The sequence below is a fragment of the Populus nigra genome, chromosome 7 (genome assembly GCF_951802175.1).
Source record: "Populus nigra chromosome 7, ddPopNigr1.1, whole genome shotgun sequence".
NCBI lineage: Eukaryota > Viridiplantae > Streptophyta > Magnoliopsida > Malpighiales > Salicaceae > Populus > Populus nigra.
The window spans coordinates 7,969,850-8,041,938 of NC_084858.1; the positions used below are offsets into that span (position 1 = coordinate 7,969,850).

General features: G+C 32.6%; 3 protein-coding genes and 1 long non-coding RNA gene across 20 annotated transcripts in view; 3 read left to right on the plus strand and 1 right to left on the minus strand.

The window, feature by feature from the left end:
• The first annotated feature begins 19,559 nt into the window (after window positions 1-19,559).
• Window positions 19,560-31,843, plus strand: LOC133699762 (uncharacterized). 7 transcript variants are annotated; one of them, XM_062123200.1, is made up of 11 exons: window positions 19,560-19,742; window positions 20,500-20,678; window positions 21,153-21,325; window positions 23,508-23,929; window positions 24,005-24,074; window positions 29,243-29,589; window positions 29,766-30,217; window positions 30,339-30,495; window positions 30,609-30,770; window positions 30,861-30,949; window positions 31,364-31,843. In XM_062123200.1, the coding sequence occupies exons 2-11, from the start codon at window positions 20,566-20,568 to the stop codon at window positions 31,512-31,514; spliced, it is 2,136 nt and encodes a 711-aa protein (XP_061979184.1). In that variant the 5' UTR covers window positions 19,560-19,742; window positions 20,500-20,565; the 3' UTR covers window positions 31,515-31,843. The 7 variants fall into 7 exon arrangements, with proteins under 7 accessions (XP_061979184.1, XP_061979182.1, XP_061979181.1 ...); XM_062123198.1 differs by having other exon boundaries at window positions 19,561-19,742; window positions 20,471-20,678; window positions 30,336-30,495; XM_062123197.1 differs by having other exon boundaries at window positions 19,561-19,742; window positions 30,336-30,495.
• Window positions 31,844-32,690: 847 nt separating this feature from the next.
• On the plus strand, window positions 32,691-40,120 carry LOC133699080 (uncharacterized). The gene is made up of 3 exons (XR_009843232.1): window positions 32,691-33,116; window positions 33,225-33,248; window positions 39,781-40,120. It is a non-coding gene; the product is annotated as an uncharacterized LOC133699080 (long non-coding RNA).
• Window positions 40,121-54,212: 14,092 nt separating this feature from the next.
• On the minus strand, window positions 54,213-58,814 carry LOC133699078 (uncharacterized). Its single transcript, XM_062122215.1, has 8 exons — window positions 58,420-58,814; window positions 58,191-58,326; window positions 57,938-58,007; window positions 57,687-57,780; window positions 56,538-56,751; window positions 55,599-55,740; window positions 54,959-55,129; window positions 54,213-54,600 (listed from the first exon to the last, which is right to left on the minus strand). The coding sequence occupies exons 1-8, from the start codon at window positions 58,733-58,735 to the stop codon at window positions 54,409-54,411; spliced, it is 1,335 nt and encodes a 444-aa protein (XP_061978199.1). The 5' UTR covers window positions 58,736-58,814; the 3' UTR covers window positions 54,213-54,408.
• A 10,652-nt stretch (window positions 58,815-69,466) lies between these two features.
• The window catches only part of LOC133699735 (TOM1-like protein 5), a 5,607-nt gene continuing 2,984 nt past the window's right edge, over window positions 69,467-72,089 (plus strand). The window contains exons 1-7 of one of the 11 annotated variants that reach the window (XM_062123145.1): window positions 69,467-69,808; window positions 70,386-70,474; window positions 71,003-71,083; window positions 71,273-71,377; window positions 71,628-71,706; window positions 71,793-71,891; window positions 71,981-72,089. The exon at window positions 71,981-72,089 is cut by the window's right edge and continues 5 nt beyond it. In XM_062123145.1, the coding sequence (XP_061979129.1) occupies window positions 71,277-71,377; window positions 71,628-71,706; window positions 71,793-71,891; window positions 71,981-72,089 (388 nt within the window). In that variant the 5' untranslated portion in view covers window positions 69,467-69,808; window positions 70,386-70,474; window positions 71,003-71,083; window positions 71,273-71,276. The other 10 variants (XM_062123148.1, XM_062123142.1, XM_062123146.1 and 7 more) reach the window with 10 other exon arrangements.

The following is a 72,089-nucleotide window of genomic DNA, read 5'->3' on the forward strand; positions in this document are numbered from 1 at the left end:
AGCTAACAAACTTGTATCGCGTTTTGCAGGAGCCATCAAAGCATTCGCAAAATAGACCATTCCATTGCCTAACTTGACATAAAAAACAGAAGAATCAAATTCTGTTCTATTATTGCAACCTGAGGACAAAGCAAGTGAAGCATCCCTTGGCGTGCTGCCACCTTTCGAGAAAGGATCACCATGGAAATTTGGTGGACAAGGGCATCTTCCTGAAGTGCATAACCCCATTTTGTTACAAATGAAAGGAATCTGACAATCATCAGAAGGACTTTTGAATTCTTAAACCCGATTTTGATCAACATATCTGCTGACACACTAAACTCCCCATCAGACCCTATCTTCGCAAGTCTAAAATCTACAGGACCCTAACCAAGGTTAATCACAATAGTTGATTTATGACTTCCCAGCAAAAACAAACCTGTACCATTCAAGGCCAAAAAAGAGACAGGCAAATTAGAATCCTGGAAAGCTTTTGGCTCCATTGATAACTTCCAATGACTCATTCCATTCCATTTCAAAACAGCATCATCACCAGTAACTACAAGCCTGTAGTCACCCTCAGACCTGTCATTCACACTCTTATCACTGTCCAATGATGTCCCAGCAGCCAAAATCTGTCCCATGACCATAGTATCAGTTGGATGGTCAAAACTCGCCCATAAAGAAACAATATTCCGGTAAAACACAAGATTTCCTGAATCCTGAAGCTCCATAACAGAAACCTGAGAACTTGAGCTCAATGCTTGTGCTGACCATACAACAGTTGTTGTACCAGAATTGTCAGTAGTATTGATGGCAAGGCCATTTGTAGACAAGTACAACTTATAAGAATCGGAAATGGGGTGGTTCCTGTTTGCTGTCCAAATGATAGCACGTGACTCATCATGAGTGATGAAGAAATAATACTTTGAAGTTTCTTCTTTGAAATTGGATATGGAGGCTGTGAATTTGCCATTAGAAGAGCTCAAGAAAACACCAGAGTTGTCGATGAATTGGGAATGTGAAGCAGTGAACGGTGGTTCAATGGTTTGATTACTGATGGGGCCTGAGATGCAAAGATAAGGAAAGAGTTGAGAAGAAAAGAAGAGGAACAAGGAGGAGGGGGAGCCCATAAAGAAAGAGAGAAAAGAGGAACAAAAGAAAAGATTATATTATGGAGTTTAAGGTTTGATTTTCATTTGTTTTCTTTTTTGAAGTGTTAGGAAATTTTAAGATTTGTGAGTTCACATTTGACAAAAGAAAAGATTACTACTTACAGTCTTACACGACGTTTTTAATTACATCTCTTGCAGGAGGCAAGTCTATTACGATGAGCAAGTTTGAATCTGGCTAGATTATACTTGCTAAGAAAAATGATATTTTTTTTTATGACTATAACACAAAAAACTATAAATTAATTTTGAGGCATCAAGAAAATTCTTTTTTTTTTTAAATTGACAGCAGATTATACTTGCCAAGAAAAATCCTTTTATTTTTTTTACTATAACACAACATTATAAATTATTTCGGGTCATAAGAAAAATCATTTTTTTCTTGGTGTAGTTGTTAAGAAAAATGTTATTTTTTTGAGTTTACTATACCTCGAAACAAGGACGGAGGCATGTTAAAGGTTTGGGGGGCTATGATTAGGTTAAGATTTTATCAATATTTTTTAACTAGTTTTATGTAAAAACAAATCATAATTCTCGATTGATTTATCAAAAAATTCTAAAAAATTACGTGGAGTTTTCTAATATGATATTTTAGTTTGGGTTAAAATTTCAGAATTTTTGGAGAAATTCAAAAATTTGATGAAAAATCACAATTGGACAAGTTTTACATTATTGGGTGTAATTTTCAATCCGACCATCAAATTAAGCTTAAATTTAATTAGGGATCTTAAAATATATTGAATAAAATCTGGTTAAAATTTTAGAATGAACGGAGCTTGATAGTGCTACAAAAAAAAAGAACCGTCAAATAAAAGCAAAATGACTCATTAAGGGTAAAATGATTATTTGCCATTAAAAAATAAAACAAATCAGCTCTTCCTTCCTTTTACATGTTGCTGACTGAGCAGAAGCAGATAGAAAAAGAAAAAAAAGAAAAGGTGAGAGAGAAAGAGAAAAAAGTAAGGGAAAAAAAATTAAGGACAAAAAATAAGAAAAGTAAGAAAACAACCTTATAAACTTATAAAGTCCAACTTATAAAACACTAATCTAAGGAAGAATCAAGTGAAGAAATGAGGAATTGAGAGAGGGAAAAAAATTAATTATTTTATTTTTCAGTTGATATGAGATTGTTATTTTATCTCGGTTAAGGGGTTGTTACAATATCGATTCAGATTCTATTATAGATTAATTATATTCCATAAAACATCGAAGGATATAACTTCAATAATAAGTTTATTTTTACTTTCACTTCAATTTTATGTACTTTCAAATTTATTTTTAATATTTTGGATAGTGTATTTAAATTAAAACTTTACTGTTAATTTTAAAAATTCATGTACATGAATTAATAATTAATCTTAAAAAAAATTATATATTTATTTAATAGCTGAGGGCAGGACAAATTCCTGGCTCCGCCCTTGCCACAAAATATTAGAAAAAAATATTTTTGAGGCATTGATTCAAATTGTAAATATACTTGATCCCAATATTTTCATTTTTGGTTTAAATCTAATTGAAAAGTGTAGGAAAAAGACTTATAAATATACGAGTTATATATGATAGTTTACTTATTTTAACGTAGAAATCGATCGAAGGGTAAATCCACCTCCACAGAAAGAAAGTCAGAAATGAGTGTTTGAAAAGAAACATGAAGATTGGAATTGAATAACACAACACTTGAAGGGGTTAGAATTTACAGGCCAGGAGCCATGCAGGTTGTTATTATCGTTCCAAAAGCATAAGAAAATATTAATTTCGACTATGGTAGGGTAGAGCATGGAGCACATGGATGGTGCTGAAGGCCAACATTATTTTATGCAAACAAGAAAAGTTTGACTATTGTTTTTGGTTCACATCATTGAGATTTCTGTGTCTCCACTACAAATTAAATAAAACATTATATATAGAATAAACTAGTGTTTTCAATGCATCTCAATACAAAATATTATTTATTTTGATAATTTTTTTTATTTTTTTTTTAATTTTATACTTTAATATTTAATTTATTGAAGATTAGATTTTAAAATTTGTTATGGTTTGCTTTATACTTGATTAGCTCGATTTTATAACTAGTATCACGAGTTTAACAGGTGAACTTAGTTAACTCGAGTTTTTTTTTGTTTTTTTCAATTTCATCATTTAATAATGAGTTAGTTTGGAATTAAGCGTCATGATTTATTTTGGTTTGCTTTCTATGAGGCTCTCTTAGTCTTATAAGTCAATTCACGAGTTTGACAAGTTAACTCAGTTGACTCGAGTTTTTTTTATCTTTTTTTAATTGGTATTTTTTCAATTTCATCCTTCAACATGAAGTTGATTATGGATTAGGCTTCATGATTTATTTTAGTTTGTTTTCCATGAGGTTATCCTGGTCTTGTGACTCGATTAACCCGGATATACTTAGGTCGTTTTATTGTGTTCTATTTTTAGATTGAATTTTTTTATATAAAAAAAAAAATCAACCTTCAACAATAGATTTATTGAAAATTAGGCTTCATAGTTTTTTTTTATTTGCTTTCTATATGGTTATCACAATCTCATGACCTTAATTGCAGGTTTGACAAATTAACTCGAGTTGAATCAAGTCAATTTTTTGCTTACTTTCTATGAAGTTATCCTGATCTCATTATTCGGGTCACGGTTTGACAGTTTAACTCGGGTCAAAAAAAATTTCAATTTCATCCTCCAACATTAGGTTTATTGAGAATTGAGCTTTATAATTTATTTTGATTTGTTTTATATGAAGTTATCATGATCTCATGATCCAGGTCGAGAATTTAACAGGTTAATTCAGGTCTGTCCTAATTGATTCAATATGTTTCTGTTACTACTACTGCTAGTACTCAATATGTTTCATACTACTACTATTTTTATTTTTATTATTATTATTATTATTACTACTATTATAACCATCACTACTATTATTATAAGAAACTATTATTACTATTAAATAGTATTATTATTAGTATCGTTATCATTGTTACAATTAATAACATTATTATTAGCACCATCACCACCACCCCGCCACCATTATTATTATTATTATTGTTATTATTATTATCCCTACTAGCATTATTGTTATCCATTATCATCACTATTATACCTTTTATTATAATTATAATTATTACTAGTGTTCTGTCACTATCACTATCATAATTACTATTATTAACATTATTATTGTTGTTTTGTTATTGTTCTTATTATTACTTTCACCACCACCACCACCACCACCACTACTACTAACTACTGCTACTACTAACTACCACCACCACCACCACCATCACCACCACCACTACAATCTACTACAATTATTATTGGTTTTATCATACTATTAATATTACTATTATTACGTAATACTATTATTATTTTAATTATAATTATTATAACCATTATCACCACTTTTACTATCATAATAAACTATTATTATTACAACCATTATTAACATTATCATCACTATTAGTAGAATTATTAATAATATTATTAGTATCATTATTACTATTACTATTATTATTATTATTATTACTACTACTACTACTGTTGTTCTTATTATTATTGTTATTGTTATTATTATTATTATTATCATTATTGAGATAACAAAAATCATAAACTTGATTTGAAGGATACAAATAAAAACCATAAAAACTTTGTCAAAAGAGCAAAGGAAAAAAATAAGAAATCAAACGAAAAAGGACCAAATTGAAATAAATATTATCACTATTTAAAAAAATCATAAATTTTATTTGAAGGATAAAACTAAAAACCATAAAAGTTTTGACAAAAAAGCCAAGAAAAAAAATAAGAAATCAAAAGTAAAAAGACATAATTGAAAAACATCATATACACAAATAGAATTGAGAAAAGGACTAAAATAAAAAATTGAAACTAAAAGGATGGATTTTGAAACACCAATAAAAATTTGGGATCAATTTAGTTTTCTGGGGATAAGAGAGAGAAATGAAGGAAAAAATAGATAAAGGACCACCAACAATAAAACCAGGATATTTTTAAATGACACACGCCACATATAAAGGAAGAAGACACGACAAAGAACAAAATAACATGATAAAAGCATATTTTTTACCGTCGGGAGACGCTGCACGCACTGCCCAAAATGTGCGGCGCTAACAACTTTTGCAACTAAAAAAATAATAATGAAATGGTAAATTATGTTATCACCGCTGAAAAACCCAGCAATTACAAAAAAAAAAATGAAAATACAAATGTATCTATGTAACAATGGCTTAAAATTTTTAACTCCTATGTTAACTTTATAATTTTATTGTATATCAAAATGTAAAATGCCTGAAAAGACCCTTGATGAGAGTTAAATAATATTTTGCTTTTAAGAGTATCAAATTCATTTTATTGTGCATAAACATGATAAAAAAAACAATAAAACCCCTAAACAATTATCAAATGACAAATTGACAAAAGAAAAATACCTTTTTAACCCTAAAAAGGCAATATTCTGAAAATTTTGTAAGGAAAAAATTGTCATTTTACTATTACAATTCACAGTAAACAAAAGCATATCTACAGTGAAAATGCTATATATTTTATCTTTTCTTTTAATGTAAACTTTTTTGAAATCACATTGGATCTAATATGTAATAAAAGAAAATTTGTTATATAAATTCAAACAAAACCAACTAAAAACTAAAATCTCGGTATGCCACAACATTAAAAAGAAATATGAATATTGTATTTGGTATATAAATGAGATTATTTTTTTATTCAATGATAAAGGTTATTTTAGAACTCGTTTGTGTGTTAATTAAAATTATATTTTTTTATCTAATAATTTTAAAATTACACTATCAACATGATTAATTCCTTTTGATATTGTATTTGAGATGAACAAATAATATTAAATCTAAGTAGGAAATGCGTTACAAATAGTTATTAATATTTTCTAATTAAATCCTTAAGATTAATTAGAAAGAGATGATTCTTCACTATTTTTAAACATATATTATATTAAGAATACCACTTAATGTAAAAAAATATAAATAAATAAATAAACTGCAAAGAAAAAATAAATAAATATTTTAAAACATAGATTTGACACCTATCTAGTCCATGACCTCAGTTATAAGTTCAAATAGCCAATCCACATGTGAATCTATTTTTATCCAAAACAATTTTGTTTTGAATAATTTTTTAAAAAAAATAAAATGATATCATTTTTAAAAAAAATTAAAACAAATTCACTAGGTTTCACTCAAGTAATAAGGTGACACCCAAAAAAAAAACTTAACTTGATTCAAATCCAAGATTGGCAAGTTAATGGATCAACCTATAAGCCCGAGAGGTTTATAACCAAGTTCCAAAGGGATTTTTTTTGTAAAATGAACACAGTAACTGAAAAATTGGTGAAATAGCACTGTTTGAAAAAGATTTGGTGAAATAGCTTATTTTGACATTGTCGTACTTCTGACTTAAAATATCGCGCTTCTGAAGTGCAACATCAATTAAAATTTAAACTTAGATCAAAGAACACATAATAGACGCATAACTAAACACCTTCTCTCCCAACCAACCGATGCTCTCACTTTCTCTCTACAAAAACCATCAAACACCTTCATTTAACCCTTAAAACAATCACAATTCAAACACTCTTTAGAGGTCTGTAAGCATCATTAGATGTTTTTATGAGCAAAATCAACTGATCTATTTGTTGTCGCTACCACCACCACCACCATTGTTGCTACCACTTAAACCTTTTTCTAGTCCTACAAGCAAGGTAAACATGTTATATTGCTATTAATTTATGTTTTGTTAGTTGAAATGAAATAATTGTTAAGGTTGAATCTAGGTTTTATGATGAATTTAGGATTTGTTAAATTAATGTGAAATTAGTTAAGAATATAATCAATTAGTGTTGACTTGATATAGTTGAACATCAAAATAAGATAAATTAATTATTAGAAAAATATTTTCATTAATTATATGTTGCGTTTAATTGATGTTAAATTGTCAAATTATGGATTTTGTGTGTATTGTTGGAATCAACTAATAATACAATTAATTACACTTGATGATTTCATAGACGAGAGCTTAATCACGGTAAAATTATGACAAAATAAATGTATTGTTAAATTATTGATAAGTTAATGAATTTGGTATTTTTTAATTATATTAATTTGTTATTAATTTAATGCAATTTAGAATTAAAATATCATGAATTATGTTTATTTTATGGTGAATTTGTTTTAACGTTTAATTTTGAAAATCTGATTTTATTTGATAAGAATTTTGTCAATTAGTGTTAGATAATGCAATTTAGTTACAATTGTGTTCAAATGACCAAAATTTATTTTTTTTAATAGAATGTGTAACAGCCCGGCTATACGACTTGATTAATGTTAAAAGATCCCAACATATTCTCTTAATTTGAGGGTAATTTTTTTTTTAATCTACCCAAAAATTCGGCAAAGTTTCATTTGTATTTAGGACATCCCAAGTTATCGACTACTATCACTTTACTCAATCAACCTATCATCACAAGGTCCCATAATTTCGGACCTTATATCAATCATCATAATTCAACACCTCATACAATCCACATAATTATATATATATATATATCCTACGATTAAGTTCAATATGAACATAACCCACATATCATATCATAAAATTTAAAAGAAAAAGGAATACTAACATGCAAAGAAATCATTACAACATAATAAGTGTTCTTAAACATTTCAAAAGGGTTAATTACAAGATAACTAAAAGTACTACATGCTAAGCCGAACTTTTATAAATACATCAAGGTTTACACAAAAGCATACTATATAAACGCATTAATTCCTTTTTGTTTAAGTTAAATATTTACATAAGCTTGACAAGGTAGAGTCCTAAATTAATGACCTCCCTAGATATTTGATGGACATGTTACATAAATAAACAAACCATTATATTGATAAAAGAAATATATATATATATATATATATATATATATATATATGAAAGAAGTATTAATTTTCTATCGTATCCATAAGAATTCTAACAGACAACTTATTATTTGCTTGTAAATCTTTTAAACCCAATTAACACTCATTGAATACTCTTATTTACTTGCATGAACCGGGTGACCTTGCAAATTCTAATCTTGTGATCCATTTCCCAGCAATCCTATCACGGATGCCATTAGCCGAAGTTAATCTTGTAATTCATTTCCTGGCAATCCTATCACGGATGCCATTAGCCGAAACTAATCTTGTACATACGCTAGACTTTATTTACATTAAACATGATATTTATTGTAATTGCATTCACCAGAAGAATTTTAAATTGTATAAGTGCAAAAAGAAGGGAAAATCACGCACCTGCTCCGCCTGTCTCGTGACCTCCCCTAACAGAAGATCCAATCCTGGTTGCTCCTCCTGAATCACAAGGAAGTTTTTGGTTATGATTCCTTCAAGTTGATATTATAGAGAATCTATATTGATTCATTACTCATATGTTACTTTCTATGCATGTTCAGTACTGCCTTTCATCCGCAGACTGATGGCCAATCTGAGAGAGTTATTCAGATCTTAGAGGATTTACTAAAGACATGTGCTTTGGAATTTGGTGGAAACTGGGAGGAGCACCTGTCACTAATAGAATTCACATATAACAATAATTATCAGTCAACAATTGGAATGGCCCCATTTGAAGCTCTTTATAGCAGAAAATGTAGGACACCCTTGTGCTGGGAAGAAGTTGGGGACAGAAAGCTATATGGGGCAGAACTAATACAAATCACTACTGAAAAAGTGAGGATTATCAAGGATCGAATAAAGGTGGCTCAAGATAGATAGAAGAAGTATGCAGATATTAGAAGAAGACCACTTGAATTTTGTCCTGGAGATAAAGTATTCTTGAAGGTAGCTCCATGGAAGCACATGCTAAGATTCGGCATGAAGGGGAAGTTAGCTCCGAGGTTCACCGGACCATTTAAAATCCGAAAACGTATCGAACCTATAGCATATGAAATAAACTTTCCTTTACAATTGGCTAAAGTTCACAGTGTATTCCATGTTTCTTTGCTGCGAAAAACCGATGTAGACCCTTCGAGAGTGTTACCTCAAGTGCCAGTGGAGGTAAAAGAAGACTTAACACTTGAGGCGAGATTGATAAAGATTCTCGATTGGGGTGAGAAAGAACTTCGTAATAAGAAAGTTCCCATCATCAAAGTCTTATGGCGAAGCTCACAAATCGAGGAAGAGACATGGGAGAGAGAATCAGAAATGAGACAAAAATTCCCCGACTTGTTTATAAACTCAGGTACATTACTCAAATTTCGAGGATGAAATTTCTATTAGAAGGGGACAATGTAAACCCTGGAAAAAATAAAAATAAATAAATAAATAAATAAAGGTTGCTTAAATTGAAAACTAACTACATAAGAAATAAAAGTGAAGAAATTCATGCGTATGGTTAATAAAAGACAGGAATTTAGAAATTTTTGAATATAATTTCCGAGCAAAATAATTCAAGACATTATAATAAGCCCGGTAATGTTGAGGGTTGGATTTAATTGAAGAGAATAATACACTTAAAGAAAATTGGGCCTAAATGCAAATAAGGGAAATTATAGAGTATAAATACTCTCTTCTCACCAAAAATCTGCAGGAACCATAAGGAGAGAAAATAGGGAGTTTTATACCCATTCTTGCAAAATCAAGAGAGAAACACTAAAATTTCAAGAACCTATCCAAGATTAAGGGTTTATAGATGGGATAAACACTTGTGAGCAAGGGATTAACAAGAAATTGAACAAGAAGAAAAGAAAGGAGGGAGTTGAAAATCTTCAACTGGTTGAAGATCAAAATCTTAATTCGACCAGGTAAGGTGTTCTAAACATGATCTTAAAAATTCATTTCAAATTCGATAATGAATTGATGCCTTGATATTGAATTATAGGTTAGGGTTCCTAGATGTGAATTGGGAAAAAAGTACTTATTATTAAAATTAAGTTAATTCATTTGTGGTATGTAGTTTATGAAAGTATTGTGTGAAGGGAAGGGGGTGACGAATCTGGACGGACTTGTCTCCTGACTTTTGGTGAGATTTCGGGTAGGAGGATGAGAGAATTAAGGCCGGGTTCCTCATAGAAATTGTAGATTTAGATGTTAGCTAACCAAGGAAACTGGTTTTGCTCAATTTGGAGATGTAGAACTCCAGTTATGGGTTACCAGCCGAGACTAGGTCGTGACGCATTCTGTAGGGCACTAGGACTGATTAGTTGATGATCAATTTTGATTATCTTAGAGGCAGAACTGGGTTCTCCTTCCTTCATAGAACTTGTAGCCTTGTGTCTTAACTTTTCAACGAGATCAATCTCATTTAAAACAGAGTTTTAGAACTCTAGATATAGTTAAAAATCTGATGAGTGTTTAGACAGTAATAGTTGGACAACAACAGTTGGACAGTAACAGTTCAATGTCTGGACAACAACGGTTGGATAGTAACAGTTCAAAGTTAGAAAGTAACAATAGACTTTAACGTGAATATTATATGTAAGAATATAAAATAATTGAGTCATACGAACACTTGCACATTGAGATACTAACTTTGAAAATATACATGATATATGTATGTTTGTTATTATAAGGAGCATGAACAGCACCTAAGACAAACACTATAGACTTTGAGGAACCGCCAGTTGTATGCTAAGTTGGATAAATGTGACTTCTAGTTAAAAAAAAGTCACCTTTTTAAGGCATTTAGTGTCTTCAAAAGGCATTTTTGTGGAACTTCAGAAAGTGGAAGCAGTTTTGAGATGGGAAAGGCCTACTACGATAATGGAAGTTCGTAGTTTTCTTGGATTGGCAGGGTATTATAAAAGGTTTATCAAAGGGTTATTTATGTTATGTCATTATGGTGGCACCATTATTCATGATGTGAAAATAGTAGTATAACATACAATGATGGAAGTAGTTTATTGTTAAATGATAATTTAGGTATGTAATATGAAGAAATGAAAGAAACCATTAGTCATAGACTTTTGTGGAATTATAATGATATTTATGTTGAAATAACTTGAAGGTGTCAGATTGGTAAACATTAGCATTATCATGTACCAATTATATGTAATGAAAGTTTTAAGACAATGATTGACTCTTTCATTCAAAGTGATTTGAACATGGTATTGTATGTGAGTAGTCGACCAAAAGTTATGTATGTCCTAACTTCTGCTGGTCCTTCATATTCAATTAGTAGAGGTAAAAACAATATATTATCAATTGATTTGCTGCAAAGGATAAATGATACTATGTTTAACAAGTCATTTGTTAATCAATATATATTTGACTATTTTGAGCCTAACAACAATGAGGATGATGTATGTTAAACCTTAATATGATGGTGAATGATGATGATGATGATGTTAATAACAATGTTGATGATGATGTTGATGATGAAATCATACCATTTGTTCCTGAATTTAGGGATGCTTCTAGGTCTAGTTTTGTTGTTTCTAATGATTGGGCACTAAGTCATAAACATATGCTAGGAGGGTTCGAGTTAGAGGTTGGACAAACATTTAGTAGTAAAAATAAATTTATTAATATTGTTAAACGATGACACATTAAACATTTACTTGAATACTGAGTCCAACAGTTTAACTCTATATTTGTTCAATTACAATGTGTGCAAACACCTGAATGTAAGTGGTATTTGCGTGGTGGGTATTATAAAAGGTCAGATTCATTTGAGATAGCAAAGTTAAAAAGATCGCATATATGTGTTTTGATATTTGTCAAAACAGACTATTATCAGTTTGATGCAAATTTTATTGCTAATGCTATATCAACTCTTGTAATGAATAAACTTTTAATGATAGTTGCAAGCATATAAGATGAAATAAAATTGCATTACAAGTATAAAATTTTATAAGACAAAGCATGAATTGCAAAACAGCAGGTCATTGAGCATTTTTTTGGTTCACACGAGGAATCTTTTGAAAAATTACCTAGGTTGTTGTTGACAATAAAAGAATGAAATCCTGGAACAATCATTGATTGGATATATAAAGAAAATCTTGATGATGGTACAATGATTTTTACACATGTGTTTTTGTAACATTCCCAATTATTACCAAGAATATTTATAAGCAATTTTTTTTTAAAAAAAAACAAATGTATACTTAAAATTTCACCAAAATTTATAACAAAATTTTGACAGATTTTCTCCTATAACAAGAAGTCTCAAGTTATCGACTAAACCTGTTTCACATTCCAACATAATTTTATTTACCTGATCCAATAATTCTGGATCATTTTCCCTATCAATTAATGTTTCTCAAAACAACTTTATCCATACAAATATATATTCAGCAATTATATATATATATATATATATATATATATATATATATATATATATAAGAATTACTTTTGCATCTAATCTAGTTGTTTTAAATCATTTAATTGATTATTCTTAATTAACATATCATTTATTGCATTCTTTTTAGGATCATCACATTTACATCAGGAGTAGATTACTTCTGCATCTTTTGATTATATATGCTAGATCTAGAATATGCATTTGAACTGTAATATTATTTTGCTTAACATATAAACATAAATACTCATATTTTGTGATTGTAATTATCTAGCCTAAATGCACTCTAACACTTATATATGTTGTATTTAATGTTAATTTCTTAAGGATATGGAATTATTGTACTATATATATATGGTTTATCTAAAATATATCCATATCAATGACTATTATGGTTATCATTAGTCTCTCAATCTAGGAGCGACAAGTCAAATCTCGAATAATACCGATATTAATAAATTCTATTGATATTATTAGTCTCTCAATTTAAAAAACAACTAATCAAATTTCAATTAATATTGATATCAATAAATTATATTGATACCATCAGTCTTCCAATTTCAAGAATAACTAATCAGGTTAGAAATTTTCAATATCAATAAATTATATTGATATCATCAAACTTCTAATTCCGGGAACAACTAATCAAATCTCAATTAATATCGATATCAATAAACTCTATTAATATCATTAGTCTCCCAATTCTGGGAACGACTAATCAAATCTCAATTAATACCGATATTAATAAATTATATTAATATCATTAGTCTCTCAATTTTGGAAATGACTAATTAAGTTTGGAAAGTGTCGATATCAATAAATTATATTGATATCATTAGTCCTCTAATTCCAGGAATGACTAATCAAATCTCAATTAAGGCTTATATCAATAAACTCTATTAATATAATTAGTCTCCTAATTTCAAGAATGACTAATCAAATATCAAGTAATGTTGATATCAATAAATTATATTGATATGACTAGTCTTCTAATTTCAGGAACGACTAATCAAATCTCAATTAATGTCGATATCAATAAACTCTATTGATAAAATTAGTCTTCTAATTCAAGAACGACTAATCAAATATCAATTAATGTTGATATCAATAAATTAAATTGATATAACTAGTCTCCTAATTTCAGGAATGACTAATCAAATATCAATTAATGCCGATATCAATAAATTATATTGATATCATTAGTCATCCAATTCTAAAAACGACTGATCAAGTTTAGAAAGTGCCGATATCAATAAATTATATTGATATCATTAGTCTTCCAATTCTAGAAACGACTAATCAAGTTTAGAAAGTGCCGATATCAATAAATTATATTGATATCATTAGTCTTCCAATTCTAGAAACGACTAATCAAGTTTAGAAAGTGCCAATATCAATAAATTATATTGATATCATTAGTTTTCCAATCTCAAGAATAACTAATCAAGTTTGGATCTCCTTCGATTATTATTTTTTTATTATTTTCTTTCATCATCTCCAAACCTACTCTTGATATCAAATATAATTGTAATAATTTTTCATTTCATAATTAAACAATGTCTTAAATAATTATGCTATAGGTTACAGACCTACCTATAATACGTGATGTCCAACTCTTGCTCCGGACTCCGGACTATAACCTGCTTACAATAGTATTCACTGCCATCACATGATAATTCCATCATTATTAACCATTTTTCTTCTCCATTAAAATCATCAAATCATTACACAATTTTTCTTGAATTAACACTCTTCAATTTTTATTTCTTGAAATCATACATACACCTATATTTTTGTTTCAATATTCAAAATTCTATATCAATTAAACCCAAATTAATTCAAACATATTTTCTATGATAATTTCACACATCATCTATATACCTTTCCTCTTTTCCCCTTTTTTGGCCTATTAGTCGGCATGTTCAATAAATGGAACTGTGAGTCCTCTTTTGATTCTTCTTCACTAGTTATCATCATTTATGTATTAATACAATCTATAACACAATTAAAAATACAAATTTTGAAAACTATTTTCCGCATCATATATGGTCGGCCCTAAAGTTAAGGTGGAGGCATGATTTTTTTTCTTCTTTTCTCCTCAAATTGAAGCTTTACCTAATGTTAAAATACCATATTTATCAAGTTTCAAGCATTAAACAAGCCATTAACACAATCAATTCCTCTAATCCAACTTTTCTATAATACAAAACATCTAATAACATAATAAAATCATGCTAAAAACTGAAATTAAGCTTTGATTATTGTTCATTACTTCTTAATCATGAAATTTTAGAAGATGAATAACAAGGAAACTAGTCCTTTCTTCACCCCTATTTCTCTTCCTTCCTTCCCCCCCCCCCTAAAAACCATCCCTCCTAGTTCCTTTTCTTTAATTTTTCATTCAATCACCTAGCTAAAACTCCTTCTAGCCCCCTTTCATCTTTATTTTCAAGTGTATTCTTGCAACTTTTAAGGAAAATTTGAAGAATTTTGGACAAAATCTTCCCTTCTTTCTTTTCCTATAGTGGTTAGCCACTCTTGGCTTCTTTTAGAAGCTAAAAAATCCATTTATACTCCCCCATCTACCTATATTTACTATTTTACCCTTCATTTTTAATTTTAGGTGTTTTTCTTTTAACCGATTATCTGTCTTGTCAACGTTCATAAAAATAAATCATGTTCAAGGGTTTTAGTCCAAAAAACTTCATTTCTAAAATAATTATCACTATTATATTTTTTTATCATTTATAAAATTTTAATTTTATCTAGGGTTTACATTCTCCCTTATTACAAGAATTCTTTATTTTTTTGTTTTCTCTCCCAAGTTTGCTCTTCACCTTGAGAGCTTCTCCATAATATCTTAACTACGGGTATCCTTTTGTTTCTTAGTTCCTTCTCGCTATGATCCAGAACTTGCAGTAACACCCGAGAGGGGTAAATATCAGCCTTATAAAGAAAAGATATATGAAAAACATCATGTATCTTGGACAAGTGCGGAGTAACACCAATCTATAACAACTAGTTCAATCCTTTCTATAATTTAAAAAGGCCCTATATATCTTGGCACTATCTTTCCTTTCATTCTAATCTGGATGATATTCCTCTATGTTGCCACCTTTAAGAAGACTTTATTTCGTACTTGGAATTCCAAGAACCTTCTTTGATTATCCGCATAACTTTTTTGCCCATTTCATTCTATCTTTAATAATCTTTATTTTATCAATAGTAATCTATACCAACCCATGACCAACATGCTTTTGATCTCCTATTTCCTCCCAACATACTAGATTCTGACATCTCCTACCATAAAACGCTTTATACGGTGCCATTCCTATGGTATCCTGATAGTTGTTGTTATACATGAATTTCTCCAAGGATAATAGATCCTCCCAATGACCATCAAATTCCAACACACATGCTCTTAAAAGATCCTCGAGAGTCTGTATGGTCCTTTTAGATTGGTAATTTATCTAAGGATGAAATGCAATGCTTAGATTTAAATTAATTCCCAAGGTCCGCTGTAAACTTGGCCATAACCTTGATGTGAACCTCGGGTAAAACCTCAATTGATACTTCAACTTCTCTAACTGGGGATAACCCAAATAGTTCCTCCAGAAATACATTAGGAAATTCCCTCATTATTGGGATACCAGCTAGCTCCAATCTCCATTCCCTTCCTAATTTTCTAATATAAGCCAAATAGGCAGGACACCCATTTCGGATAAGCTTCTCAGCTGTCATGATCGAAATCATGCAAGTGAGAATCACTTTTCTTTCTCTTCTAAACATCACTTGCTCTCCCCCTCTAGTTGGATAGCCACCATTTTGGTGAAATAATCCATTTGTGCTTAATGTATGCTCAACCAATCCATACCCAAGATCAAATCAAAACCATGTAAGTTTAGAGGCATTAAATCTACCATTAACTCACCTCCCCCAATATAAAGTCTAACCCCTTTATATGTATTTTCTATATCTATGTTCTCTCCTAAATGTACTAATAGTCACTCTCACTTCTATTTTACTAGGTAAAACATGCAAGTTGTTTACAATTCGCCAAGATATAAAAGAATGACTCGTTTCAGGATTAAATAAAACATAAACATGCATTGATTATAACTATAATATACCTGCTATAACATAATGTACAACTCTCACATCCTTCTAAGTCATATGGTATTCTTTGTCTTGGGTCCTTTCCTTCTAAAACCTAGGTTGGTCCTGATTAGCATTCGCCCCTAACAGAGCAGGTCTCACTGGTCTATCAACTGTTACATAGTGTTGTTGACTGGGTAGTCATCCTTTGGCCCTGAGTACCCTTAATAGTACGATAGGGACAATCCTTCATCCTATGACCCGACTCTCCACAATAATAACATCTTATGCCTAGGAATTAGCAGTCCCTCCATCTATGTCCCTCTTCCCAACATATTTAACACCTTTTAAGCAAAGTTGTGGAGTCTTCAGGGTGCCTCTGATTGCATCTGTTACATAACGGATACATAGATCTTTTTTGCTCAGTAGACCCCCTTATCGTACTCACCCCTTAACGGGCCTGACCACTAGTCTGCATGGACCCCCTAAACTCCCTCTGGAATAAAGTTTCCTATTTTCCTCAAAAACTATCCAAATGATTGCCCACCCTTTCCTTTTTTCAGAAAACAAGGTCTACTAGTAAAAAACACAAATTCCCTTCTTTTAGACCTTGTTATTTGTCCATGTTTAACTCCTTAACTCTTATTATCCCTTATCACCCTCTTCATAGCGTGGCCAACCTATACAGATTCTCATACTATATGAAACGACATAGCTATCAACATCATCTTCAGTTCTGGTCTGAGCCTATCATGAAATCTCTCTATCCGATGATGTTATGAAGAAAGATGTTCTGAAGCAAAGACGAATAAATCTTGTAATCTCCTCTCTTATTCCAACACAGTCATATCTTGTTATCTCAAATCCAAAAACTCATATTCTTTATCCTTTTGATGCTGCTAAGAATAATAACAGTCCTCAAACTCTTATTTGAAATCCTTCCACATTAATACTTCTTCCAATCTCCTTTCCCTGATCGTCTCCCACCAAGAATGGGCACTCTTTGCTAATAATTGGGTAGCACAATCAACCCGAAGCTCTTATAGTATTGACATCTGATTCAACACTTTTTCCATTTTTCTCACCCGATGTCCAACAACTTTGAAATCTTTTTCCCCTAAATATGTCGTACAACCCATTTCCCTTATTCCTTTTACCTAGTGTACCAAGGTGACCATTTTCTCAACTTTAGGTGCAGCACTAAATGCTCCAGCTACCCCCGCTGCTATCGCTTTAATCAAATGCTCCAAGAAGACAAGGTTAGAATAAGGTGCTAGTGCGACAACCGACGCCATTGGTGGGGGTCCATCTGGCTTCCCCTATTCATGACTCATCCCATGCATTGCTACCTTTACTTGATAGGAATTAGCATCCTCCTGATATCCTATCGCTTAACCCCTTTCGAAGTGTACTGATACTGCAGACATGTGTGAAGCGATATCTGCCAATGGATTTTCCTCCCCACCATCTTCTTCATGGAGTATGGTATGCTCCCTTCCTTGAGACAAGGACAATTTAGTCCTGGTTCCTTGTTTGGTACGAACCATCCTGAAACACGTTTTCAATTTCATATTAGTATCTTATTCCATGAAACATTTTACCAATGCTTTGATATCAAATGTAACATTCCCAATCATTATCAGGAACATTTACAAGCAATTGTTTTTAAAAGAAACAAATGGATACTTAAAATTTCACAAAAATTTCAAACAAAATTTTGACAAATTTTCCCTTTACGACTAGTTAAGCTGACATGGAGTTTATGTATCATAGTGGAATGCACAGAGAAATGAGATATTTACAGAGATGCATCCCGTGTTTACAAATGGATACATGAATATCACAAGTCAGGTCATTATTCCGGATCTCGAGCAGGTTCCACCACATGGATACATGTAGTAAGATTAACATGCTTATCGAATTCAAAATCTCATAAGTAATCAAATATTTTCATAATTATGAAATGTTAAATGTTGGGTTCTATGTATTGATATTTTAATTTAACTTTAATGTTTTATTAATATTAGATTGGTTTCATGCTATGGAAGGGTCAAAAGATCACATCTTATCTTTTTAATACTAATAAAGAAAGCAAAGTTCACATTGTCGCGTCCTAATGGTTAAATGTTTACTGCACTGGACTCGATATCTTTGGAGAGCGGTTGACTCTTGATGATGTCGTGGTAAAAGACGAGACCACTTAGGCAGGTGCAAGAGCTGGATCCAATTGTGCTACTAATGAACCTGAATCATCTAGTAGATGACATAAACGTAGATAGATAAATGATTTATATTTTTATATTTTAGGATTACTTGAATATCAGATAGGATGAATTATTTTTGATTCATTTAAAATGTATATATGTGTTTTTTTATTTTTTGCATTCTTGTGGTTACTTGTGGTTATGAAATGTGAGAATTTGTTGAGTTTAGTTAGAATTTATTGGTTAAGGTTATTGTGGATTTTTGCAGGCTTTTTTAAGTGGGATGAAATTTTAGATATAATTCATATATAAAGAAAACTCTGTTTAAATTTTGTTAAAATTATAAATTTTTTTAACTCTCTAAAATCATAAAGTAAATTAAATTTCAAGTTAACAAAAACTATAATTTTATAAATTTTTTTCGGCTAAAAACACAAAAAGTTTTCAAAACTAGACAATAGCCAAAATAATCGTTTATTTTCTCGAAAATAATTAGACTGTTTTAGCTAATATCCCACTATTTTTCTAAAATATCTAGTCATTTCTAAAATAATCTACTAATAAATATCACATTCTAAACCTACACATTAATTATAATTTTGTCATTGGTCACAATAATGATATCTAGAAAAATATAGCGGTTTCTATTGAAATATCGTGCTTATAAATATAATATCCTTAAACTTTATTATTTCGCTGAAGTTTTTTTATCCTATATTATTTCGTTTTTTTTCTTGCTAATTAGACAATTTATCCTATAATTTTGGGTTCCCCGGAGAAGGGACTCGGGACAGCATGTGCAACATTCGAAAAACGAACGTGCCAAGTTTCATCTTCTCTTTCGGTAGCTTCGAAACCACAGGAAGAAACAATAAAAAGAGAATAACAGAGAGTCAGGAACCACCTCTCTCTCTCTCTCTCTCTTTCTGTTGATTTACATTCCTCAAATCCAGTTCTCCCTGTAAGCTCCCTCTCTCTATCACTCCCTCTCTCTCTTTTTTTCCCTTCCTGTTTCTCTTCTTCTTCTTGACTGATTTTGCTCAAAATTTAGTGGCGGGAACCTGATTTTGGTGCATTGTTAGTTTTTTTTTTTTTTTTGGTTATGCAAATGTTTTTTTCCTGTTTTGTTCCGGGGCAGTGAAATAAGAGAAAAGAAATCATTTTATAGTTTTAAAATAAATATTGGCAAATGAGTTCTTTTTTTTTTCGTTAAAAAAAATCTGAGTACTAAAGTGAAAGTGAAGGTGCATAAATTCTAGGGTTTCTTCTGTCTTAGTATGGTGGGTTTCTATTTATTGCAAAACAAGCGTGATTGTAATGCTTTGGATCAATGCGACAATTTTTTTTCCTGTTATGCATTTGTTAGAATTGAATGACTTAATGTGCCCTCTCGTTTCTAGGGTTTCTATGTGAAAAAACTTATTGTTTTGGACAGTTTAGTTAGAATTGGACATGAAAGGAGCTTACTTTAAGGGGAATGTGTTAAAAAATGTCAACTTTTGCTGTATCTTGAATTTATTTGATCTGGGTTTTCATTTTTTTGTATTATGAAATAAGGAAATGAAAAATGTGATTCAAAGAATGTATTGTGATTCAAAGAATGTATTTTAGTTGATTATCTTTACCTCTTGATTGGTTAACAATCTTTCATGTTGCAATAATTTGACATTATTTTTTGTTATTGCGTAGGTGGTTGCTTATGGTGTATTTTTGTGCAGTTACTGAAGTTTTGACATTGGGACATAGCGAGATTTTGTGGTTTCTGATCTGGGTGGGTTCCAACAATGCCATTATTAAAGAAAAAGCCGTTTACTTTGCTGGAACCTCCTAAGGATTTGGAGCCCAATGAGCTTGTGCACCAAGTTCGGTTCACAAAAGAGATATTCCGAGATTATGAGTATCCTTCTTTCAAAATTCTGCAAAATTATTGTATGAAATTTTTAATTGGATTTGCATTATGAGTTATTTCATTTTTACAGTTTCTAATAGGCCCAAGAAAACTCTGTTTAGTGGAGGTCTTCTTCGGGATATTGGATAATAGAATCCACATCTTTGTTATTTTAGTTTTCTTGTTTCTTTTCTGCAGCCAAATGGATACTACTAGTAGTTTGTTTTCCTTAGTTTGGATTAGGGTATCCTTGAACAAGATAAAGGGTCAACTGAGATTTCTTTAGTTTGAATTCTTATGGCTGAATGAATTATTTCGATTTGGTAGGCTAACCCATTTTCTCTAATCTAGTATCTAGAAGAACTACTGCTTCTAATGGAAGCAAGCAAAACTCTGTTTGGTGGAGGCCTTTTAGGTATTGGAATCTTGTATGATTTAAGATGCACTGCCAGTTGGTTTTTTTTTTTCCTTAGCTTGAATCAGAGTATATTTGAACCGGATAAACTTGTATCGCCAAAGATTTTGGACATGTAAAGTTAGTGGAAAAGGTAACTTGACTTATGAAGAGGCATTAGTTTCTGAAAAACATGCAGCTGAGAAGGTTCCAGAGATACCCAAAGAGCTCATGACCCCTGCACTGCGCACCATTCAGTTTAGTAAGAACTAACTATCTGATGTATTAATATGGATCTTTTTTTCTTTTTTTTACTTCTATTGATCTGTTCTCTTACCTCTCTGTCCTTTGTATCTGCTGCACAATAATTGATTACTTTGCTGATGCTCATACAATATGGATTTCTTTTGGACCCCCAAATGCTCCATGTTGAATATTTGGCACATGATTTACTGTACAATTATGCCTTTTCTTGATCCGTGTGGAAACGGATATATAGGTTGACATGTTTGACATATGGAGACATAGGTACGTGCATATATGCATCAGCTGATATTCATATTTTTTCTTTATTTGTACAATTTTATGTTCAACAATGTTTTAGAATCCTATTTGCAGATTATATGTTTGAATCTTTTATGATTGTTGAAAGTCTGCGTGACTTTCATATGTTGAAAGGCTAGTGTTACAGACCCAAGGGAAAACGGTTGCAATTGCAATCCATGATGTACCGTAATCCATTATTTCAAAGCTCTAGTTTGGCAGTTTCAAAGCTCTAGTTTGGCAGTTTACCTGCTTCAAAACTCTAAACCTTGCCAAAAGAACGTGGACACATTGGACAGCATGTCAGTAACATGATGTATAATTTTGTCTTATTTTAATTAATTTTCTGCAATGCCAACATTTCATATACCATTTAAGGTTCAATGCATAAACTTCTCTTCTCAAATAGTTCAACTTTTAAGGGAAAACTTGGGCATCTTGACTTGGAAAGAGCCCTTATTTTCATGTCATGACATCTCAGAGGTCAAGAAGGGATAGATGGTGATTCTTCTCATTACAATGCGAGGGTGGATGCTGGTGCTGGACACTTTTAAGTATTCATACTAGTTTTGAAAATACCTTAAATTTGACATATCTGATAGCACAATGCAGCATTGGTGGCACATCTTATTTTTGCATCTTGCAAAGCAGGCCTCCAAGTTGCATATAGTAGCCTGCATAGCAGGTATCTTTACTAGATTTTATGGAGATGAGGTTTAGGCATATTTTAACTCATCTCCTCGTATGTACCAGTGGATTGGGTCAATATGTAGGTTGCCTTTAGTAGCATGTAATTGAATAAGCCAATAGCTACATTGATCAGAGTACTCGAGGAAGTTGACAATTTTGGTCTTCATTTGCTATATTTGTCAATCTGAACCCAAATGGTGTGACCTGGAATTTGATGTTTTCAAATTGTTGTTGCAGTATCCTGGGATATTTAAAGTTGTAGCCTTCATATTCTTGAATGATTATGACTGATCCAGTCCTACTAATTTATCCCATATTCCTGAACTGGGAATTGCTGATGCCTGAACTTGCGCTTCTCTTTCTGAATGCTCTCTACTCCACTTTTCACGGAGTAGAGTAAGAGCTAGTCAATGTGGAACATATTATTCTAACTGCTGGTATACTGTCGGCATGGATTAAGTTTTCTACTAAACAAGCTATTCCACATTGAATTGCAAGACTAGTCATAGAGTGTCTTAAAAAATCATCCATCATCATAGTTGATACTATGCAAGTATTTTCATAATATTACTTAATATAATGTGACAGTAACCTTTGATTCCATTACATCATTCCCGAGGTGCATATAACATGTGTTTGCAGATGATGATACTTATTTGATATTCTTTACTGTTTCCAATGAACTAACCTCTTTGCTCAAGTCATCAAATTGCTAGAAGTAAAAAAATACACATTATAGAAAGCATGCTGCTCACGCCATGGCCCACCCAACCCCGTTTAAATGAAATAAGGAAATAGTTGTCTGCATAAAGTTCATTCTATGAATGCTTGGCTAAGGATAAGCTTTTTGGCGAGATATGTAATTACAAATCTGTTTTCATATGCACTTTTATCATTGTACTGTACACATCAACAAACTTAGAATTTTTATACGAGTTATTGTTACTCTCAATTATAATCTTGTTCCTTCCTTTCAAAGTAGGTGGTTTGTCACTTTTCAATGTATTGGTGCAATAGAACAAATTTGAAATGGAAGTTTTTCATTGAATATGATCTGAATTGCATGTAAGAGAAAATCAAAAAGTGGTATGCATGCTTATTGTTTATTGTAAATCCAACTATTGGCTTTGGGTCTCTCTGAATGCCTGTTCAGCTTTTACTTTTATCCACATAATCTATGTTTCTGTATTCACAGGCCAATTGTTTCTCAGGTATGCTTTCGTTAAAAGATCTTGCAGACATGATAGCAGCAAAGTTGCAGGAACATTTGTTTGTAGGGGCAGAATTGCATGGAAAGAGAAAGAAAGGTGATCTCTGCCCTTGCAAGATATTAAAGGTTTTGGAGGACAGTTCTGTTAAAACAAAATATGAGGTAGCATGGCTTGATAGGAATAAAAAAGTTACAGAAACTGCAGTAGTGAACCGAGATGATCTGATATGGAAGAAATCCCCTTTCAGTAGGAACAGTTTGAAGCCTTTTATTCGGAAATCTACACGCCAAAGTTTTCCTTGGGTGCTTCATGATAAACTGGCAGAAAAATATCAAATATCAAGGGATCCACCGCAAGATCTAAAAGGCAAAGTTTTCATTCAGGATGGAGTAGTTTATAATAAAAGAAAGAAAGATGCAATGGTAAATATACTGTAACATTTGTTTGGTCTTTCGAGTTCATCACATATCATGTTGGCTTATATGCATCATGTCCAGGAGGTAAAAGACTCTGGAAAACTTAAGAAGAAAAAAGTAGAAGCCGAGGAAGCTGAGGCCACCAAGAAAGGTAGGTTAAAAATATAGAAGCTATGGAGAGTTGTTAAATTCTGACTTCTCACTCTATTTCATAATGAATTGTTGAATATATACAGCATCTACATATCTATATTAGGACAGCTATTAACTACACATAAATAAGTATTATTGCTAGGTTCTGATTTATAGGAAAGGATATCTGACTTTCTGTTTTTACTCCCAACAAATCAGTTTCAAATCTGCCTTAATTACTTCAGAATCTTCAACACTCCCCCTCAAGCTGGATGGAAGAGATCTTTCATTCCCAGCTTGTCTAAGGTGTTTTTGAACACAGGATTCTGAACACCTTTAGTAAGTATATCAACAAGTTGTTCCCCGGTAGGCACATAAGGAGTGCATATCAATCCACTCTCTAACTTTTCTTTGATGAAATGTCTGTCTACCTCCACATGTTTAGTTCTATCATGTTGTACTGGATTGTGTGCTTTTGCAATGGCAGACTTATTGTCACAGTACAACTTCATTGGTTCATCCCACTTGATTCTTAAATCTTCTAGGATAATCTTCATCCATAGCAACTCACAAATTCCAAGGGCCATTGATCTGAATTCTGCTTCTGCACTTGATCTTGACACAACACTTTGTTTTTTGCTTCTCCATGTCACAAGATTTCCTCCCAGTAGAGTACAATATCCTGATGTTGATCTTCTATCTGTTAATGCACCAGCATAGTCTGCATCTGTATAGCATTCAAGGTTCAAATTCCCATGATTTCTATACAAAATTCATTTTCCAGGAGTAGACTTCAAGTATCTGAGAAGTCTATATACTGCTTGGAGATGTGAATCTTTCGGGTTGTGCATAAATTGACTCACCACACTCACGGCATAAGCAATGTCTGGACGAGTGTGAGCTAAGTAGATCAACTTACCAACTAACCTTTGGTATTGACCCTTTTCAGTTGTAGCTCCTTCCTCATCATTCTCAAGTCTGTGCTTTAGATCAATAGGTGTTTCACATGGTCTGCAGTCAACCATTCCTGTTTCCTTTAGAAGGTCAAGAATATACTTCTGTTGAGAGATAAAAATCCCCTTTTCTGAATGTGCCACTTCTATGCCAAGAAAGTATTTCAACTTCCCCAATTCCTTAATTTCAAATTCTGCTGAAAGTCTCTTTCTCAACTTATCTCTTTCCATAAAGTCATCACCTGTTATTATAATGTCATCAACATAAACAATCAGAATAGTAACTTCCCCTGAAATGGAGTGTTTGATGAACAAAGTATGATCTCCTTGGCTTTGCCGATATCTCATAAAAACCATGGCTTTGGTGAACCTTTCAAACCAGGCTCCAGGAGACTGTTTTAAGCCATAGAGTGCCTTCTTTAGTCTGCAGACCTGGTTGGGAAGAAGGGAGTGACTGAATCCTGGTGGTGGATCCATATAAACTTCTTCTTCCAACTCTCCATGTAAGAAGGCATTCTTAACATCATATTGCTGCATACACCATCCAAGATTAGCAGATAAAGAAAACAGAATTCGAATGGTGTTCATCTTAGCAACTGGAGCAAATGTCTCTTGATAGTCTATCCCAAATGTTTGTGTAAATCCTTTTGCAACTAGCCTGGCTTTATACCTTTCTAGGCTGCCATCAGCTTTATATTTCAGGGCATAAACCCACTTACACCCTACTGTTTTCTTCTCTTTTGGTAACTCAACTATTTCCCATGTTTGATTCCTCTCTAGTGCATTCATCTCTTCTCTCATGGCAGTTTTTCAATTCTCATTTCCTAGAGCCTCATATAAGTTTTTTGGGATAGGTATGGTGTTTATTTTTGAGAGAGGCTTTGTGTGATGGTGAGAACTTTTGAAATGACATAAAATTAGCTATAGGATATAAGGAATTCTTAGTGCATTCTCTTCTTCCTTTTCTAATAGCAATTGGCTGATCAAGGTCAGGAATAGGTAGAGATGAATGAGAAAGTTCATTACCTTGCTCTGGTTCGGATTCTTGGGCTTGCAAGAGAGTCAAATCAGGTTGTATCCGTCTTCTATATACCTGAAGAGGTCTGTCAGCAGTAGTTTTTCCCTGCAGAGTAATATTTGGAGACTCACAAGATGGTGAAATGGGAGATGATTGCTGCCTAGATGGGATTTGGAATGAAAAAATGTCAGTCATTGTTAGTCTTATCTTCTGTGTTGTTTTCCTCCCTCTGAAGAGAAGATTTGTTGAAGAAAGACTGATTTTCATTAAAACTTACATCCTTTGACACAAGAAATCTCTTTGAAGATGAATGATAACATTTGTAACCTTTTTGTGTGATAGAATATATCCTATGAAAACACACTTAAGAGCTCTAGCATCAAGTTTGTCTCGTTGATGTTTATGAATGTGAACATAGGTGACACACCCAAAGATCCTTGGGGGAATTTTAGAATAAAAATTATTCTTTGGAAAGAATTCTGACAAATAGTTTAAAGGACTTTTGAAACCAATAACTCTTGAAGGTATTCGATTTATCAAATACGTAGAGGTTAAAACTGCTTCTCCCCAATAATTTTTTGGAACTTGATGCTAGAAAAGTAGAGCTCGAGTAGTCTCAAGGAGATGTCTATTTTTTCTTTCTGCCAACCCATTTTGTTGGGGAGTATTAACACAAGATGATTGATGAATAATCCCTTCTTTTTCAAAGTATGATGATAAAATCTGATTAAAGTAGTCCCTAGCATTATCAGTTCTAAAACCCTTAATGCTAACCCCAAATTGATTCCTTATCATATTTGTAAAGTTTGGAAGGATATGACTCACATCAGATTTTCTTTTAAGAAGGTAAACCCAAGTCATTCGGGTGCAATCATCAATAAATGTTACAAAACCTTTTGCTCCTGAAATATTAGGAATGTTATATGGACCCCATATATCCGAGTGAATTATAGTAAATGGAGACACAGATCTTGAATCACTTATAGGAAAAGGCACTCTATGATGCTTTGCAAATTCACAGATTTCACAATGAAATTGTTCAACATCAAGATTTTTAAATAAAGATGGAAACATGTTCCTAAGAGTCTTAAATGATAGATGTCCTAAATGATGATGATGATTCCAAACATCAGTTTTATTAGAATTAACTGAAATGAATGATAGAGAAGGGGAGTTACTACTGCTGCCTTGCACTCCAAGCATGTACAGCCCATCCTTGACTCTAGCTTGCCCAATCGTCCTCCCCGTAGCTAGGTCCTGAAATATGCAGTGATCAAAGAAGAAAGTTACACTACAATTTATGTCTTTAATTAGTTTTCGGATAGACAACAGATTTGCAGTAAGATTAGGAACATGTAATACTCTTTTAAGAGTAAATTCAGGATTAAGAGGGATTGTTCCCTGGCCTGCAACTGTGGTTAGAGATCCATCAGCCACTGTGATTTTCTTACTGCTAGGACAGGGTTGATATGATGTGAAGGCACTTGCAGAATAAGTCATATGGTCTGTTGCACCTGAGTCAATGACCTAGATGCTGGAATGGTTCTTGTTTGAGGCACTAAAGACATGAGAAATTGGAATTTACCATTTTGAGCAAGAGAGCATGATCCAGATGGTTTCTCCATTGTGTTGAGTAAGGTTCTTAGGCGTTCAATCTCCTCTTTGTTGAATTCTCTCACCTCTAGGGTGCTGGACTCATGTGCTGCCTCTTCTGAATTTGTTAAGTGTGCATGTCCTCTTGAATGGTTCCATTTTTGTCCTCCATTACGCCCCATCCTTGGTGGTTTTCCATGGAGTTTCCAGCAGGTCTCCTTTGTATGACCTGTTTTCTTGCAATAGTTACAAAACTGATCATCCTTAAAGAATTTTCTCCCTTCAGTCTTCACCACTTCTGCACCATTCATGGCATCACTTTGGTTTCTGCTAGCATCACTTAGGTTTCTGCTATTAGTTATCATCATAGCAGAACCTTCAGTATTTGGAACCTCAAGCATCACAGTTCTCCTTCCTTCTTCAGCCCTTATTATTGAAAATACCTCATTGAGTGAGGGTAGGGATTCCTTTCCAAGTATTTGGACTCGCATTTGATCAAATTCTATGTTGAGTCCTGCAAGAAATTCAAAGATCCTTTCTCTTTCTACATAATTCTTTAAAATCACAGCATCCTCACTACATTGCATCTTAAAATCCTGATAATAGTCCAATTCCAACCAGAAACTTTTCATAATATTGTAATATTCAATAACCATCATATTACCTTGTTTGGTCATTGAAAGCTTCATCTTAATCTCATAGATTAATGCAGCATCCTTCACTTTAGAGTAGGTCTGTCTCACTGCATCCCATATGTCTTTTGCTGTAACCAGAAACATATAAGGCCCACAAACTTCTGGCATAATAGAGTTCCACAGCCATGACATAATCATAGAGTCTTCTTCATCCCAAAGTGTAAACTTTGGGTCTTCTGGACTAGGAGGATTGTCCATCAAATTATTAATCTTTCCCTTTCCTTTGAGAAAGGTTTTTACTTTCTGTGACCACTTTAGATAGTTTCTTCCATTCAGTCTATAGGATGACTGTAAACTCTGGAATTCCCCTGATTTTTGGGTTTCTTTTGTAGTGGTTTCAGACATGTTTTTTCAGATCTGGACAGGTCTACTAGAGCAAGTGACTAGAATTGTCAGGACAGATGGGAATGGGAGAGGAGGAATCCCAGATTTAGACTCTGATGTAGAGAGAGATAGGCTAAAAAAAAGATAGGCTCAGTTTAGGCTCTGATATCATATGGAGAGTTGTTAAATTCTGACTTCTCACTCTATTTCATAATGAATTGTTGAATATATACAGCATCTACATATCTATATTAGGACAGCTATTAACTACACATAAATATGTATTATTGCTAGGTTCTGATTTATAGGAATGGATATCTGACTTTCTGTTTTTACTCCCAACAAAACAGCTTCAAATCTGCCGTAATTACTTCAGAATCTTCAACAGAAGCAACCTAATTCTTTTTTAAATTTGGCCTGACTTTTATTTATTCTACAATATGCTATTTATATTTTTTAAGCATTTTTTATATATTTTTTTGTCTCTTTTATTGAGGGTAGGAAACTTGAGCAGAAATCTTGCTGTTAAAATTCCCTTAAGGTCATGCATATCAAATAAATCATCACTTGACCATTTCTTTTATCGCTGTATTTTAACTTTCAGAAGATAATCATCAAAAGGAAGAGCCTATCAAGTATCCAATTGATGATCTTTTGGTGCAGCCTGAAACAGATGATCCAGTCTTTACAGTCCGCCCTTTGCCTTCTAGGGACTTTAATGTTCCAATGGATGGTGTTGGGGATCTTCTAATGGTTTGGGATTTTTTATCCTCCTTTAGTAAGCTGTTGCACTTGTGGCCATTCTCTCTTGAAGATTTTGAAAATGCCATTTGCCGTAAGGGTAGCAATGTGAATCTCATTGTCGAAACACATTCTTCTCTTATTCGGTTACTAAAAAGTGAGAAAGATGAATGTTTTTCAGCTGTTCAGAAAAGAACCCGAGCATTGAAGGTAAAGTGCAGCAATTCCCTTGCTATTCTGGAAATTAATTCTGTTTAAAACTGGATTTCCTCATTAGCCACAAAATTTTGTTTCTCCTTGTTCTTCTGTGGAGCTTCTCTGTACCACGCCTTCATTGTGCTAGCTGTTGATGACCTCTGTTTTTTGTTTTTTTTGTTTTCTAACAGATAACATTAACTAATTGGACAGACTATCTGTGTGATTTCTTAGAGATCATCAACATCGGTGATTTATCCACTCACATAACAACAATTAAGCGGGGGCACTATGGCCTTCTCGATGCTCAAGTCAAATTAGGAATCTTAAGAGAATTGGTTAATCAAGTCCTTGAAACAGATATCGCAAGGGAGAAGTTGGCTGGGCATGTTGAAGAGCGGCAGGTACTCTTATCAATGAAGAGAGGGGAAGCACTGGAGGAGGGCAGGAAAAAAAGAGAAGAAAAAGAATGGTTGAAGGCCAAGTCTGTTGATAATGGAGCAACGAATGGGCATGGTGTGGATAGCACAGGAAACAATCAACCTGTGTTGTCAAATGGGAATCACAGTGGTCAGAACGGGCAGATTGCAAAAAACAAGGGAGAAGCCTTTTCAACCAGACCAAACCATGCATCAAACAACAGGTTGCAATTTTTTTCTTTTTTGCATGTCAGTGCACAAGCTCACACACTTACACATGGAAATGGACACAAGAATAATTGTAAACATGGCTAATGCTTATTACAATTTGGACCGTGACAGGAGGCATTTGGAGATTGAATCAAAGAAAACAGGCAAGAAGAAGAATATGGGTATGGAAAGCCAAGCAGAAAAGGGGATAGATTTAACCAAAAAAGAAGCATTGCTACTGCTGAGGGATGAAAAAATTGCTGCATCAACATGGAGCATCAAAGAGCGAAGGGTTATTTATCTTTTACTGTCCTTGTCCCTTGTGTATGTCTGCATGTGTTTATGCTTGCTCATATCGCCGTGCTCATTTTTCTTTTTTTGGTTTGACATTGTATGATACCACAGAGAGCATATTTTGAACGTGAGCTAGAGAAACGAATCCTGCATACCAACCCTCTGGGTAAAGACAGAGATTATAACAGGTATTGGTGGTTCAAGCGTGATGGGAGGGTTTTTGTTGAGAGTTCTGACTCCAAGCTTTGGGGCTGTTATTGTTGCAAGGAAGAGGTAGCGGCTCTGAATAACTTTTATCCATCCACTCTTGTTTTCGTTTCTTTTCTCCCATTTGAAGGAATCAGACTGGGCACTTTTGAACAGATTGATGCATTGATGGGCTCACTGAACCCCAAGGGTGTGAGAGAGAGGGCTCTTCAAAAGCAGGTGGAGAAATTCTACAGTAGAATTTGGTGAGTGATTGTTGAATGCGTTTAGAACAATCTTTGTTTTTATCTGGAAAATGGTCCCTAGTTGAAACCTATGATCACTCGTTATTGAATGGTCCAACAGTCCCTGTTGCGGCTCTTCAACTGATTGTCATAGAATAGTAGCTGATATTTAGTCACTTGCATAAGAATGGTGCTATATCCAATTTGCAACAGAACAAAAATAGCCTGCGACTTTTCTTTTTGAATTCGAACTCCTGAATTACATGCCATGGAATGAGATAGCTTTTTAGACCCTTTCTGCCAATGTTGTGTAAGGCTTAGGACTTTTTGTTCATTAATGTTGAAGAAATTAGCTTGCTAACAGCACTGCCATGCAATTTTTTTCTTTCTTCATTTGTGCCTAACCTATAAACTTTTCTTCAATCTTGTTACCAGCTTGGAACTCCAGAAGAGATCAAAAGATTTGGCTACCAAAATTGCATTGGAGGAAGCTGTGCATAGGAGATCTACACGTGTCCGTGCACTACCAAGAGAGAATCCTGCTAATGCTTTTCTCAATTATGTTAACAGGTGGAAAGAAGACTGACACAGTTTTGCGATTATATTCAAAGGCTCAATCTCTGGTCGAGTTTAGCTTAGGTCCTATACAAATATTTTAAGGTTGGAATGTGGGATATGTGAGAGTAAGAGATTTTTACTATGTTATCGGCAATTCATTATTTTGTTGGTCGGAATCTTGGGGCGATGAGTGAGGTAGGAGTAATGAAAGGGACAGGGGCAGTGGCCATCAAGAGAACATGGACGGGAGAGTATTTTTTTGTCCATTCCCTCTTAACGTTTGACAATCTTGTATCGACACTAGCCTCAATTTTTGTAAATGGCATGGTTTACCTTGTTAAGACAGTTCTTTCTCTATTCATTGTTTTATGCTTTGTATTTAAACATTTCTGTTATTTTCTCTAGGAGTAGTAGAGTACCCTTATTAATTTGTATTTTTCTGTTTTTGGTAATTTACATCTTAATGTCAAAAGCAGGTGGCCATTGACAACTTCTGAGAGTCTCAGACAACTAGCGAACCAGAGAGCAACTAGTCTCAACAGCCTCATGCCATACATTTCATGATTCTCAGACTTTCGCATATGAAGTTTAGTTTCCATTTGTTCTTAAGATAAAGTTTTAAAATTTCTTTGGGTTTTTAGCCCCTTTTAAGGTGCATCCTATTATCTTCTTCAACTTGTTCAGTTGATTCAAAATCTGAAAATTTCTTTAATATTTCACCAGAAAATCAAGTGTCATTTATTGGACTTATCTGAAATGATCTGTTAAGTGAAACAAATTAAATGAACTATTTAATATTGTTCTACAAAAATTAATTCAAAATACAATTGAATATTTGTATTTTCTTCAGGCTGCCGCCATTAGATTATAGAAATAACGATGGTAAGGGAGGAAGTTTCCATAGGAACAGAGAGCTTGTTCAGGGCTCCTCTCTTTGGTCTGTAGTCTCTATTTAACAGGCGAATTAAGGAGTTCAAATTCAATATCCCAAGATTGGTTGCTCTTCAACACAGGTAATCTCTTCAAGTAATTGAAACTAAAAACAGATCTTCCAGGAGATGAGATTGTGGACTTGTTAAAAGAAGACCAAGTTTTCCTTCTATATACTGACGTTTTGCCTATACAACAACGTTCCCAACTTTCCAAGTTAACTGACCCGTGTGGCAAGCAGTCATGGTCGTACACGTTGCTCCCATTTGTCATAAGGCAATTTCTAAAACAATGACCATTAACCTGCAAAAGAAAAGAGTGAACGAGAGAGAATGAAAACTAGAAAAGTTTGATCTTCTCCTTTAGAGGCAGATCCACTATGGATCTATTATGATTTCCCCCTTCTTTAAAACACCTTGCCCTCAAGGTGAGGGTAAGCCCTCTTAAGCCTCGATTCCTCCACCCACATTGCATCCTCTTGTCCTTGACCTTCCCACCTAACCAAAATTTCTTTCTTAGTCTTTCGTTTAGATCTCCACTCCCTGCTTCCTAAGACTTCGATAGGTTTTGGGTTGAGTTTTCCTTCCAAGCCAAAAGGAGGCAACTTGGGTTCCAGATGTTCCTTCGAACCAATCATCTTCTTCAACAATGATATGTGGAAAGTGGGATGGATTCATGTCTCTTCAAGCAACTCCAACCGGTTAACTACTTGACCCAACTTTGATTGAATTTAAAATGGACCATAATAACTGAATGCTAACTTTTGATTCCTTATCTTATGCAAACCCAATTGTTGGTATGGTTGAAGCTTGAGATAGACAGTCTCTCTCTTGTAAGTTTTCGTCCGTCCTTTTTTTTGGCCTGAAGTTTCTATTTTGCTTGTGTTTTTTTGGTAGATTTTTCTTGAATTATTTCAAATCTTTTTTTCAAATGCGTATCCACTGCTTCATTAATTTTGCTTCATTAATTTTGGTGGGTTATAACCATAAACTTTCATAGTATGTTTGGTTAGTGGTTTAACTTATATTTTTAAAATTTTGAATAAGTTTTTTATTTAAAATTAATATTTTTTTAATATTTTTAAATTGTTTTGATGTGTTAATATAAAAAATAATTTTTTTAAAATAAAAAAAACATCATATTAATACATTTCTAAGTGAAAAACACTTTAAACTGTAACCGCTACCACAATCCTAAACAGACTTGTAGTAGATTTTTGAAGATGCATGGTAATTGGTGTAATAGCCATTAGTTTGAAGATGTTAAGTTGAAGATAGGTGCACTTAGACTTATTAAACTCTAAATAACTTACCCTTGAAGATAGGTGCAGTTAGACTTATTAAACCCTAAATAATTTACTTTAAAATTTACTAGTAAATGTAGGGCTCCTCTCAGTGATAATATTTTTTGACAGTCCATATGACTTCATGACATATTATGAGAAAATTGGGCTATTATAGTAAATCAGTTGTATTGAGCTAGGATTATCGCATTCTATTTTAGAAGGCATTTAAAGTTTTGTTGATTTATTTCGACTTTAAATAGTTGCTCTAATAAATAGGGCCTCCACCTCTATATAGTTAGTACTAAAGCTGAGAATTACTTCCCATAGGTTGATATATACAATTATTTCCTCTTGAGTCGTTTATTAAAATAAGATAATAGTTTGTCCTTTGTATTAATAACCTCGATTCCACTACTTAAGACATGGTAGAGTAATAACTAGAGGTTTAGATATTATTACCCTTAAGTTATCAAAAACCAATTCTACTAACTCATAAAAAAAAGCTCCTTTTCTTTGAAGCTTAGTTAAGGGTCCTACTATGGTCCTATAGTTTTTTATAAACCTTCTATAGTACCCTGTCAACTCTAAAAACCCTTTAAGTGATTTTAGATTAGTGGGGCTAGTCCATTTTAGCATGATTTATACCATGCTTGAGTTTGCTTTTACCTTTTTTTAGAAACAATATGCCCTAAATTCTCAATCTTCTCACATGAAAACTTACATTTAGATATCTTAACATATAACTTAAAAAAGGTTAGGGTTTTTAGGATTGTTTTTAGATTATTTAAGTTTTTTTCTTTAGTTTTACTATATACAAGTATGCCATCAAAGAAAACTAGAATAAACTTTCTAAGGTAAGGCCTAAATACCTCATTCACCAAAACTTGAAAGGTGGATGGAACATCGGTAAGCTTAGAAGGCATTACTATAAACTCATTGATGCAACCATATTATTCGATAGTCTTACCCATATTTACCTAGTATTTTAACAATGTTTTATATATAAAATACCTTAATATTCTTTATTTTATGTTTTGAAAGTACTTTTGGATATAAGATTCGAAAATAATTAATTTGAAGATAAAATTTAGACTATGTTCCAACCCATGTTGAATATTGGCAGATTTGACATTTAATCGATGTTTTGCGTAAACTTGAGTTTTAGAGGTGGAAATCAAGTGATTCTAGTGGCATTAAAAACTAACATTCATACCTTTCTATCCATATATGGCAAGACAAATAAAACAAGAAAGAGCATGAAAATCGCAACCTTCAAAGAAAAGTCTTGCATTCTGCTAATTTTGATCTTCGATCATTCCAACTTGAATATCTTGAGTTAGAGAAGTTTGTTTGTTGCAAACTCAAGTTTGTTGGATTTCTAACTCAAACACCTATCAACTTATCAAATTGTAGCAGAACAAGAGCTCATATAAGAGAGATATGATTTTCTTAAGACAACTTATAAATTCTGCTAACAAATGTGTTTTGTAAGAAACAAGTTCAACTTTCTTCCCAAGCATCCAAACCGACATGAAAATTATTTGTTCATATGAAAAAGGTCTTTACACGGGCAAATTAACTTCACTAAGTTCAAAGTCAAAGCTTAAAGATTTCATAGAAGACTATTTTTCTTTTTTTTTTTATAGGAAAGTAGTTATTATACTAAAATATAGATTTGGAAAGGACTCTTTTTTTTTTCTTTCCTAATAAAAAAGAACTAGTAGGAAGGTAGGTATTAGGTTTTTTTATCTCATAAAAAGGAAAGAGAGAGAGAGGTGAAGAAGGTGAAAAACTATTACCTTTTTTTTCTACACCTGAAATTATGTTTTCATCTTTTCTCTTCCTTATTTTTTCAATAATCATGCAAGGCTAAGTTATTTTTTTTGGTTGAAAGGATACAAAAGCCTTTGGATTTAAAAAAATGTGATATTTATTTTAGTTTTTTTTTCAGTTTATATGATGAATATAAATGATTTCCTATACTTATTTTCTATAATTGTTTAGTTTTATTGTTAGAGCGGACTCTAAGTTATTATTTTAACCAATCTATTGCTAAGTTTGCTATCAAAACCAAAGTTGTGATATTTAACTTGTTAAGAGACTAAGTTTAATAATTATGGAAGATCTATGTTGTTAATCTTAGAAAAATATTTAATTAAATCAATCATAGATTTCAAAAGTTTTGTCAAGATTTATCACCCTATCTAGTTCTTAAAGCTGCTATTTAATTAAATTACTAGTGCCAACATCATATTGTGGATTAGTTATCTGACTAATATTAAGTAAAGATAAATATTCAAAATATAAATTAACGTATCGTTTCAATTACCAGTTTTGATTTCAGTTTGTGGATGTTTACTTGAGATCAAGGCTTTTCTCTTACTAATTTTGATTTATTTAATTTAGTTTGATACTTTATTTTGTTTACCATAGCATGATTTAGCTAATCTCAAACCCTCATATTTTTTTAATCATTTAGCATAAAGAACCAAACTAGATCTTCCTCATGAGATCGACCCCTTGCTCTATATTATTTTATTTGTTTAAGTTAGAGTAATTAATTAGTGTAATCACAACATCACAACACTTATAATATCCTTCATGGGTCTTGAAGGTAATCTTGTGTATGTTTTCAGTCTTTATTATGATATGGTGAAATCTAGATCTCAGGTCTAGTTTTGAGAAAAATTCTAACCTATATAGCTTATCTAGGAGTTCTTCAACCACATGAATTGTAAACTTATCTTTAATTGTTTCCTTGTTTAAAGCTCTATAATCAACACACATCATCTAGGCTCCATCAACTTTTATTACCAATAACACTATTGAAGAGAAAAGACTTTGACCAAGTTTAATGGTACCTAGTTATAGTAATTCTTTGACAATCTTCTATATTCAATCTATTTGGTAATAAGGATACCTATATAGCCTTACACTAATTGGTGAAGTGCCCTCTTTAAGTATAATTGGATGGTTATGGAACCTTTTATGAGGTAGCCCTTTAAACTCTTCAAGTAACCCTTGAACAAATTCAAAAATCCTTTATTTGACTAAATTTTTTGAATCTATGCTTCATATCTATAAAATCAATCCCCTAACTGTTCTTTTAAGTTTTTTTAGAAAACCTAGTCTATAGTTTACCTCAGACTCCTAAACCCCAATACCTTTAACCAATAACTTATTTCCTCTAACGTGGAATTTCATTGTTAGAGTTGCAAAACCTATAGAATAGGGCTTAAACCTTTCAATTAATATATTCCCAAAATCCTATTTGAGAGGACTTAAAATCTAGGTAGCACCCTTTATTGGTGATCCTTATACCATCTGTAATCTTGACCCTAACTTGCTAATGGGTTGAGATGTCCAACTCTAACCTCTTAGCAGCTTTTGAATGTATAAAGTCATGAGAACTTATAGTATCCATAAAGGCCATTAATAATTGGTTGTTAATCCTTATTTGGAGCTTCATCATCCTAGGATTAAGATTTCTAATAATAATATGTTGAGAAATTTCCATTTTCCTATTAGACTCGTATGAATATCCCAAATCAATAAGATCCCCTATTGATAAAAAAAAATAATTCCATCTCCTTTAGTCTTATTATCTTCCTCCATCAAGAATAATTTAGGCCCTTTATACTTATGACCTGAACTCTATATATTATTGCATTTTAAAAAAAGTTCATTATCTCTTTTATCCTTGATTTGGGCTAGATTCAACTTAAATACTAACTAAACTGTATTAGCCCAACCTTAATACTATTTTTGTATTAGGCCTGTTACTAGTCCATATAGGAATGGTTCACCAACTTTACCTTATTACTGTTAGATTTTGTTCCTGCATTCATGCCAAACCATAGATTACCACCAAATTAGATGGGTTTAACATCCTAACCATTTTAATTTCATCCTTAAGCCAATTGAGAAAGCAACTTAATCAATAAGAATCTGAAAGCCCATGAACCTTATATGAGAGGATCTAAAATTGAGCTTTATAACTTTCCATAATTAAAGATTGTTTAAAATTAACTAAGGCCTTCATCAAATCATCATAAGATGAGGTCTCAAACCTGATTTGTAATGCCTTATCAAACGATTCTTAACTAGTCATTATCCTAGACTCCTCCATCTCTTGGAAATAGATAATCGCCTTGCCTTTCATATGAAAACTAGTCATAAATAACTGGTGTCTTGGATTAGTGTTGTGATAATTAAAATAATAGTTTGCTTTATAAATCTATTCTTTGAGATCCTTTTCATTGAATTGAGGGAAATCTAATTTTATTGGCCTTTGCTCTAACTATTGATCTCCTTATGGTTCAAACTCCTATTGATTGTGAACATTCACTAATGTAATTAGGGTGTTTAGAGGGGCTCAATTGGTTTCTTTCCTTGCACTTTGGCAATATTATCCACTTTATTTGAAATTTATTGCAATTGATGAACTAAATCTTTTAACACCTTTTGTTGGGACTGTTATTGTTGCTACTGCTCTTCCTGCTGGAGCTTCATACTAGCTACAACTTCAAGCAATTTAGACATTCATGTACCTTTCACTATGGATCACCAGACTCTGATACCACTTGTAATAAATAATAGGTAATTGAATTCTTGGATTTAATTATAAGGATAATGGAAGTCTGTAATGGTACAATTAAAAGCATTAATGATTTTAATTGGAAAGAGATTTTGATTATAAGGACTAAATTGAAATGAAAATAAATTGTTGGTGACCAATTTGAGGTGGCCAGGCTTCCAAAGGACTAAGTCCAGTATCTAAAAAATTCCATTTATTTCTAGGCTATCTTTTAAGTAATTTATAGAGTTTATAAGCTAAATTCAAAATTCAAATTGAAACTAAAAACAAATTTTCTAAAAGATGAGATTATGGACTTATTAAAAGAAGACTATGCCTTCCTTGTATACACTATTGTTTTTGGATTTTCATTGAAGATTCTTGTTTTACTATACAACAGTGTTTCCAAATTTCTAATTAGTTAATCCCCATGACAGTTGTCATGGTATATGAAATTGCCACCATTGATAGAGATTTATGAGACCAGGGTTACATCCTGGTCATACACGTTTCTCTTCCTTTTCTTTTAGTAATTTCTAAAACAATTACCATTTTCTTTAAAGGAAAAGATTGAATGAGAGAAAGAGAGAATGAAAACTAGAGAAGTTTAATCTTCTCCTTTAAAGGCAGATCCTTCATAGATCTATTACATCTATTCTTCACTAATGTCTTCACATACCTTCTTGTTTATTGCAATAGAATAAATTTCTAGTTACTTTAACCCTCTTTTTACTTCTCAACCAATCTTTTAAAAGGAGTTTTGTAGAAACTCTTTAAAAGCATAAAGAATTCCTTAATGAGGAATTGAAGAAGGTCAACAGCTGGAGAAAAACTCTAAGAAAGGCTTTATCTCTCTCTAGGTAGGATCTCAATACTATAGCAAATTGGTATGTCTTTTCTTTCAATAACAAGTTTTTTTTACCAATACAAGCCTGATATGATCTATCCTTATACAATACTTAATTACTTGTTAGCTTTGATTCCCAATATTTAATAAGAGTGATCAATTTTTTTATTTTTTTTCTCTTTTATATGAATAAACACGAATCAAAATTTATCCAAAATATTATGAAAGATGTGTGGGTTAAACTGGGCCCTGAATGTTTAGATGTTCCTAAGCACCTTGTGTTATTGATTCTTATCTTGATAATATTATTGCCCTAATAAGAATTGTTATAGATTATAGTCGCATTGTGAGCATATATGAAATGGGTGACTAGGTAAGACAACTTTAGCAAAAGTTGTATTTAATTAGCTCTCCCGTAAATTTGACGGAAGTAACTTTTTTTCTCATGTCAAAGAACATTCAAAAGACCCCGATGGTTTTGTTCAGTTACAAAAAATGATTGCTTTGTGAAACTTTGGAAAAAAAAATATTTTTAGGGTCATCACTAGTGTAGACAAAGGAAATGATTTTCATTTGTGTGTTTTGCTCACAAGTGCCTGAATCCCATGCCCATCATTTTTTTTTCATGCAACTGGACCTCTCTCCTATGGTTTAAGGTCAAGTCTTGGCTCAATATCAACAGGAGGATGTCAACCCTCACCAGTGCTATTAGAGGACTATCATCGAGAAAGAAAGGCCTTGTCTTTAAGATGAGGAGGGTTTCCTTCGAGATTGTGGTTTATCTTGTTTGGCAGGAAAGAAATAAGAGAATCTTTGAAACATCTCACAACTCAGTGGACTTCATTTTTCGATGATTTCAAATACTTTTCTACACTATATTTTATTTTCATGAAAGAGACCCTTCTTTTATTGTTGTTGGTTAATGTCCTTTCCATTAGGGACTGTATTTTCTGATGGGTTATTTCATGGCTTTAATTACTACTGTCTGTTTTGGTTTGGGTTGCTGGTTTGCATGGGCATGCACAACTAACTAGTCATTGTTTGCCTAGCTGTCGGGTATCCCTTCCAGAGGCTCATGATTGTAGAGATTCTCTTAGGATGTTAGAAAAGTCTAGATTCAGCGGTGTTTTCCTCAACTGGCTATCGTCATTCATTTGGGCTGTTTAACAAGTTTTTGTTTTTGCTTCATGGTTGTTCTCTCTATTGATGTGCTGTAGTTTTGTTGCTATGTGGGCTCATTTTGAGGACTAGTTATCTTCGACGCCTTTTAATTGGTTCCTAGGTTAACCTGTTAGTCTCTCAAGACTTAATTTTGATGGGGAGTCTGTTCTCTATAGTTGCTAGATTTTTTAGCTTACTGCGGTTCCCATCTAGGCTTGTGTTTGTATATAAACTAGCTTGATTCCAGCCTGGTTACTTTTAATCTATAATATATTCTTACATTCTGATAAAAAAAACAAAATGATTTTCATCAAAGAAATGCTCTGTTACAAAAGAGTTCTTGTTGTTCTTAATGATATGGATCACGAGGATCAAGTTCATGCATTGGTGGGAGAAAATAGGTTAGGTCTTAAAAGTGTAATAATGGTTACATTTAGAAATGAGCATTTGCTTACTCGATTTATAGTGCATGTAAAATATGAGGCTAAACTGTTGATATAAGATAAGTCCTTTTAGCTTTATAGTTCTTGTGCCTTTGGGATGACCCATTCATCAGAAGATTATGCAAAGCTTTTTACTGATGTATTAAAGTATATTGGAGGGTGTTACAGTTCAACATTTCTGAGATGAAAGAAGAATTAAGAATTAGGGCTGATGGTATTTGAATAAGATGACCGTTGAAAATTTTAAGTGGGGTAATATAAAACGCATAGTTTAAGTTAATATTAGTATTAGTTATCCTTAGCTAAGAGTTTGTTTGCCAGTTTTGGCTATATTAGTAGTAGTTTAATATAAATTATTCTGGAATGAAGCATGGATGAATAACTAACATTTACAAGAATCTCTCTCTCTTTTTCTTCTTCTTTTTCCATAGTGGTGAGTGTTTCACTAAAATATATTTACTAGCACTATTTTCTAACTTACTAAATCCTCTAAATAGGAACAATCTTAATTAAATTTAGACTCAAGTAATGACACTTAACACTAGATCCCAAGACATCAAGAGAATAGAGGATTACATGAGCTATTGATGCAGCTACAATAATCTTACAATAAAAAACAAAAAGACATCAAATCATCACACAAAGCTGGATTAATAGAGTTAAGGAACCTTATCAGTGGGTTAGCTTACTAGCAAACCTTTATTTTACAAACTTTACAACAACCCATAGATTCATCCAACACTGCCAAAGACAAACAAGTTCTTCATGATGGCTAGTTTAATGCCAAAACTTGTTTGACATGTGATGATAGGTATAGTCACCACAAGTTACACAAGCCCAGACGAGACTTCCCAAGTTTTGAAGGAAAAGATATACATATGTGGCTTTATAGATACAGTAAATATTTTGAGGTGGAAGTGATAGAAGAGTTTGAGAAGCTGAAATTGGCTTCATATAACCTGGATATATGGCTTTGTACTGGCACCAAAATCTAATGAGAAGTAATTGTAACCAGGAAATAACTTAGAATGACTACGTGGAGGCACTATGTGCTAGATTTAGAGGTCAAACGGAACCGTTGGAGAAGCTAATAGATTAGATATGAGACAAGTGGGAACTTTGGAGTCTTAGATACAAGATTTTGATATACTTTGGAATAGGGTTGGAATTTATGAGAAACAAACTCTAGTATTCTTTATAGGAGGGCTGGAAGTTGAGATAAAAAAACCTAGTAAAAATGTTTGAACCAAAAACCCTAAAACAAGCTTATAATTTATCTAGAATACAAGAAAATACCCTTTGCTATTGTCGTGGCCACCAAAACTCTTCAGAACCCATTCCCAAAATCAACTCAACCACACAAAAATGAACCCCTCTCAATCCAATTATAGAAACCCTTCAACATTGACATACAATAACACTCCAAAACATCCATAAAATGGCATACTACCTACTCCCAACCAAAACTACATTACCAAACCATTTGTGAAACCTATTAGGCCACGAAGAAATAAAGAATTGGAAGATGGGAGGACAAAAGGCTTATGTTTCTAGTGTGATGAAAGGTTTGTCGTTGGCCATAAATACAGAAACAAAAGACTATATTTCATTTGCCTTATTGATGATAAATAAGATATTAATAAATGTGAAAATAAAAAAGTGGAGTTGAATGCTAAAGTTGTTACTCCTCATGTATCCATCAATGCTTTAGAAGAAACTATTGGTTTTCATACTCTGAGGGTCACAAACAAGGAAAACAAATTTCCTATATTTATCATGATTGATTTTAGGAGTACACACAACTTCATTAACCAAAATATTGCTAATAAATTACAATGTTATCTTGTCACTATTAAGACTTGATTAGTTAAAACAACCATTGAAGGGTCTATAACTTGCACAACAATATACAAGAATTTTAAATGGAGGATGCATGGTGTGCATTTTGAAGCTAGTGTATTTGTGGTAGAACTAAGCAATTGTAATATGGTGTTAGGGGTATAATGGTTATCCACATTGGGTGATATAGTAACTAACTAATTATAGATTTTTTTTACTTGACAATTTCAAAACATTTTACTAAAAGAGATAATCCTAGCCAAGTACAGTTTGTGAAATTTGGACATTTCAATTATGTGTTGGAAAGTCACTCATAATTATCTTATATTAGTCTATGTAACCTGAGACTCATTGATTGTGTTAAGATTGACTTGCAAGTGATGGCCACCACCTTAACACCTTAGATAATAGGAGACGCTACCTTGGATAACCTACTTGAATGTTATAATGATATGTTCAGGGAAACATATGGGTTGCCATCTCCAAGGATACATAACCATGTTATACCTCTTAAAAAAGGAGCCCAACCTATCAATTCAAGACCCTATAGGTATTATGGATTATAAAAGGACATTGTGGAAAAAATGATTACTAAGATGATGGAGTCTAGAATAATCTAGCCTAGTTTAGCCCTTTTGCATCTTCTGTTGTCCTGGTTAAGAAGAAAGACAATTCATAAAGACAATATATGAATTATAGAGCTCTCAACAAACTAATAATTGAGGATAAACTCCTAACACCTTTAATTGATGAACTAGTAGAGGAATTGGCAGGAACTTAGTTGTTCTCCATGATTGATCTCAAGTCTAGCTACCACCATATAAAAATGGCTTCAGAGGATGTATTGAAGATAACTTTCAGAACTCATAATGGTCACTATGAGTTCTTAGTCATGGCTTTTAGGCTAACCAATACCCCAATTACATTATAAAGTTTGAATGACTTCTCGAGACCTCATCTTAAAACGTTTGTGTTTTTTTTCTTTGATGACATCTTGATTTACTATCACTCAAGGGCTGAACACTTGGAACACCTAAGAACAATGTTTTAAATTTCTAAGAACATATGAATTGGTGGGGGAAAAAAAAGCAAATGAATATTTAGCAGTGATAAAGTGGAATACCTGGGGCATATTATTACTAGAGAAGGGGTTTTTATAGATCCATAAAAGATCAAAGCAGTGTTAGATTGGCCAAAACCAAAGATTGTCAAGCAATTGCATGGCTTCTTGGGTCTTATTGGTTACTACAAAAAGTTTGTTAGAGGGTATGAGTCTATTTGCAAACCTTTGACTCAATTTCTAAGGAAAGGTAGTTATGAATGGAATTTAGAAGTAGAAGATGATTTTAATTTGTTGAAAAAAACCATGACCAGACTTTTTGTTCTTGCTTTACCAGACTTCAACAAGCAGTTTATAATTGAGACAAATGCTTCTAAAGTAGGAGTTAGTGCTGTATTAATACAAGAAAGTCATCCCTTGTCCTATATTAGCAAGTCATTGGGGGCAAAGACAACATGATTTATCCATTTATAAGAGGGAAATGTTAACTATTCTATATGCAGTAGTCAAGTGGAGACACTATTTATGGGGCAGGAAGTTCAAAATCCATACTGACCATGTTAGTCTCAAATATCTCTCAGAATATAAGACATTCCACCCTTCTCAAACCTATGGTTAGCTAAATTGTTGGTTTTTTATTACGAAATTGAATATCGAAAAGGAAAGAAGAATATGGCAGTAAATGTTTTATCAAGGACTGCTATTTATGAAATATTTGTTATGGTGGTGTCTAATGTTTCTACAAGCATCATAGAGGAAACACAAAAATCTTGGGAACAAAATGAAGTTGTATAAAGTATCATAAGAGATATACAAAAGAATCCTACTTCTCACTCATATTATAAGTGGGTGAACATTCATCCGAACAAGAAAGGAAAAATTATTGTGGGTAATGATCCTGATTTGTAAAAAAAAAGCTCATTTCAATATATCATGATATTGCAATGGGAGGATATTTTAGTATTACTATAACTACTAAAAAGATGAGAGACTTATTATACTGGAAATGATTGCAAAGATAAGTAAGACAATGTGTGAGAGAAAGCTCGGTTTTCTAGAAGAACAAATCAGAAAATGTATTACCACCTGGTCTAATACAACTATTTCCCATCCCTTAAGCTCCTTTCACATATATCAATATAGATTTCATAGAAGGTTTACCAAGATCTAATAGAAATGAGATTATTTTTATGGTTGTGGACAAGTTCAGCAAGTACTCTCATTGTATGGCTCTTTCCCACCCATATTTTGTCACTACAATGTCTATTGCATTTATGGATCATGTCTACAAACTACATGGTCTCCCTACAACAATAGTAAGTTATAGAGACACTGTGTTTCTAAGTTAGTTTTAGAAGAAAATCTTTGTCTATCAAGGAGTTTAATTGCACTATTCTATGGCCTACCACCTACAAACTGATGGACGGACCAAAGTTGTTAACAATTGTTTGGAAAACTATTTGAGATGCATGATTGGAAGCAATCCAAGTCAGTGGTTAAGGTGATTACCATTAACAAAATGGTGGTATAATACTAACTACCACACTTCTATAAAGGTTACTCCTTATAAAGTTTCGTACAGTCAGACACCACCTTTACATATTCCTTATTTCCATAAGGATTGCAATGTTGAAGTAGTGGATAAATTGCTAACTAAGAGGGAAGACATGTTTGATATACTAAAAAAAAGTCTTAGGCAAGCTCAATATAGAATGAAACAATTGGCATCAAGAAAAGGAGCGAAAGAGCATTCAGTGTGGGTGATTTACTCCAAATCAATGGAGTTTGTCTCATTAGATGCTATAAACATCTCCCTAAAGAGATAATATGGTTTTCTTAGCATGAATGCTCTTTGAAATCCTTACCATCTAATTTTCACTTGGAGAATCTAGTCATTATTAACACATAGTGCAATAACATAAAAATTTTGAAGGTACTAAATATATAGAATGCCCCCACATAATTATTTCTAATGCAACTTAAATTTCTTAAACAACTTTTTCCTTTTCATTGTTATTTTTCCCTTATTTTCCTCACTCCTAATTGACAATCTCTCGAGAAGCTGAAAATCCTCAATCTTAGTTATTCTAAATTTTCTATAACACCGAACTTCCAAGGGCTCTTTAGCCTTAAGAGTATACTTGAAGACTATAAAAGTTTAGCTGAGGTAGATCAATCTGTTAGACATTTGTAGGAACTTGTTCACTTGAGTTTGAAAGGATGTTACTGTTAGGTTTCCTAAAAGACATATACATAGCAAAAATAGTAAATTTAAAATTTTTCAAGAGACTCAAGGATCTCATTAGATAGATGTAGAGTTATTTAGAGTTTATGCAAAGAATACCTAAAGATCAGATGTTCTTTTTGGCTTTAAATATTTGCTTTAAGGCTAGATTATCGCAAACTACAAGTTGTTCAAGTGACTGGTCTCTAATGGTAATTCACACAAATCACCCTAGAGAAATCTCATAAAACCTTTTAGGAGAAAGTAATTGTTATACCTTAAAGTGCTAGTTTTTTTTTTTTCGTTTGTGTTTTAGGTATTTACATAATATACTTTTCTTAACATTCTCTTTTTTCATAAGAAATAAAAGACATAACATTCTATTTATTGGGAAACCTAAAAAATATCCTATAAATGATAAAATACCAACTTGCCTCTTAAATAATATCATATATATTATTTTAGATTATAAATTTATTCAATCAAGTCTCTACTTGATTTTTCTAGATTTAGAATTATAACTCCTTATATTAATTACATTATATTCCTCCATTTCTAAAATTTATTTAGAATCATTCCATTTTAATTTTTCACCAATGGTTTTTATGTGTATGACCCATTAGTTTACTAATAAGTTAGCTCAAATATAACTTATAATCTTAAATAAAATAAAATGAGATGATTATGTATATGACCCATTAGTTTACTAATAAGTTGGCCCAAATATAAACTATAATCCTAAATAAAATAAGATTAAATAAATCACACAATTCAATCTATTATCAATTCAATAATTGATTGATTTATATTTGAAAATCAAGTACAATATCTAGCAACATGTTATAATTCTTTAAATATTAAGAAAATCATAATTTATTTGACTTAACCTTTTAATTATTTTGCATACTCGCATGAAAGAAATGCTCACCAATCCTAAGTGCATACGTTTGAAATGAGGAAAGACCTTCTTTGATAATCCTTGTATAGTCCCCATTTGAGCCTAATGTTTTTCTTAAGATAAATTATCTTGGTTAGGATTACACCCCATACTAAGGGAAAGTGCAAGAGATATACAAGAAACCTCAACGATTGAAAGTGCCCAAACAACATTGGGGGACATGAAAGAAAATTCTTAATGATTAAATGTGCCCAAACAAAGTTAGGAAGGATGAAGAAAAATCCAAAAGGTCCAAAAGATTTGAGCTTTCCAAAATAATTGATATGATGATGCTCAACCAAGTAAAGAAAGAAAAAAAACAAACAAAAAGCCTAAGCCCGACACTAGGGGGCACGATAAATCATTTTGGAGATAAATTCAAATGACAAAAGGTCAAGAAACAAGCACTAGTGATCCTTAGTCTTGAAATCCTTTAAACACCTTTTAAGTCTACAAATATCATTTTCTTTATAACCAAGAGCCCAAGTCTACATTACGTGCCAAATCAAGCCTTTTTTTTTATCAAAGGCAAGCAATTTGGATTGATAGGCAATGCTTTCCCACGTGAAACAAACTCTATTATTCATGCAAATAAAATGAATGTTTTGAAGACTGGTTCTTTAAAACTCTTAGATTGAATCTTGAACCAATTTTACCAACAAAACATCACTGCACATTTTCACTAAAAGCAAAACAAATTTTTTTCATCACTTCTGAAACCTTATCCATAGGAATCACTTGAACTTCTTCAGAACTAGTTTGTTTTACACCGATGTCAAAATGATATTTGTGTCTGGAATCACTTTGAATTTCCAAAAATTTCACATGAAAACAACTCCTTGTAAAAAAAAAACCAAACCTACCTTCACATAGCTTCATAAAAAAAAAACCCAAATTGAACGTTTAGTGGCATGATCAAGTGAGGGCAATCCAAAAACATACGGTAGGACTGACTCTATGATTTTCTTTTTAAGAAAATGAAATGTAAGGCAGAGCTGGTGACCCTTGAGATAAAAGTTGGAGGACAAAGAAGTATGGTGATATCAAGCCCTTCCTAGAGGTCAAGATCACAAAATATGACTTGAGTAAGCAAGAGTGAAAAGGCTATCGAAGTTTACTACCAAGACTCAAACTTTTGAGAAGAGGAAGACTTTATAAAGACAAGGGAACCTATATTTCTCAGGTAAGTATACATTCATATTAATCATAATGCATTGCTTTCAACACTGATAGATCGGTGTTTCACCATATTTCTCAGGTAAGTATACATGCATATTGATAACAATACATTGCTTTAAACATTGACAGATTTGTGTTTCACCATTATCTCTTGTGTAGAGCGTTTTCTAACCCTACCTCCTTTCGAGTGCGTCTTTGAGCCCTCACTTCCTTTTAAGTGCATGTTTGAGCTCTCATCTCTTTTCAAGTGCGCCTTTAAGCCCTCACCTCTTAGGTAGTGTATTTTCTAACCCTACCTCTTTTCAAGTGCATCTTTGAGCCCTTATCTTTCAGGTAATATGTTTTCTAACCCTACCTCTTTTTAAGTGCGTCTTTGAGCCCTCATCTCCCTTTGAGCCCTATCATGTTGCCACTTTCAAAACTTCACATTTTTCATCTGCGTAGGTCACCCATTACAATGAGACCATCTTTTATTTGGGTAGATCACTCATTACAATGAGACCATCTTCCTCTAGGTAGGTCACCCATTATAATGAGACCTCTTTTTCACATTTGTTTCCATTTGGGTAGGTCATCCATAACAATGAGATCATTCTTCAATTTTTTATTTTTTTCCATCTAGGTAGGTCACCCATTACAATGAGACCATTTTTTATTTTCTATTTGGGTAGGTCACCCATTATAATGAGACCTCTTTTTCACATTTGTTTCTATTTAGGTAGGTCATCCATAACAATGAGATCATTCTTCAATTTTTTATTTTTTTTCATCTAGGTAGGTTACCCATTACAATGAGACCATTTTTTATTTTTTATTTGGGTAGGTCACCCATTACAATGAGACTGCTTTTCACATTTTTCTTGGGTAGGTCACCTATTACAATGAGACCACTTCATACTTATTTTCCACCTGGATAGGTCACTCATTACAATGAAATCACTTTTTCATATTTTTTTTCCATCTGGGTAGGTCACCTATAATAATGAGACCACTCTTCACTTATCATCCACTCGGGTAGGTCACCCATTACAATGAGACTACTTTTTTATTTTCCATCTGGGTAGGTCACCCATTACAATAAAACCGTTTTCACTTATTTTTCATCTGGGTAGATCACCCATTACAATGAAACAATTTTTCATATTTTCCAACTAGGTAAGTCATCCATTACAATGAGATCGTTTTTCACATTTTCCATTTGGGCAAGTCACCCATTACAATAAAACCACCTTTTCATTTTTCACCTGGGTAGGTCACCCATTACAATGAAATAATTTTTCATATTTTCTAGTTAGGTAGGTTACCCATTACAATGAGACCATATTCCATATTTTTCATATAAGCAAGTCACCCATTACAATAAGACCACCTTTTCATTTTCCACTTGGGTAGGTCACCCATTACAATGAGTTCGTTTTTTATTTTTTTTTTCTGGGTAGGTCACCCATTACAATGACAATTCTTGAAAAAGCTTCACATTTTTCCATCTGAGTAGGTTACCTATAACAATGAGACCATTTTCCACCTGGGTAGGTCACCCATTATAATAAGATCGTTTTTCATATTTTTTTTTGGTAAGTCACCTATTACAATGATAATTCTTGAAAAAGCTTCACATTTTTTCATACATAGAGTTTAGTTGTGGTTAAAGGGATTTCAGGTTGACTAGATGCATATAGAGTGTTGGTTCTAGTTAAAGAGGATCGCTAGATAGGATCTTAAGTTAACCCAACCACACACAGGTTTTAGCTTTGGTTAAAGGGAGTCACTAGATGGAATTTCAGGTTGACCAAGCTACACATAAAGTTTTGATTCTGGCTAAAGGGGATCGCCAGATGGGATCTCAGGTTAACCCAACCACACACAGAATATTTTTTAGGTTCTGATTAAAGGGAATCACCAGATGAGATTTCATGTTAACCCAACCACACATAGAATATTTTTTAGGTTCTGGTTAAAGGGAATCACTAGATGAGATTTCAAGTTAACCCAATCAAAGATAAAATTTAGAGGATCGCCAGATTATGATATAAGAATAATCGAGTTGTACATAGTTTTGATAATTGGTTTCTGGTTGAAAGGGATTGCTATAAAGATAAAGTTTTAGATCAACCAAGATTTGAGAAGATCAGTTTTAGAAGTTCAGTTTTGTTTATCTTTACAAAACTTACTACTCAAAGTCTCTAATTAAATGAAATCTTCTAAGTACATGTTTGGATCTTTGATTAGACCTTGTTTTCTTTGCTTGTGCAATGGCTCCATTATTATCATAGTACAAGGCTACTGGATCAACAGTGTTAGGAACCACATCTAATTTAATGATAAACTTCTTGATCCAAACAACCTTTTTTATAGCCTTAGACACAAAGATGTATTCAACTTCAGTTGTAGAATTAGTCGTGGTCTTTTAGTTGGAACTCTTCCAACTAAGAACAACACCATTTGAAGTAAAAACATATCTTGATTGAAATTTATTGTTATCAATATTTGATTGAAAACTAGCATATGAAAAACCATGAACTTTTAGTTCATTTCCTCCGTAGACCAGAAAAACATTCTTAGTTCTTCTTAAGTACTTAAGAATATTTTTAACTATCTTTCAGTGACTCTCACCTGGATTAGATTCATATCTACTCATTATGCTCAAAGCATAAGATACAACTAGTCTTGTATATAGCATTGCATACATAATGGATCCTATAGTTAAAGTATGGGGAATCTTTTATGTCCTATCTCTCTCAATTGGTGTCCTAGGACACATATCTTTAAAGAGATGTATTGCTTGCAAAGTAAGTAAGTATCCTCTATTGGATTCTTTCATGATAAACATTTTTAGCATATTGTCTATATACGTGGATTAAGACAATCCAAGCAACCTTCTAGATCTAACTTTATAGATCTTTATTCCCAATATATAGGTTGCTTGTCCCATATCTTTCATGGAGAAATTCTTGGACAATTAGATCTTTACTAATTGGAGTAAAGGAATGTCATTTCCTATCAATAATATGTCATCTACATATAATATTAAGAAAATGATTCCACTCCCACTAACTTTTTTTTTATAAACACAAGGTTCATCCATATTTTTTATGAAATAAAAATGTATGATTATCTCATCAAAATAAATATTCCAACTCCTCGAAGCTTGCTTAAGTCCATAAATAGATTTTTGTAGCTTGCATACTCTGTTGGTAAAATTCTTAAATTCAAAACCTTTAGGTTGTGTCATATACACATCTTCATAAAGATTCTAATTCAAGAATGTAGTTTTGACATCCATTTGTCAAATCTTATAATCATGGTATGCAACTATAATAAGCAAAATTCTTATGGATTTTAACATAGTTACCAACAAAAAGGTTTCATCAAGGTCAACTCCTTGTTTTTATCTATAACCTATGGCAACTAGTCTAGCTTTGTATATTTATACATTGTCATCCATAATAGTCTTTCTCTTAAAAACCCACTTACATCCAATGGGTTTTACCCCTTCAGGTAGATCAACCAAAGTCCATACCTGGTTGATGTTCATGGAATCCATTTCAATATCATGACTTCAAGCCATTTTTTAGAATCAATCTTATATATTGTTTCCATATAGTTTGTTGGCTTATCAAGTATGAGTAACTCGTTATCATCAACTTCCACAAGAAGTTGATAACTCAATTATGTATGATGTGTCCTACTAGACCTATAAAGTTCTTGTGTTTCTTGAGTTTCAGGGTGAACATCAAATGTTATAGCCTTAGGCTCTAGTTCATTTGGATGTCAGTTTGTGGTTTTTAATTTTATTAAGTTCCATTTTCTCATACTACTCCTTTCAAAAATAAATTCTTTCTCTAAAAAGAAAGCATATTTTGAGACAAACACCTTTTGCCTAATAAGATGGTAGAAATAATATCCAACAGATTCTTTTGAATATCCTACAAACCTACAATTATCTGACTTAACTCATAGCTTTTAAGATATTATACGCTTCATATAAACGTTGCATCCTCAAATCTTTAAGTATGATAGGTTTGGTTTTTTACCATTCCATATCTTATATAGAGTCTTATCAATAGATTTTAATGGAATCTTATTTAAAAGGTAATCAACAGTTTGTAGGGTATAGCCTCATAAATAAGGTAAAAGATTTGCATAGCTCATCATGGATTGTACCATATCCAATAGAGTACGATTTCTTCTTTTAGAACTCCATTAAGTTATGGTATTCCAGGAGGTATCCATTGTGAGAGAATCTCATTATCTTTTAGATAATCTTGAAATAATTGGCTCAAGTATTCACCACTTCGATCCGATCGAAGTATTTTGATACTCTTTCTAATTTGTTTTTCAACTTCAATTCTGAATTCTTTGAACCTTTCAAATGATTTAAACATGTGTTTCATTAAATATACATAAACATTTCTAGAATGGTCATAAAAAAATATAATGAAATAAGGATATCCATTTATAGCATGAATTGTCATTGGTCCATATTCATTTATATGTATTAGACCTAACAATTCTTTAGACCTTTCACTCTTTCCAGTAAAATGTGTTTTGGTCATCTTACCTAATAAACAAGTTTTATAAGTTTCATATGATTCATAAGCAAAAGGATTAAAATATCTTTCTTTATGTAACTTAGTGATTCTCATTTCATTAATATGACCTAGTCTACAATGTCATAAATTTGAAAGATATTGATTATCTAATATATTCTTCTTATTATTTATAATGAACTTGGGCATTTCAAAATCAAATATATACAAACAATTTGTATAATCATCATATCTATAAAAAAAAAAACATCATTATTATAAATAAAAAACAATATTTTTCCTCAATAATAAATTTAAATCCATTCAAAGTTAAGTTAGAAATGAATATAATGTTTCTAGAAAGTACTAGAACAAAATAACAAATATCAAGTTCTAGTATAGGTCCACTTTGCAAAGTAAAATAATAAATTCCTAAAGGTAATGCAACAACCCTTGCTCTATTTCTAACTCGTAGGTCCATTTTGCCTTTATATAGTCTATTATTTTTCTTTAGTTCCTGTATATTATTCCAAATGTAAAATCACATCTGGTATCCAATACCCAAGAACTACCATGTGAAGTAGAAAGATAGTTTTCAATTATAAACATACCTGAAGTAGAAACTTTAATAAGTTTCTTAGCCTTCATAATTGCAAGATACTCCTTGCAATTCCTCCTCTAATAGCTATATTTCCCACAGTGATAATAAGTACTCTTGTTTTTCTTGATGTCCTTAGTAGGCTTATTTAATTTAGATACAAAACCCTTATTATTCTTGTTCTTCTTCTTAGGCATTCTAAAAAGAATGAATTAGGAGAACAAGACATTTTTCTTTCTTGTGGGCTCCTTCAATATTTTTAAGTATGTTAAGCAATTACAGCAATGTACTATCCAACTTATTCATGTTATAGTTCATAATAAATTGCAAAAATCTTTGGAGTGATTATTACAAGACCAAGTCAGCACTAATTTTAAAAATAACACAAGTTATCTTGAGTCTTTTTATTTATTATTCTTTGTTAAATTTAGCTTTTTTTAGAATGAATTTTTAATTAATTACTTACATATACTTATTTCATGATATTTGGTTTGGTTTGCTTTCTTGGTTGTTGCTCAAGCGCTGCATGCAACCTCTTTTGTTGTCATCACATAAACAACTATCCCGATGAGCACTTTCTAATATAAGGCTTGTATCCACAACAAAACAATAATAAATATTTAATATACTATTGTTTCTTTTCTAATATAAGGCTTGTATCCACAACAAAACAATAATAAATATTTAATATACTATTGTTTCTTTTTCTTTTTAGTATGATATTGATGACTTGATATTTTAAAAGTATTTCTCTAGAATGCATTAAATTTATTACTTCTTGGTATCTTTTGAGCCAATGAGGAGGAGTTCGCAGGGTATTACGAGAATTAAGAACGAAGATCCGACCATCTTGGCAAATGCAATAGAATCTGATTTCATGACTGTACTCAAGAAGCATTTGGTAAGAACTAAATGCACAGTACAGTCTTGTACGTTAAGAATACAGTCTTTTCTACTTTTTTCTGTCACACTTATGGTAAATTTTAGGTAACACTTTCATGTACTTAAAGTTTCATGGTACCCAAGAATGACTATCAATCCATACTCTCAGATGCGCTTCAAAAGAGAGAACATTACAGAGGGAATCACAGTTTTTTCCAGCCGTGATGAATGCCCACTAAAACTGAACACAACATAGATTATATTGAAGATGTGACTGAATGAGGCTTGTGGCATGACAGCAAGCAAAAGAGCTACAGCATTCCAGTGACTGAAGCTGTCAAGATTTATGATTTACAATTGCTAAATAGATTCTCAATATATAGAAGCCTCTTATTCTAGTTGTGCAATTGGCACATAAGTGAAAGAAAACAACTACATTATCTCAACCACAGCTCGACTCAGAATTTTTCCCTGGTTAAGGTCCTGGAATGCTTTGCTTGCCTCCTCAAAACCATATTTCCTTGTAACAGCATCAGTAAGGTTGAATATACCTGATTCTGCAAGCTTGACCAATTTGGGAAGATCCTGTCTTGCCCTTCCTCCATAAGAACCAATAATTTGAATCTGTTCCATGGGTTAAAAGGGAGTCAAAAGTTTTTCCATACGGGACCTTGCAGCAAACCAGCTGGAAACTATACTCAAGATCGCTAAATATTTAAAAACAGAAATTCCAGATAAAATGAGTGAAGGACACCTTTCAGAATCATACATGCTGCTAAGTACCACAGATTAACTAAATTAACATTCTATTCTACTTGCAGAACATTTTCCTTCATCCATCTTAATAGGGAAAAACCAAATTAAAAGCATATGTACATTGACAGAAATGAAATGGTTTTATTGAAAAAGTTTTCCTGTGAGACATTGTAGCGAAACCAAAAATTCATGGGTGGAAATATGATACTTTTCCGTAAATACACACCTTTCGACGGACCATATGATTGATATCTATCTCCCCTACAGCACCAGCCTGTGAAAGTCCAATCATCACAGCTTTTCCTCCATCTCTAACACTCTGTGTGCACTGCGAAAATGTCAGTGGTTTGCCCAAGGCTTCCACAGCAATGTCCACACCTCTTCCTCCAGTTATTTCCTGGAAAAAAGAAGCAAATATCATAATTTAATTTCAATCTATTTACAATGCATGACCGGAAGCGCAACACAATCAGAAGACTGAGTTCTTGAAAAATACTTGAACACCACAATTTGGCAAAGGTAAAAATGCAAACAAAAATTATGGCTGGTTCAAAGCAAATCAAACTAAACAGTCCATTGGGCTTACGAAGAAAACATAAAAAGTTCTGAACTTTCCATTCTTTTAGAGCCCGAGGCTATTTCATGTCACATTCATGGCACAAAAATTGGGAAGAAAAATAAACTGGGGAAGACGCTGAACTGGAGATCAAGTTCCCTCCATGGATACATGAGCTCCCTCACTCACTTTATATCTTTTTACTCACCACTAAAACTGCAAAAAAGCTTTGGCAAATGGCACTTTCATCATGAGCTGGGAACTTTGGCAACTCATTCAGCAACTAAAAACTAAAGGATATGATACACACCTTAATCCTTTTGATAGGATCTTCTTTTGTTGAATTTATAGTGGCGGTGGCACCAAATGTCTTAGCTTTCTGAAGTTTTTCATCCTGAACATCCACGGCAATAATATCAGAGGCACCAAATGCCCTTGCTATCTGCAAACAACTGAAGCATTTTGTCTTAGTCATTTGTTATGCAGGAGTTCACTAAGATAGAGTAGCATAGCACCATGAGTGACCATGGCTTCAATTTTGACAAAAGAAATCTTTCAGATTTACATCAACGGTTTGAATCTCTGCTGATGTTTTATTCTTAATTGACATGGTGATGCTATGTTATTCATTTTCATGGGTTCACTTGTTAGATGAGCAAAGTCACATATTGAGCCCCCCCTACATGCCATTAACTTGGGGATCTTGCATTGTTTGTCTCTTCATGAAAGTTACAATCTAGAAGTGTAGAATTGTGTGTGTGTAACTACAAGCACTGTTCAGGAAAGGCCAATGCAACCCTTTTTTGGGACCCAAAATATAAAACAAATAAACAAAACAAACAACTTTATGTTGTATGAGAAGTTTTAAAGTGTGCATGTAAAGATTTATAGGCCGTCACTATGAACTGATTTTGCACATTGTTCCTTCCTTGAACAACTGGAATAAAATTAGCTGACATATGGCTTTATGATAGGTCACAAGCTGCTTGCCACTAACATCAAATGACTCTGCAAGTTGGTTGGTAGCATCTTTTTCATTGTTAGTTATGTCTTCTGCCACACTTTATCACATTTATAAATGCAGAAATCCACACATGTGACACACATGAGTGAAAATATGGGACCTATAATATATGTATGCATGTCTCTCTATGTAATGAATGAATGTGCATACACAAACATGTAAAATGTGGACGCAATGTATGTGGTACTGAAAGCTATCTAATCAATATAAAACATTTTCTGTTACCTTGACCCTACACCCCCAACTCCAATCACAGCAACAGAATCCCCAGGACGCACTTCAGCTGCATGAGCCATAGCACCATAAGCAGTGAATACCGCACACCCTAAAATTGCAGACTCAGCATATGGCAACGAGTCTGGTAATATCGTCAATGCATGTGCTGGAACAACACAGTATTCAGCAAGGCCTCCCATGCTATACATGAAAACTGGCTTTCCTACATGATATAACATTTATTTAGTGATCCAATAATAATGATTATATTCCAAAAGCAATAGAGAGATTCTTCCCCAAAGGCCTTAAAAGAGAATCTCAACAAGACAAATTTATATGGCAATAGAGAAATAAGAAAATTATTAATACCAGAAATACAAGAGTGTGCTACCACAGAGGTGCATAAGTGCTGATCCAGTTAATCCAAACTCACACATAAAAATACATGTATCAGTGTGTGTGTGTGTGTCTGTCTGTCTGTCTGTCTTTGAGAGGGATATAGAGAGAGTGTCAATCTCATGCGAATATATAATCATCCTAAGAAATTATGACCAAGTTTGTATAACAGAGTATAGACCAGCAATGTGCCAAATGCAAGTGATGCATGGAATCACAGAATCTCAATTAAAAATACTAACATTTAATTAGATTGAAAATGAATAAGCACTGCATGAACATTAAAATTATACTGTCTACCACTCAATTGCAGCTAACTACACAGTGATAAAAAATGGGTCACCCGCTATCACAATATCTAGGTTCATTGAACCAGTGGTACAGTAGACTAGTAAAAATAGATGTGCAGATACTAACATGTTTTAATTGAGTTTAGGGTTTTCTCCCTTTTATTCAGTTTCTATCTCCTATAGAGAATTCAACAATCTTCTATCTCTGTTCCTGCCCCAGTCCTAAATCACTTTGATGCCCAATAATCTTGAGCTTGAATGAATGGAACGTATATTTTACTTATCAAAAGGGCAAAAAATGTTTCCTCGGCATAAACTAAATGATGACTTAATTGTTGAGTTTGCATATCGTAGGGGATGTGAAAGTTGTATTGGGAGCATTACAACAAGTTGCAAGCTTTTCCTTTCAAGAAAAATGACAATTTGGGAACTTTAATGAAAAGAACGTAAAATTAAAACAAAAGTTCATTACCACTGTTACGGAGGAATAGTCGAGTTTCACCATCGTAAAGAGTTCCTTTTGCTCGATTATAAGCGAAAAAATCCTCACATAAATCATCATGGCCCTGATTCCCAACTCAGAAATTTATCATATCAGTATCTTCTTAGCCAAATTTTATACGTTTTTGCTACTTTCCAATAGCCCTTGTTATGACATCAAATAACGATAAAAAAATGAAGCTATACACGCAACTATAACATTACATCTCAAAGTAATCTCACCTTCGAACAGTAGAAACAGTTACCACAAGGCATGATAAAAGCTCCAACAACATGAGAACCAACTGGAAATCTGAGAAAACAAAAAAGGAAAAAAATTCATAATTCGCATTACTACATCTCCCTGCATGATAAAGAACCCATTTCCACGTAAAATATACAATCCTTTTCAAATAATTCCAAAAGAATCACACAAAATCATTAAGAAAGCAGACTTCATTTCACTTGATACTATTTACATATCTAATCCATGTACCTTTCAACAATTTTTCTATCTGTGAGCTCCGCATGTTCCACAACTTCCCCGGTGATCTCGTGACCAATAGCACAAGGACTAGCAAATGGAATTTCACCCTTTATTACATGAAGATCAGAATGACAAACCCCACAAGCTACAACCGTAAAAGATTAACATTAGCACCGAAAACCAAATGTATACGCAAAAAAAATACCATAAATAAGAAATCAACTGATCAAATAATCACCTTTGGTCTTAATAAGTACTTCTCCAGCTTTAGGACGAGGAATATGAAACTCTTCCATGGTAAGTGGCTTATTGGGCTCCCAAAAAACAGTTCCACGCATAAACCCACCTGAGCTTACATGATATGAGCTCTTTGAAATCTTTGTAGTGTCATTACCATCAAGAGAATTGATCTTGGCACCATTAAAACCACCACTATGATGCAAAGACTTAGCAGTAGTATCAGCCAGAAACCAAGAAGAAGGTAGAATATTTAATGGTTTCAAAAAGAGGAGTTTCTTGGTGATTGATCTTTGGATCAGATGAGAGATACCCATGTCTTGAATTGACAAAAAAACAAAAAACAAAATTTTGCAATTTTAGAAGAGAGTGAAATGAGGAGAGTGAGTTTGCGCTTTGGACTTTGTACTAGGTTGTAAGGATTGGATTAAAGACTGCTGATTAGGCAGCTTGATGTGTTGGTTTCTCTGCCAGGTCATTAGTTTAATTTTATCCAAAATTCCAAATTATGGTTCAACCATCACGAAGGACAGTTAGAGGCTGTTTGTCTACGAGGTTGTGTTTTATTTAAAACATAGTTTTTAATCATTTGATAAATAATTAATTGTTCTTTACTGTGCATGGGGTCCACATATTTTTTGCGTTTAAAACGCTGGAAAGAAGAAGCAACGAAAACCTGCTTTGCATGCACTGTAAAAACCTGCAGACAATGCAATTCACTGCTGTTTACAAGTGAATTGCACTGTTCACGTGAACAGTGCAATTCACGCACTGTTCATGTTTTTTTTTTTTAAGTGTGTTATTGTATTAAATTTTTTTAAAAAAAACTAGTTTAGAGAATTAAATTCATTCGCGATGTGAACAATATTTTTTTTTCAAAAAACTTGTATAGAGTGAATTAAATTTACGCGCACAGTAATATCAATTTTATATCGGATAATATTTTATCTAATTTTATTACACGCTCAAAAAGTTATGAAAACTGTAGTTCTTATCGGATGAATTTTGGACGTAATGGAATTATAAATAGTTTAATGAAATAATAAAAAATATTTTATATAAAGTATTATTTTTTTCATGATGTAATAAGAGTAATTATTTTTACAATATTTAAATTTAAAACCATCAATATTAATATATTTTTAAAAAAATTATTTTATAACCTCAATTTCAAAAACATTCTTAACCAAACACATTAAACTACTTTTTTTTAAACCTCAATTTCAAACACAGTTTTAACCAAACATCTATTTTTTCAAACCAACCTCAACAAAAAGTACTTTTTATAAAACAACTTTTTTAAAACCACAACCACAACAGCTACCGCAATACCAAACACACTCATTCTGCTACAAGATACTATTTATTATAATAGTGTAATTAGTATATTGTCATTAAAACTTCGATTTTAGCATCGGAGGAGAAGGTAGTTTTTTTACTATATTATAATTATTTTTTATGTATAAAATTAGTTTGGTAATTTTATTTTTAAATATACAGTAAAATTATTTATTTAATCTTGGAATTAAATAATCTGATGTCTACCACTCAAGAACATTTTTGTATTTTCAATTTTGTTTAAATAGTGTAATTATTTTAATGCATATAAAGACAAAATCAATTGAACACTCACCTAAGGGTTTTTTTTTATTTTATATTGTTTTTATTGTGATTTTCAAATGTACTGAGGAGCATTATTGTAAATTACATTTATTAAATATATTACGCACATGTTAGGTTGAGGATAACCCTCGTGGCATTCAGGCGGCGCGTGTGGGGTTATTCAGCCACATATTAATATCCTCTACAAAGTGGTACAACATGTTTTTCAAGATTCACAAGGTTTGCCACTAACAACCATTTTTCTTCTTCTTATTCTCTCTCTCCTTCTCAAGTTTTGCATCAGCCCCTATGAAATCTCAAAACAACCCCTTTAATTTTTTTCTCCCTTGACATTTGATCCCTATACTTTTGATTACTATTTTTTATTTTAGAATAAGCTATAAAATTATAAATACTTTTCAATTTCACCCCCATATTATTTTTTAATCTATAAATAATATATCAAAGTATAAATTTTTTTAATTTCACTCCCTATGATTTTTTCAATCTATCAATTTTTTTTGCTTTTTTATTCTTAAAATTTGATCCTTATTTTTTTAATCGATGTATATCTTATTTGGGATCTTTTTAAATTTTTTTAAATTGCATCCTCATTAGGTTTTTTCTATCAAATTTTATCCTTATTATCTTTGTTTCTTTTACAGGGTTTTTTTTTAAAAAATATTTTTACCGATCTCATTCTTTGAAGTTAAATTGATTGAAAATTAGGCTTATTGATTGAATCCGAGTCAAAGATTTTATGAGTTGTGACTTTTAGAGATTAAACCATATTTAAAAGATTCACTTGTTTGCTTTGTTTTTTTTTCCTTTTTCTAAATTGATGTATTCTTATTTTTTATCCTTTTTTTTTTGTTATTTTTTTATGTTTGATTATGTTGGGTTAACCCTCAATTTGCACTTTTTTTTTTAAAAGAGGGTTTCGCTAAAGAGAGAAGATGTGAAAGGGAGACTAGAGAGAGATGGAGCTGTCGGAGCCATAACTCCTTCGACCACTATTAGATTTCACTCATTTTCAAATATGTTGAGTGCCACACCCTACACTAAAAACTGACTAAACAGGTTTAGTTTATTTGGTACCATTTGGAAGATATTGTCATCGTAATATTTCTTGAAAAACTAAATTTGGGGTAGCCATAGTCGTTGGCTTGTTTTATCCATATTCGTTGTTGGATCTGCTCCAGTTTTTTTAAGAGAGGTTCTCTAGGATGTCCTCTTGGTTTTGAATGGTCGAGATCAAATTCTTACAACTTTGCAAAATGTTTTTCTTCTCGGACTGGTCGCCATTAGTTTTCAAGTCAGGTTGTTGCTTTATAGATCACAATTGATCTAACTGTTGGGTTACTCTGATTTTTTTATATGTTATGTTATACTTGCTTACCCCGACCTGGACCGTTGGAGTTTGTCTAATTTTTATTGTATTGAAAGTATTATATCTTTGGAATCACTGCCCAGACATGACTACTAGTAACTCAAGAACTAGACTAGTTTTACAAACCTAGAAAACAGTCGACTAGTTGCCACTTTGGCTCACAAGAACACCGCCAACTATAAACCTGCCCCTAACACTACATGAGCTGATAGAATGAAGGTCTCCAACTCTACAACCCATGCCAAGATAACCTCTTTTCCATGATAAAAGATCGGTACCATCTTGGACATTTCAAATAATGTCATTGATGAAAATGCGTCAAAATTGAACCGATGTCTGGTGGGTTTCTTCCCGGGTTATAAGATGCCCTACCATGCTGTCAATTCTATTGCTTTTCAAGTATGGAAGAACTATGGCCTTGAGAGTGTAATGACAACACAATAAGGTTTCTTGATGTTTTATTTCAAGAGTGAGGATGATGCTAACTCGGTTATAGAGAAGGGACCATGGATGTTTGACGGGGAATTCCTTATCCTTTAACCATGACACCTATATTTTGTTCTTGACAAGAACAAAATCTTGAAGGTGCTTGTATAGGTTTGCCTCTAGGTTCTACCTTTTCCACTTTAAAATGAAACAGGTCTAGGCATGGTTCCGAGTATGGTGAGGAGACCATTGACTTGTGATAAATAAATACTTAGTAGCACTCAGCTTGACTATGTTAAAGTATGAGATGAATTGGATGCTTTATTACCCACCAATAGTCCATGTTTTTCAACTACGATGCAAGTTATTTACAGAGCCTATCATAGTTACAATTGATTACGAATGGAAGCTAGGAGTTTATAAGATTTGCAAAGTTTTTGATCACTCATACAAGACATCAGTTAAAGCCCCAACCTTATCGGTGAAAGATATGCTCAAGATAAAAAAAAAATAGGGGGATGCTTTACAAGTTTGTAGCTTACCAATTATAATTGTTGAAGGGGTTACATCCTTTTTAATTTCTGTTGTTGCAGCAAAATCAGTAACCTAAAAAGACAGATCAGGTGGAACCAATCAACCGGTTCAGACTTGCCAGTAACCAAACGACTAATTGAACACAACAAAGGCCCTAAGAGCTACTATCATTAGAAACGATCAACCGATTAAGACATCAAAGGAACCGGTTGACTGGTTAAAGCCGCATATCATTATTGAAGTAACCAAACCTACTGATGTTGAGATGGATAGGTTAAATGATGATGGGTTTCGGAAGCTAATTTGAATCATAACATATTATCTTTTATGAAGAACCAACATCTACTCACTAGAATCAAAATATGTTTGGAGAACAAACATGTACCTTCACTAGAAATAGTGAAGCTAACACTTGACCACCGATCAAGGGTTCTTCAGATTTTACCTCGGCACCTTCTCAACCAAGTGAAACAAGTAAGCATAATCCTTATAACACTCATAAAACTAGACAAAGTATGAAAAAAAGCATAAAAAGGGCTTAAAGCCCTCTGATTATTTTCCTTTATGTTTAGATATCTTATTTCCTATATCTATATATAATATAGAAAGTTGGAATATTCAGGGTTTTAATGGCTCATCAAAACAAAAGGTAGTAAATGATTAGGTTAATAATCATAATCTTAGCTTACTAGGCATACTTGAGACTAAGATTAAAATTAATCATATGGGGTTGAGGTAGCTATAAGTCCTTCTTCATGATAGCTTTTTTCTAATGTCTCGGTTAATATTAATTGCCATATTCTAGTTGGATGGGATTCAATGGTATATAATGTTGTTTGCTTGCATTCTTCTCCACATTGGATAAACAGTGAGGCATTTAGCTTGATTGATGAGTGCTCTTGTGTTATCACTTTTGTGTATGGCCTTAATACACCTCTGGGTTATCAGGACCTTTGGGATTACCTGAGATATCGAGCTACCACATCTCAATCTATATCATGGCTTCCTTTATAAGACTTTAATGCTATGTTGAGTTCTACTGATAAGTGTGAGGATGATGCTACTTGACATGGTCATATGGATTATTTTGGCAATTTTGTCTAGGCACAGCAGAACTGGTTAGAATTCTTTATTCATTCTTGAGATACACTTCGCATAATGGTCAACATAATAGGGGTATTATTCTTGAGAAGCTAAATTGGATCTTTGGTAACTCATGTTGGTTCTTTACTTGGCTAATTACTTGTTCTAAATTCTTGCCTAAAGACTCTTCATATCACAATGTTATGGTTGTTCACTCCGTTGGTCCTCTTTCCAAGCTAAAAGCATCCTTTAAGTTCTTGAATCTATGGGCTATCAAAGGTGATTTCTTGGGTTTAGTAGTGGATACTTAGCAAACTCTTTGTAGATGGTAACCTTATGTATAAAGCTTACCAAGATACTTAGATTGCTAAAGCCTAAGTTAAAGGTTTTGCATTACCTAAACATTAGTCACATCTTTAGTCATGTAGTTAAGGAAAAGACCAAATAGGCTTTAGAATAGACTCTTCTTGATGATTTTTCTTAGTTTGATGAGTATCAGCAGGCAAATAGAGAGCTTGTTGGGGAGTTCTTTTAGTTAAGTAAAGATGATGAAGTTTTTTACAAACAGAAATATCGGATTTAGTAGTTAGACTTTGGAGATGAAAACACTTTTTCTTCCACAAATCATTCCTTTATAGACAAGTTAGGAATATAATCCTTTAGTTAACGGATGAGATAGGATCTCGGGTTCAGGATCAACATAGTCTCGGTCAGTTGGTAATCTATTACTTCTAAGGCTACTTTCCATACACTCGACCATCACTTTAAAGGATGCTTTCTATTTCTTTTCTAGTAGGATTCCTCTTGACATTACTCCTTCCTTTTAGAATCATGCATCACAGCTAATAAGATCAAGAAAGCTTTATTTTCGCATGAAAACCTAATTTTTCATCCTGGATGATAAGACCCAGTCTAAATAGCTATACCTCTTTATTCTTTAAAAGAAGTTAAGGCATTATTGGTAAAGACTCAATTACTACTATAAGGTACTTCTTTGATTACTCTACCTAGGTGTGTTGATGTTACTAGGATTGATTTGGTTTCTAAGATTGAGGCACTTACCGCTATGAATGACTTTAGACCTATCTCATGTTGTAACGTGATGCACAAATACATATCTAAAGTCATTGTAAGTAGGTTAAAGGAATTTTTTTCAAATGTTATTGGTCCTACTTAAATTGCCTTTATTTTAAGTAGGCAAATATCAGATTCTATCTTTTTGAATCGGGAGCTTATGTATAACTATCACCTAATTAATCTTATGCCTAGATGTTTTTTGAAAACAGACATAAGAAAAGCTTTTGATATGGTTATTTGGGAATTTATCCTTAAGGTTTAAGGGTTATAGAAGTCCTTGATGCCATGGTTAGATGGATTAAGGTGTGCATATCTACAACTTTTTTCTTCATAGTTATGAAGGGGAAGAGTTATGGTTTCTTCCCATCTTTTAGGGGCCTTTGGAAAGGTGTTCCTTTATCTCCTTACTTTTTTGTTTTGTCTATAAGGGGTTTAGGATGCATACTCAAAAACACTTTTGAAAACTCGAGGTTTAGATATTAGTGGTGGTGTTAGAGGACTGCAATTACTCACTTGTGCTTTGTAGATGATGTTATGATTTTCTATCGGGCAAATATCGATTCGATCAAGATTATAAGGAGGGCTTTGGATGATTTTGCAAGGTTGTCAGGACTTGTTACAAATCCAGAGAAGAGTCATGTCTTCTTATCAGAAGTTGATGATGAGCTTGAGACCTCTTTGCATACTCTTTTAGGTTTCAGACGAGGTTCCCTACCAATCAGGTATATAGGCGTCCAATTGATATCTACTAGGCTGACACACTGATTGCATGCCTTTAGTGGAATAGATTTTCTTCAGGGTCAAGTTGTGGACCTTGGCTTCTCTTATTTATATTGGGCGTCTTCAACTAATCAAATTCATTCTCTTCTATATCCAGGTATATTGGTCCTTCATGTTTATTTTTCATTACTCTATTATTAAGAGAATTGAGGATATCATCGCTGCCTTTCTTTACAAAGGTTGCTCTCTCTCACACTCAGAGGTTAAGGACGTCTAGGCTTATAATGTTTGTTATCCCCTTAAAAAGTGGTTGAAACATATATCATGTTTAATCATGAATTATATTGTTTCTTTTATACTTCCTTATTATGGCTGAATATAGGCCTTAATTCAACAATCATTTTTTTTTTGTGTTTTTCAATTCAATATCATCAAATTCCTATCCACATTAACATGGTAGAATTTGTTATACATATTTCAATTCAAACAACACAAGTAAGCATATTCAAAGGCAATAAAAAAACTTGAGATTGTGGTGAGTTTCTTGGCTACTAAAAATCATCAAAAGGATGGAAAAGAGATTAAATGATCATTTATATGCATAAACACACATTGAATAACCTTTCTCTTCATTCTCATCCTTTTGGTCGTATGAGTGAAGCTTAATTTCACTCTTAAATCTTAATTATTTTTGGATAATAATGTTATATATCTAGGTTATTCCCTTTCTATTTCATCTAATCATGCCATTTTTTCATTTCCTTTAAATTGGTTTAATAACCCTAATTAAGAAAATCTAAATTTTTTGAAGTTTTCTTACAAAATTTGCTTTGAAGATGTCTAATGTCCTTTTAACTTGAGTTTTTTTTATTTTCTTTGGACACCTCCTCATTGTTTTGCTTCTTCCGTTCCTTTTTACTTCTCTTATTTTTCTTTTAACTTACTCTAACAAGTCTTCTCTCTTTTTTATTTTTTGCAGCTCATGTATTTCTCTCAAGGTTTATAATTCACCTCACTTATTGTTTTTCTTTTTATGGGTTGAAAGTTGACATACATGGCTAATTTGTGGAAGAAGGTTTAGGAGAAGTTGAAAAAGATGAAAGTTTTTTCTCTTTTTTATTATGTCAGCTTCCTTTTAAGAGACGGTTAATTTTTTTTTTAATCCCTCAGATTATTATGCTTAAGAGATTTAGCCTCCCTTTTTTCCTTTTTAGTTAATTTGGTATTGGCTAACTTATTAGTCTTTTAATTCATAGCCATTTATAACTTTGTTTTCTACCATTTTTTTTATTTGATATTTCTTTTTATTTTGTCTTTTTATAGGGTTAAAGCTGTTAGTAGATTTACCAAAGTGACCCAAGTTGTCCCGATTTATGAGTTTGGTAAGGTGTTTTTTTCTTTTTAATTGAACTTGAATTTGTTATTGTCTATTTTTTCTCATATAGTTCAAAAAATAGTTTCTCTTTTAAAAAAGCCATGTTAGTAAACTTTATAAAGTCCATGGACCTGTTCATAAGTTTGGCTAGTGATTAGTACTAAAAAGTACATTTTTATCAAGGTTTTATATCATCATTTTGCACTTGAAGTATCAATAACTCCTTAACTAAAGCATGTTTTATAATAACATATCTAATAAAATAAGATACCTTTAATTTATGGTAAATGTTCATCTTAAATACAAGCCTATCACATAAATGAAAAAATTGATTGATGAGTTGAAGTACTGAAATTGAAAGGACAAAGAGATGGCCAAACTTAGAAAAGAGATGTTGGTGCAGTCAAAACTGGAACATTGTTTGGTAATCGGGTCATATCTAGAGCTGTAGATCTCGAATTTAGGTCTACTTTATATGGATGGAAAGGTAAGACATAGGCCTACAACTTTCATGGGAGCCCAAGATTTAACAAGGCCGTTTTCAAGTCTAAATTGTAGCAACAACGAAGAAGTCCGAATCTGTCCTGCAGCCCAGATACTATTCAGTGTTCAGCCCATATCTCGAGTTCTAGAAGTCCAAATGATCTCAAATTTTTACCCTGGAAATATGAGACAATTTTCTAGAACTTTCATGATTGAAGTCTGTTCAAATTATGATGTTATCAATGACTGTTTTGGCAGAAAAGAAGATAAGAATTGTCACCAAGTCAAGATGTGGCCACCCATTTATCAATTAGTCAACAAATCAATAGTTCTGAATTTTGGCCTATAAAAGGAGGCATTTGCCATGTATTTAGGCATCTTGGTGTTTAGATCAAGATCATGCTCTTGCTCTTTCTTTTGTAATACTTAAGTTTTGTTTATATTAATCTCTTGTTTATGCCTTTCATTTCCTTTTCTTTACTTAGTTAACTTCTTTCTCATTTATGTTCTTATCTTGTTTGTTTATGTTTCTTTCTTTCATTATGTGTAGCTAAGTTAATTATGTCAAGGTGAAAAAGGTACACTAATGGTGTAAGAATAAGTATAATATAAACTTAACATAGACCTTAATGTTGGATACCAACATGCTTTGTATTTGTTATCTTGTTCACTTTTAATACTTTGCTTGTTAAATGGTTAATCTAGATTTATGTTGTATAACACTTGGTACAACAAATACTTGACACTTTCATAGCCCATACTGTATGATATAACCGACACCTGAGCTATGAAAGGAACTTGATTTGTTATCTTGTTCACGTTTAATATTTGATTTGTTCACTTTGTATTTGTTATCTTGTTCACTTTTAATACTTTGCTTCTTAAATGGTTAATCTAGATTTATGTTGTATAACACTTGGTACAACAAATACTTGGCACTTTCATGGCCCATACTGTATGATATAACCGACACCTGAGCTATGAAAGGAACTTGATTTATTGTTAACATAAGTTATAATCATGAATGTCTGACAATATTTACAAGTATTAGCATTATTCGAAGAAGATAACTAATGTAATCATGTTAACAATTTATAATCTGATTGGAACCTCCTTGTGTGTGGTTTTCAATTGAATAATAAGAGTTTATACTATACTTGTTTGAAATACCATTAGTGGATCCTCTAACCTTGACATTTGTTGTTATCATTGTTTAATCCTTACGTTAATCTTTCATCTCAAAGTTCTCATCAACTTCTTCTTCATCATCTTTATTATTATCATTATTAATAGTATTATTGGTATTATTATTACTACTATTACTACTACTACTAGTATTATTATTATTATTATTGTTGTTGTTGTTGTTGTTGTTGTTGTTATTGTATTATTGTTGTTTATAATTTATACAATTAACCTCCCTGTGGTTCGACCCCGGTCTTGCCGGGTTATTTATTACTTCGACACTTCTGCACTTGAGAAAAGACATCAATCTTTTGGTCATGTCAGCTAGTTGACATGGTTTGCGGGTCTAGCGAGTTTAACTTTTTTTCTTTTCAATTTCATCTATAGATATTGGATTAATTGAGAATTCAGTTTCATAATTGGTTTTGTTTTGTTTTTTTATAAGGTTATCGCAATCTCAAAAAAAAAAAGTTTCAGTATTGGGTTTGTGTTCGATTTTGCAATTGTCTATTTTCTTTACTATATAATTAAATAAGATATAGTTAAAAAAAACAAATTATAATTCTAATGGAATCCATAACCTGGTTTATGGGTTTGACATGCTAGCCTAGGTTACTCGATTCAAATGTTTGACGGGTTTACCCACCAACCAGATATGTTTATTTATTTATTTTTGGTCCTTTATTTTTTTAATTATTTTTTTTATTTCTTCCTTCAATATTAGATTAGTTATGAAATAGTTTGCATGAATTATTTTTGTTTGTTTTCTATAGAGTTATCATAATCTCAAATAAATATCTATTTTAGGGTTGATGTTTAATTTTATAATTATCTATTTTTATTATATAATTAAAAAAAATTATAAAATAAATTATTAAACCCAATAGAGTTTATGACCCGGGTAACAAAAGGACTAGAGTTGACCCAATCTCTCGTTGTTTACTAGTTATTTAAATTATTTTTAGATTAATAAATTAATTAATTTAAATTGAACCAGCTCTTGCGTGGTTTGTCTGGAAACTTGAATTAAACAAAAAGCTATTACATACGGTTTTAAAATTTACCCACTGGAACATGTTTAATGACAATGTCAGAAAACTTTTCACGCTCTTGACATTATCTTTACATATTTTAAAAATTAATCTGGTCACGGCGAAGCATGGGCGAATAAACTAGTGTCGTATAAACCGGGAAACATCCTCATGTTTCCCTCATACTTTTTTTAATAGTGTCGTATAAACTAGTGTTTCTTGTTCAGCTAACTGTATTATAGTTGTTAGCAAAAGATAAGAGAAACAAAAGAAAACGCTAAAAAAGAGAGAACAACCAAGATAAAGAAAAAGCCAGTTACAAGCTCAAACTCCCCTGTAAACAATAAGAAGGCCTTCATTTTGATCTTTCTTTCTTCATTAACTTGTTATTGGGTTTTTGAAATGTTGAAGATTTTCAGGGCTTATCAACTCTTCGTTGATTTCCTCCTCATTTTCTCTGCATTCCTTGCTGTTTTTCTCACAGGTATGATGTTTTTTTGTTGTGGTTGTGTTTTAAGATCTGGAATCGTTATTCAGGTGTTGGGGTTTACTGGGTTTTGATAGTTAATGTCCTTTCATTTTCAGGGTTGTTTGTATATATTGTTTTATTAAATGGGTCGTGTTTGTCTTTTCCTTTTATGGAAGTTTGATTGAGATCTAGAGGTGATTTAGCATTAAAGTTTCTCTTTGGTTGCTGCGAGAATGTAGGAATGCAAATAGTAACTGAAAGCTTGAATCTTGGAGCTCATTGGTCTATTTTTAATTTGTTCTGTCGCCTCTAGTGTGATAAAGTTTGTGCTTTGGCCGTATATACAATATTTCTTATAATCTGATATTTTACTTGGTGTCCATTTTGAACAGAATTCCGATTAGAAGAATTTCTGTGGTTATGAGTTTATTAAATTGAAAGTGATAATGTATTATGTTTTTATGATTAGTTTGAAACCAAGATAACTATGAAGCAAACTTCATTACTAGTTTTAATGCATAGTGACTGTGTCGAGCCTTTTGTCTTCGAGTAGGTTTGTAATTAATTTATGCTTTATTTTTGTTGTCTGCAGAATAGTGAATGATGCTAAATCAATTTCAAGGTGTTTGCTGGATATTGAAGACACGCATTTGATTTGTTTCTTACTTTTTGTAAGGGAAAGTAAGTCTAAGTTCTTTTTGGCATTTCTGCAAAATTCGAATCTCAACATGCGTTATTTTTTGGACTACCTCTCACCATGTTGTTCTTGTCTAAAGGTTTTAGTTTCATATGATCAGACCATCTTAAAGGGCTTTCCATCAAAATTTTCATAATCGTTGCCTCCCCTGCCTTTATCAGTCCATTAATTCTTGTTCCATCAGTTGTTTTCCACCACCAAAGTTTCCACGTTAGCATTCTTATTTTGACCACACTCATTTTATGAACATGTTATTTCTTTATCACCTAATGTTATAGCTGGCCTGGCACCATTAATTTTTTTCCCTTAGTTGGACTTGCATTTTACAATCTCAAAAAGGACTGGATGTTTCCCTCCTTTTCTGTCCAAATTATTTTAGATTTATGGTTGATGTCTTCCCTGATCTTCCCTCTGTATTGATCTTATCTTTTGTTTGGCATTGTTGGACTTCTGTCGCCATCCTGAAACTCCATTATTGTCTTTTGGTTTTGTAAATTGCTTATTGTGTGCAGGGGTGTTGTGAGTGTAATCAATAATCTGGCATATATAGTCACAGACATGAAGTGAGTTACTGATGAACTACTAGTAAAATTGTAAGGAGTAGGGATTATATGTGAAATTGAGCTGTGATTGCCAATATGAGGTTATTTGTAATTTTTATTGCAAATTCTTAATCCACTTTTCATTTGTTTTATTTAGCTTTCTCCTGTCTTATAGACCACAAGCCATAAGAGTGTTTTTCCAATCTTTGATTTTTCTTTACATTATGAATTCCTGAATAGGCAGATGGCAGCTGAGCTAGTCAATTCTGCAACCAATGATAAGCTGGCTGAAGTAGATTGGACCAAAAATATTGAAATCTGTGAATTAGTTGCACATGATGAAAGGTATAACATATTGTCTGCTTGCAAATATCTTGTTCATGGTAAATCATTTTTTGGGAATGACCACTAGTATTAAATATGCTCTTGTTCAAAGACTGGATTTTGCGATGATGTTTTTAGAATTTCAGTATTTAAGGTGCTGCTAGATACTGCGTAGGTAAAGCAAGCTGATAGTTTGAACACTGGTTCTTCATTTGTTTGCTTGTCTTCATTGATGAATTCATGGAACAGTTCTGTTGATTCTAATCCACAGGCAAGCTAGAGATGTTGTTAAAGCTATTAAAAAGCGTTTGGGGAGCAAGAATGCCAATACTCAATTATATGCAGTAATGGTGGGTTGATGTTCATGCTTTGTATGGCAGATATGCTTGGTACAATACAAATAGGTTAAAACACGTATTACCTCTTCTTTTTGCAGTTGTTGGAGATGCTGATGAACAATATTGGGGAGCAAGTTCATAGACAGGTGATTGATACAGGGATTCTGCCCATTCTTGTCAAGATAGTGAAGAAAAAGGTAGACCATTCACTCGTACAAAATTAGTTGATTCTTGGCTCATTTTCCAGAGTTGTAACTAAAATGTACCTGTTCTCCTTGTATTACAGACAGAGTTGCCTATACGAGAAAGGGTATTTCTTCTTCTAGATGCCACACAGACATCTCTTGGTGGTGCTTCTGGAAAGTTCCCACAGTACTATACTGCATATTATGATT

What these genes read in the sequence shown, in the direction of transcription:
- LOC133699762 (XM_062123198.1), top strand. Translation starts at nt 20,566, where the DNA reads ATGCCATTATTAAAGAAAAAGCCGTTTACTTTGCTGGAACCTCCTAAG. An exon ending in ACTGCGCACCATTCAGTTTA is followed by an intron (nt 21,326 to 23,507) that starts GTAAGAACTAAC and finishes ATTGTTTCTCAG; the next exon opens with GTATGCTTTCGTTAAAAGAT. An exon ending in AAATTCTACAGTAGAATTTG is followed by an intron (nt 30,950 to 31,363) that starts GTGAGTGATTGT and finishes TCTTGTTACCAG; the next exon opens with CTTGGAACTCCAGAAGAGAT.
- LOC133699078 (XM_062122215.1), bottom strand. Translation starts at nt 58,735, where the DNA reads ATGGGTATCTCTCATCTGATCCAAAGATCAATCACCAAGAAACTCCTC. An exon ending in ACTGTTTCTACTGTTCGAAG is followed by an intron (nt 57,781 to 57,937) that starts GTGAGATTACTT and finishes GTTGGGAATCAG; the next exon opens with GGCCATGATGATTTATGTGA. An exon ending in ATCCTATCAAAAGGATTAAG is followed by an intron (nt 55,130 to 55,598) that starts GTGTGTATCATA and finishes TCTTTTTTCCAG; the next exon opens with GAAATAACTGGAGGAAGAGG.